At 39.9% G+C, this 72,089-nt stretch overlaps 3 protein-coding genes across 4 annotated transcripts; 1 reads left to right on the forward strand and 2 right to left on the reverse strand.

Annotated features, from left to right (window-relative positions):
• Nucleotides 1–438: 438 nt before the first annotated feature.
• On the reverse strand, nt 439–11,106 carry LOC139311452 (granzyme A-like). Its single transcript, XM_070935886.1, has 5 exons — nt 11,046–11,106; nt 6,396–6,534; nt 4,903–5,038; nt 2,715–2,987; nt 439–594 (listed from the first exon to the last, which is right to left on the reverse strand). The coding sequence occupies exons 1-5, from the start codon at nt 11,104–11,106 to the stop codon at nt 439–441; spliced, it is 765 nt and encodes a 254-aa protein (XP_070791987.1).
• Nucleotides 11,107–23,485: 12,379 nt separating this feature from the next.
• On the reverse strand, nt 23,486–30,502 carry LOC139311453 (granzyme A-like). Its single transcript, XM_070935887.1, has 5 exons — nt 30,442–30,502; nt 28,615–28,753; nt 27,089–27,224; nt 25,279–25,551; nt 23,486–23,641 (listed from the first exon to the last, which is right to left on the reverse strand). The coding sequence occupies exons 1-5, from the start codon at nt 30,500–30,502 to the stop codon at nt 23,486–23,488; spliced, it is 765 nt and encodes a 254-aa protein (XP_070791988.1).
• A 13,533-nt stretch (nt 30,503–44,035) lies between these two features.
• ESM1 (endothelial cell specific molecule 1) lies at nt 44,036–52,006 on the forward strand. 2 transcript variants are annotated; one of them, XM_070935888.1, is made up of 3 exons: nt 44,036–44,336; nt 49,936–50,091; nt 51,906–52,006. In XM_070935888.1, the coding sequence occupies exons 1-3, from the start codon at nt 44,036–44,038 to the stop codon at nt 52,004–52,006; spliced, it is 558 nt and encodes a 185-aa protein (XP_070791989.1). The 2 variants fall into 2 exon arrangements, with proteins under 2 accessions (XP_070791989.1, XP_070791990.1); XM_070935889.1 differs by lacking the exon at nt 49,936–50,091.
• Nucleotides 52,007–72,089: the final 20,083 nt, after the last annotated feature.

The raw sequence follows: 72,089 nt of genomic DNA on the forward strand, positions 1-72,089 counted from the left end.
GACTCTTCTTGTGAAATATTTCTGGACACGTTCAATTATATTAATGTCCGATATGCAGTGTGGGTTCCAGACAGATGAGCTGTATTCAAGAATTGGTCTAGCAATAATAATTTTAATAATAATTAAATTATAAATTATAAATTTATAATTTATAAAATTAAATTATAAATTATAAAATTATTAATTTAAATTATTAATTTAAATTAAATTAATAATTAAATAATAATGATTTCTAGAAACTTGTGCTTAGCTTTTATAAAGAAAAAGAAAACTTGGTTACAAAATTTCATTTAGCTGTCAGGCTCAATGTTTTTGTGTTAGCTGAGTATGGTGTTACTAGTCAAATGCATCTGGAGGGAAAAGGCTGGAAAAGATTGTCTTAAAGAAATCATAATGAATGAATATAATAAAAAAGAATGTCAACATCAAACGATAATTCTATAAATTGCCTTGTATAACAGTCTGTATCCAATGAGAATATCTATCTGTCAGAAGGGTGTAGACACCAGGATACTCAGGCTTTCCACATTCTATACCAGTGGAAACGATGCCTCTTTGTTCCCCATTGCATATCAAAGGACCACCAGAATCACCCTGCGCAAGGGAGAAAAAGGGGTGGGTCGTGAGAAGAGAAATTTTGCATTATTTGCAGTAGTTGTATTTAATTTGTTTCCTGATTGCTTATTTGTACCGTATGACTGTCATTAAGTGTTGTACCTTGTGATTCTTGATGAACTTATCTTTTCTTTTATGTACATTGAGAGCATATGCACCAAGACAAATTCATTGTGTGTCCAATCACACTTGGCCAATAAAAATTGACTATTGAATATTATTTATTTATTCATTAAATCTCTATGCTGCCCATCTGACTGATACAGTGACTCTGTATGCAGAGTCACTGTAACATCACAGAAAGAATGTACCTTGGTGATATCCACACTTCCAACATTTGGGGCTTACATTTGGATAGATTTTTGCTAATCTCGCAGGTGCTAGGTGCCATCTGTATAACATTTTATATTGGTTTTCTTTATATGTTGCCGCTTTTGTTGGTTTGTAATTTCTATTCCAGATCGTTTCCCATTTATCCAAATTTATATTATGTCTAATATTATATATAACATAATGTATTCTTCCAGTTTTGGCTGGTTGGCAGGGAGCCCTGCAAGTGCCCCATTTCTCAGTAGGCTCCCCTCACTCTGGTATACATTGACCCTCCCCCAAGGCCAGAAGTGGAGAAATATGCCCATCCTGGTTACAGAATCAACCTTCTGCCCTGAAGCATGTAAAAAAGTGGCAGGAGTTTGGCTTCGATATTGACTTCACCCTGTGCAGCCCCCCCACCCCCGACTGAGTACCTCTCTGTCTCTGTTCTCTCTATCTCTCTCAGTCAAACCTATCTTGCAGAGTTAATGGAATGGGAAAAGACGGGAAGAGAACATCCTTGATGGAAATCTACAGAATAGACAAATAAACCTAAATCTAAAATGGTACTGTTTAGAAAATAGCTTTATTTCTGACTGTACATATATACTTATACAGATTAACATAGTTGGAAGGGACCTTGTAGGTCTAGTCTAACCCCCCGCCCAAGCAGGAGACCCTACACCATTTCTGACAAAATGGCAGTCCAATCTCTTCCTGAAAACCTCCAATGATGAAGCTCCCACAACTTCCGAAGGCAAGCTGTTCCATTGCTTGATTGTTCTCACTGTCAGAAAATTTGTCTTTATTTCTAGCTTGAATCTCTCCTTGATCAGTTTCCATCCATTATTCCTTGTCTGGCCTTTGGGTGCCTTGGAAAATGGCTTGACCCCTTCCTCTCTGTGGCAGCCCCTCAAATATTGGGACAGTGCTATCATGTCTCCCCTGGTCCTTTTCTTCACTAGACTAGCCATGTCCAGTTCCTGTAACTGTTTTTCATATGTTTTAATCTCCAGTTCCCTAATCATCCTGGTTGCTCTTCTCTGCACTTTTTTTAGAGTCTCAAAATCTTTCTTATAGTGTGATGACCAAAACTGGATGCAGTATTCTAGGTGTGGTCTTTCTAAGGCTTTATAGAGTGGTATTAGTACCTCACATGATCTTGATTGTATCCCTTTGTTAATGCAATTTAGGATTGCTTTGGCTTTTTTGGCTGCCGCTGCACACTGCTGGCTCATATTTAACTGGTTGTCCACTAAGACTCCAAGATCCCTCTCACAGTTATTGCTATTAAGGCTGGTTTCACCCAGTTTATATGTGTACTTTTGGTTTTTCTTGCCTAACTGTAAGACTTTACTTTTCTCTACATTGAATTTCATTTTGTTAGATAGGGCCCAGTGTTCAAGTCTGTCAAGATCCATCTGTGGATGGCAAGTATGGCAAGAAAGTTTGTAAAATGAGGTAAAATTCACTTAACAACTGTGTTACTTGGCAACAGAAATTTTGCCCTCGGGGTCATAAGTTGAGGACTGCCCGTACTTGTTTTTAAAGATTCATCACATACCATAATGCTACTGGTCTGGAAGGAGAAATAATTCCAGAAGGTTTTTTGCAATTGACTTTATGATGGGAAGATTTTACTAATTTTACAGTTGTTATAGTGTAGGACTTTGATTTCTTTGAACACTAGAAGCATGCAAGTATGATTATTCATTCTTTCAAATTCTGCTTTCGGTATACTATTTTTAAATTTCAAACATTCAGAGCAGGTAGATAGATATACTTACAGAACATGAATCCTTGTCTCCTCTCTTGTCACCAGCACAGACCATATTGTTTGTCACTAGGAGCTGGGAATTATAGTGCTTTTGATCATTGCAGGTGCTTCTTGCAATGACAGTGACATTAACTTCACGGAGGACATCTGATGGTATTTTATTTTTATTATCAGTAGCCCCCCAACCAGCTACCAGACACTGTGTTCCTGCCTTGAGGTCATGATACATCTGAGGAAACTTGACGATGGCGACATTCTTGTTAAGTTTTGCTTCTTTATTAAGCTTAAATGAGACAAGAGGGAAGGCAAAAAAAAATTTAATCCTTACATTAACAGTCAATATGGTGTGTAAGGCATCATATGTTAGACTTGCACCTTGGAGAGTCACCCTATCTCAGTCTGACTTATATTACAATATAATTGTGCAGACCAGGGGTGAAATCCAGCAGGTTCTAACAGGTTCTGGAGAACCGGTAGCGGAAATTTTGAGCAGTTCAGAGAACCAGCAAATACCACCTCTAGCTGGCCCCAGAGTGGGGTAGGAATGGAGATTTTGCAATATCCTTCCCCTACCACGCCCACCAAGCCACACCCACAGAACCGGTAGGGAAAAATTTTGAATTTCACCCCTGGTGCAGATGCAATGGGTCTGAGAAGCACCATTTATACCATCTGAGCCCCTTTCAATAAAAACAAACTATAATAGGAATAGTAACAATGTTAATACTTTGAACTTCTTCCATATGGGAAATTTTACACCTGCTGATCATTTATATAGAAATAATAATTCCTCCCTCCTGCTCCCCATCTCTAAAATGAAAGGGAAAAGAATGTTTCCAACACATAAATGTGAGAATATTCTTTATTCCACTGATGCCATCATCCATGGTGGTTCCCATGCCAATCAAATGGGCCTCAACTGTCAGTCTCTCTTATGGGCTGCTTGCCAATCCTTTGAAGTAGGCCAGATAAACAACATGAGTAAATAACTGTTTCTTTTTCTCCCCCTCCCTTCTCAAGGCCAGAGCTAAATCCCTTGTACACTGCTTTCTGCAAGGTGATGTATAGTTGTGTAAGAGCTGCCTCCATCCATTCCCTAGGAAAGGAAAACCCTTGGCTCCATAGATTCAGAGAAAAGAGATAAGAACCTGTAGTACAGTGGACTAAGCACTGTTATTAACATCTGCTGCTTGCAATTACTGCAAGTTCAAATCTCACCAGGCTCAAGGTTGACTCAGCCTTCCATCCTTTCAAAGGTAGGTGAAATGAGGACCCAGATTGTGGGGGCAATAAACTGACTTTGTATAAATATACAATAGTATGAAGGCTATTGCTTAACGCATTGTAAGCCGCCCTGAGTCTCCGGAGAAGGGCGGCATATAAATTAAAGCAAAAAAAAAAAAAAAAAAGGAATGCAACAAGTTTCAGACAAGATGTGAGGCAAAAGGGCATGAAGCAGCAAATTAAAACAAACTGTAGAGCCCAACCCACTTGTAGCTAGGCAAGTCTGGCTGCTGCATGCCAAAGCTGGAAGAAATGAGAAGTGACCTTGGAGAGATAAGCAAAGGCCAGAGGTAGTTGCAAAGCTGTAATGAAAAATTCCTCACTGACCCCACCTCCATGGCAGCTAGTAGCAGGCTAGCTGACTTTCGCCCCCCCCTCCAATAACAGCGGCTTTAGCCATTCATATAAAATCTATACAATTAAAACAAACCACACATCTCAACAATGATCTCAACAGTCTCAACAATCTCAAATCCAGGTAGTCCTCAATTTACAACCATTTGTTTAGCTGGTGTTTGAGATTATGATGACACTCAAAAAAAATGACTTATGACCAGTTCTCACACATATAACCATTGAAGGATCCCTGTGATCACATTATCAAAATTTGGGTCCTTGGCAAATGGCATGGATTTATGATGGTTACGGCAGCCTAAGGTCATGTGATTGTCATTTGCAGCTTTCCTAGATGGCTTCTAAGAAGCAGAGTCGGGGGCTGCTGGTGGAAAGCTGGATTTGAATGTTTCACTTAACACCTGCAAAAAGTCACTTAACAAACATTGCAAAAAAAAGGTCATAAAATCACATAAAATGTGATTGTAAGTTAAGGACTCCCTGTACCCATAAAGAAAAGGAGAAACCATTCTTGCTGTCCTTCATGTGTATATTATTTATGTACATCCTTTAGAATATACCTGAAGAAGCATAATGTCATTCTCCTTTGTGGCTCTATCATAGCACGGGTGACGATGGGTCTTATTAACTTTGAAAACTTGTTTTGTTGTGTCTTTTTCTGAATGAATTCCAAGAATAACTTTAGTGTATTTTGTTCTAAAAAGCAAAGAGGATAAAATAAGAATTGAGTAAAGTTCATTTCTAGCAAGTATAATACGTTATAATCTCAGCTGAAGGATATTAAGTTTTATCATTTGGCAGTTCAATCTTCTGTGTTTCTTCAGAAATAAATTCGACTGTATTTAACATTGTTTATATCCTGGCACGTAAATTTAAAATTTGGAGACAGCAGGCTTTACTTCAATTTTCATTGGAGTATTATTTCAACAATGAAAGTAAGTATATATTTTGATAGAAGATGCAAAATACTTTCAATGGCCTATTTCTGGCTACGTTCAAAAATAAATTACAATACATGAACATTCACACCCATATATGGATATTCTGGAAATCAAAGGGAGGTCAAATTACATGCAATTTTCACAAGGACAAGAACACCAATAATGTGCAGGGAGGCCTATGCTATGTCATGCTTTGCTCGCCATGGAAAAGAAACATTTGGAAGAGGGCTTTTGAGAGAACAAAAAAATTCTCTAATATCACCTATGAAAGTTGATTCCAATTTCTGGCTCATAAGTAGGCCAGCACAGTCTTGTCTGCTATTTTGCCAAATTTTTTTTGGTTTATCCCAATTTCTGGCCCTTCATCTGGCTAGAGCCCGACCATCTAAACTAGATTATTTTGGGGTGGGGGGGGTGGGGTCAGAATTATTCCTATTGGTTTTCATAATCATGGAATTAGAAAGAAGTATGAGAAATCAATATTGCATATGGTAACTGTGTATGCAGATGGTTGGGAAAGTAATGAAATATCTGCGATGGAAGATTGGATTATAACATTAACTGAACTTGCAAAAATAGCAAAGTCTTTCCAGTCTGAATACAGGGGAGGGGGTGGGGGAGAGAAAAAATAATAATTTTTGAAAAACTGTAAACCTTATATAGAGAAAAAAGAAGAAAAGATTAAATTGATGATTTCTTCATTTGGGAATTCAAAAAGGTCAAAGAGAATGGTGAAACTAATAAAGTGATAATTACTTGATAGAAAGAATGTGTATTTTCTTCTCTTTTAATTCCTTTTTTGTTTTCCCCCCCTTTTCCTATTTTCAATCTTTTTTGTACATATTTACTGTATCAAAAAATTGTAGTAACACACATACAAACACACACAGGCACATACACATACACACAAACATAGATTGGATTTCTTTGCTTTGTTGTTATCCCTAAAATTTATGCCAAGAAGCTGGGATAGTGAACAATTTAAATGAAAGATGATACCCAGCTGACAATTTTACTTGGGTTGAAACTTTAGGATTTGCTCATCCCTAAAGAGCAGGGTGATGTTATGCTTGAAAATATATATATAAACCTAGCAAATCTTTCAAACTTACATGTGGCAATGAGCAGCTGTTAATACCCAGTTTGGTTTGATCAGGCTCCCCCCACAAAGTTTTGAGCCTTTGATCTTGGCCATAAAAGGTCTTGAATGTGGAACTGATTCATTTCCTCCAATGATTTGGGCACAGTGATCTAAATAGAATGAAGAAGCCAAGCTAATCACGAGTCACAAAATACAACTTTAAGTTGATCCATTAGCTAAAGAGGAAAAAGAAGCCAACACAACATGCGAATGTTTCATCATGCAAAGTGCTCCACAGTTTGTTATAGTGGGGTATTACCAACCAATCAAAGCAATCTTGCTTTTTTTGCACTTATTAACACATTTCACACCTTTAGATTGTAGCACTTCCAGTTTTGGCATGCTTATTTTGGACTTTTAGGGATTACATTTGGAGGACATCAGATTGGAGAAGTATAGTTATATACCTTGAAGCATATACAAATGTGGACATTGCTGGGTCCTTCTATTGTGCTTGCTAATAGCTGAATTTAATGGTTACTTTTCAGTGTAAAAAGTGTATTTTTTAATGACATGCTGTATACTGAATATCTCAATTGTGATATGTGACTGCAAGAGCATTACTCCACAAAGTTACAGGATTGCCTTACAGTCCTATTCTAAAAAGCTAAATGTTCTGCATGCTTTCTACACAATATTGAGCAAGCCTGATTCTCCTAAAATTAAGTACCAAACAATTTTAAATTAAACTTTAAATTAAATGTAATAAACTAAGTTTATGTTTAAATCAAATGTCTTTATTGATGGATACAATGCAGAATTATCTAATAATTGCTTTATTAATTTTATGCTATTGGTATATTGAAAGAAATAGAACAGAGAGAAGAATGAAAGAGTAAGGAACACAGAAAAGATAGAATAGAATAACAGATTTGGAAGGGACCTTGGACATCTTCTAGTCTAACCCCCTGCTTAGGTGGGAAACCCTTCACCACTTCACACAAATGGTTATCCAACATCTTCTTAAAAACCTCCAGTGTTGGAGCATTCATGACTTCTGCAGGCAAGTTGTTCCACTGATTAATTGTTCTCACTGTCAGGAAATTTCTCCTTAGTTCTAAGTTGCTTCTCTCCTTGATTATTTATTTATTTTATTTTTTATTTATATTTAAATTTATATACCGCCCTTCTCCTGAAGGACTCAGGGTGGTGAACAGCCAAAGATAAAAAACATAAAAATACAAAATTTAAAAGCAATTTAAAATATATTAAACAATTTGGCCCAACAATTTAAATACCCCATTTAAAATTAAAATTAAAATTAAAATTAAAATTAGACAATTAGAAAAGTTAGGCCAGCCTGGCTTGTTGAAATAAAAAAGTCTTGAGGGCCCGACGGAAAGTATGTAGATCCGGAATTGTCCATATCTCCGGGGGGAGCTCGTTCCAGAGGGCAGGTGCTCCCACAGAGAAAGCTCTCCCCCTGGGGGCTGCCAGTCAACATTGTTTGACTGACGGCACCCTGAGGAGCCCCTCTCTATGGGAGCGTACTGGCCGGTGGGAAGTTCTCAATGGCAGAAGGCAGTCTCATAGATATCCAGGTCCTAAGCCATGGAGCGCTCTAAAGGTGGTAACCAACACCTTGAATCGCACCCGGAGGACCACCGGAAGCCAGTGCAGCTCGCGCAGGAGAGGTGTTACATGGGAGCGCCATGACGCTCCCATAATCACCCATGCGGCTGCATTCTGGACCAGTTGGAGCCTCCGGGTGCTCTTTAAGGGGAGCCCCATGTAGAGAGCATTACAGTAGTCCAGGCAGGAAGTGACGAGGGCATGAGTGACTGTGCGCAAGGAGTCCTGATCCAGAAAGGGATGCAACTGGCGTATCAGGCGAACCTGATAGAAAGCTCCCCTGGCCACAGCCGTCACATGTTCTTCTAAGGACAGCTGTGTGTTCAGGAGGACACCCAAGTTGTGAGCCCTCTCCGCGGGGGCCAATGACTCACCCCCAATAGTCAGAGATGGCACCAACTGACTATATCGGGACACTGGGAACCACAGCCACTCAGTCTTGGATGGGTTGAGCTTGAGCCTGTTTCTCCCTATCCAGATCCGCATGGCCTCCAGACACCGGGACATCACGTCAAGGGCATCATTGGGGTGGTCCGGGGTGGAGATGTACAGCTGAGTGTCATCAGCGTACTGATGGAACTTCACCCCGAAACCATGGATGATCTCACCCAGCGGCTTCACATAAATGTTGAACAGAAGGGGTGAGAGGACTGACCCCTGGGGCACCCTGCATACAAGGGTCGACCTCTGGCCCCCCGTCAACACAAACTGCGACCGGTCAGAGAGGAAGGAGGAGAACCACCGTAGCACAGTGCCCCCCACCCCTAACCCCTCCAACTGGCGCAGCATGATACCATGGTCGATGGTATCAAAAGCTGCTGAGAGGTCTAATAGGACCAGGACAGAGGAACAACCCCTGTCCCAAGCCCTCCAGAGATCATCAACCAATGCGACCAATGCCATTTCTGTGCTGTACCTAGGTCTGAAGCCCGACTGGAATGGATCAAGATAAATCACTTCATCCAGGTACTGGGGGAACTGTCGCACCACCACACTCTCAACAACCTTCACCACAAAGCGGAGGTTGGAGACTGGACAATAATTTGCTAAAACAGCTGGGTCCAGGGAGGGCTTCTTGAGGAGGGGCCTCAGAATCGCCTCTTTCAAGGTGGCGGGAAAGCAACCCTCTCTCAAAGAAGCGTTCATAATCCTCTGGAGCCAGCCTCGTGTAACCTCCCGGGAAGCCAGCACCAGCCAGGAGGGACACGGGTCCAATAAACATGTGGCCGCGCTGAGTCTACCCAGAATCCTGTCCACGTCGGTGGTCACCGGGTCAAACTCCTCCCAGATAACACTCTCAAGACCTGCCTCCATCACCCCACCTGCATCTATCCAGTCAGAGTCCAAGCCTTCCCGAATCTGAGCGATTTTGTCATGCAGATACTGCACAAAATCCTCAGCCCTGCCCTCCAAGGGGTCCTCCCGATTAGTTTCCAGTGACTGCTTCTTGTCCTACGCTCAGGTGTTTTGGAGAATAGCTTGACTCCCTCTTCTTTGTGGCAGCCCCTGAGATATCGGAACACTGCTATCATGTCTCCCCTAGTTCTTCTTTTCATTAAACTGGACATACCCAGTTCCTGCAACCGTAGAGTAAAATAAAAATAAAAAAACAACAACAAAAATTCTCCCTGTTTTTCTCTCTCTCTCTCTCTGTCTCTCTCTCCCCCCACCTTCATCCAGGCCTTTGCTGAGGAACATTGACACTTCTTCCTTTTTCCTGTTCTCATCTGGGTTTGTATTCTCTGCCAACACTTTCCCAATAACCAATTCAGTAGCCACATCTCCAATTAGTCAACAGAACTGTCAGGACAGCTCTGCTGCAGAGACCCAAAGGGAAAAAGCAACACAAAGGGAGTGAGCTTATTCATTACTGATAAGGGCTATTCACATTGCCCTTATACTTAGAAACGATGGGTTTCTGATGCAATAATATAATTCCTAATTAAATACTGCAATTTGTATGCAAGAATAAACCCGGCATTTTACTCAAGTTGTCCTTTCCTGAGACAATTCTAAATTCTGGCATTATATGGGTTAGGTGTGATATGGTCAAAGGCAAAAATCTCAATGGTCTGTTACAACAACAGTGTATTGATGTTAACCACACCTGCCACTTAATGTGTGATTCTCAGACTGTGAGGTTGCATGAACAGGAGAAAATTTGTCAGATTTGGACTTCAGACCTCTGTAGATATGTATGTGTGTGTATCCTGAATCTTACAATAGCTGCTTTTTTTCATTACTCATGGCTTTTTCTAGTATCTGTAATAAAACTACCCCCTTAACAACTATAGCTTTGACTATCTCCTGTGGGCCTCCTACTCTCAGTATCAGTTCAGCCTGAAGGAGACCTGAGCTATTTTCTCTTCATCACTGTCCAAATTCAAAAAGAAAGTCATACATTTGAAACAAACTGCGTAGTTTATCTGCTTACCCTTTCATTGATTGTTCTGAAGTGACATTATCAGAAATGAAAAGAAATGAAATGAAATGAAAAGAAAAAAAAGAAAGGACCTTGGAGTACTCATATCTAATGATCTAGGTGCCAAAGCCCACTGTAACAACATCGCCAAAAAGTCCTTAAGAGTTGTAAAGTTAATCTTGCGTAGCTTCTTTTCTGGTAATATCACACTACTAACCAGAGCGTAGCTCATAAAATTATCTGCTACAATGTCCTATCGGTCAATGACTACTTCAGCTTCAACCACAACAATACACGAGCACACAATAGATACAAACTTAAAGTGAACTGCTCCAAACTCAATTGCAGAAAATATGACTTCAGTAACAGAGTTGTTAATGCCTGGAATTCAGTACCTGACACTGTGGTTTCTTCCCCAAACTCCCAAAACTTTAACCTTAGACTGTCTACTGTTGACTGGACCCCATTCCTAAGAGGTCTGTAAGGGGCGTGCATAAGAGCACCATGCCTACCATCCCTGTCCTTATGTTTCTTCTATTTGTATCTATTTTATGTATTCAATTCATGCTTATACTGATATATATTATCTAATACGTTCTTGACTAACTAGTATAATTTAGCACTTACCTCTGGGAATGCCGAGGAGAAAAATCACAACAGTAAACCACAAGCCCATTAGAAGAACCATCTTTGCTATTTCGCGTTTCTCCACAACAAAGTACAGAATGTATATATAGTGAAGATGGTAAGGAAGTGGTTGTTGGTTTCATCCTATAAAAGGTGTTCCTTTACACATTGTGAAACTGGAACATTACTAAGACCTTCAAAGTTATTGACTTTGAATGAAACTGCAGTGGGTATAAAGAGGAAATTGCACCTTTAAGTCAAGAAAGAGCCAACAACTATTTCAGTGGTTTCCTCCTAGAATTGAGTTGAATGCTTATCTAGTCATGCTTAAGACCACTATGAGCTTAGAGCCTAGTTAAAATTTGCTAAGGACTATAAAATTCATATGCCAACTGTTAAGTTGGGTGAATGAGGATGCAGCAAGCCAGAGTAGTTAGTGACAACAGCTCTTTATTATATGGTGAGACTCCAGCGACTGACCCAGGGAGCCAGCTCCCTTTATATACCTTGCAGCTGTGGTGGTCAGCCAATCAGCTGATGGTCAGTTAATTCGAACTTCCCGCCAAACAAACCTATTTACATAACACTCCTCCCCTCCCAGAAGTCACTTGGGGTGTTATTTACATACAAAGTCTCTCAGGTGACTAGGGCCTGTTCGAGTCCTAGTTGACCTGCGCAGTTCAGTCGGAGGGGCGGCGTCGAGCAGGTCGGAGGGACTTTCTGTTTCTCCCTGCTCCGCCAATGAGGCCTTCGGGACCTCCTCGTGGGCGGCGACTTCTCCGGCTGTTTGGACTACCTCGATGGGGCGGAGCTGGATACCAGAATCCTCAGCTAAGTCCTCCACTCCACTCGGGCTTGTAGTTTATGTAGTTGTGGTCAGAGATGGGGTCGTCTAATTTGTCGTCGGTGTCTGTGGTGATTCATTTTCTTAATTGGTCAATATGTCTGCGCCAAACTCTCCCGTCCCCCATGTCTACCCTGTATGATTTGGGCCCCGTGATTTCTGTGATTGTCCTGGCCTCCCAGAGCGGGCCCTGTCCATAGTTCCTAGCGTGTACCGGTGTTCCTATGGTGAACTCTCTAAGCTTCCTCTCCCCCCCTTGAAGACCTCTGGGGAGTAATTGGGGTTGAGCCTATCTAGTATTCCTCAGAGTTTCCGCCCCATTAATAGTTCTGCCGGACTTCGGCCTATGGCTGTACAGGGTGTGGAGTGCTGAGCTATTAGAAACTTGTCTATCCTTTCCTGCCAGTCTCCGGGACTTAAATGTGAAAGGGCCTCCTTTGCTGACCTCACAAATCTCTCAGCCTGCCCGTTACTAGCCGGATGAAACGGGGCCGAAAGGACATGTCTGATCCCAAGTCCCGCTAAGTAACCCTTAAACTGTGTTGCGGTGAATTGTGGCCTGTTATCTGACACTAGGATGTCCGGTAACCCATGGGTGGCGAATAACTGTCTTAGTTCCCTGATGGTTGCGTCGGTGGTAGTGGCCTTCATTAGCTTGATCTCCAACCATTTGGAGAATGCGTCTACTACGACCATAAAGGTCTGTCCATGAAATGGGCCTGCAAAGTCAATGTGTATCCTGGACCAGGGTCCCTGGGGCTTTTCCCACTCCCTCACGGGTGCTGTTGGTGGATCTGATCTGGACTCTTGGCAGGGTTGGCATCTCCCCACCCACTCGGTAATGTCTGTATCCATGCTGGGCCACCAGACGTAGCTCCTGGCTAGCCCCTTCATTCTTACAATCCCAGGGTGCCCCTCATGCAACAATGTTAAGACTTTTTCCCGTAAACGTAAAGGAATAACAACCCGATCGCCCCATAGCAAACAACCCCCTTGCATTGTCAATTCATCCCGTTTTCCCGCGAACGGTTTAAATTCCCCGCTCCCAATCTTTTCCGGCCACCCCCTCATGACCCAACTTGCGACTGTCCGGATCACGTGGTCTTTGGTTGAGGCTCTTGCAACCTTGGCTGATGTTATGGGCCCAGAGTCCAAGACGTCTATCAGCAAGATGGGGATGCCGGGTGTGGGGTCTTCTAGGCTGTCGGGTAGTGGGCATCGGCTGAGTGCGTCTGCGTTGTCCATGTCCGCCCCTGGTCGATGTACCAGGCGATAGGAGTACGCTGCGAGGAAGATGGCCCAGCGTGTCATCCTGGGCGATAGTGCTGCCGGTGTTGGTCGATCTCCCGCGAGGAGACCCAGGAGCAGTCGATGGTCAGTGATTAGTTCAAAATCCCTCCCGAACAAGTACTCGTAGAATTTCTTTACTCCCAAAATGGCGGCGAGGGCCTCCTTGTCGAGCTGGCTATAATTTTGCTCGGCGCTTGATAGAGTTCGGGAGTAGTATGCGATGGGTGCTTCTAGGCCATTTGGGAGTCTATGGCTCAGGACGGCTCCCACCCCGAACGGGGACGCGTCACATGCTAGAACAAGGGGAAGCGTTGCGTTGTACTGTATTAGAAAGCTTTCAGCTGATAACAGTTTTTTAACACCGGTGAATGCCCTGTCTTCCGCCTTCCCACATTTCCAAATGGCTTTCTTGGTTAACAGTCTATGTAGGGGTTCTGCCACTGTTGCCTTGTCTTTTAGGAAAATGGCGTAAAAGTTTAATAGTCCCAGGAAGGCCTGTAATTCTGCCTTGTCTTTGGGGGTGGGTGCTTCTCTGATTGCCCTGATCTTGCTCTCTGTTGGGTGTATGCCGGTGCCATCTACCCTGTATCCTAGGAATTCGACTGAGGGGACTGCAATCATGCATTTATTTCGTTTCACTCTGAGTCCTGCGTCCCTGAATTTCCTTAGGACTTCCCTCAGCCTTTCTCTTAGTTGTTGCTCATTGTCGGCGGTAATGAGCACGTCATCAAAATAGGGCACCACCCCGGGGATTCCCTGTAGTAGCCGCTCCATGGTACTTTGGAAAAGTCCGGGGGCTACGCTTACTCCAAATTGCAAGCAGGTGCACTTGAAGGCCCCTCTGTGGGTTACGATAGTCTGTGCCTCTACGGTAGCGCCATCTACCAGCAGCTGCTGGTATGCCTGCGCAAGATCGAGTTTTGCGAAGATCTTGCCAGGGCCCAGGGAATGCAACAAATGGTGGACGATGGGCACTGGATAGGCACTCTGCTGCAGGGCCTTATTAATTGTGCATTTATAATCAGCGCATATGCGCACCGATCCGTCCGGCTTTACCGGTGTCACAATTGGGGTCTCCCATTTGGTGTGGTTGACTGGAACGAGCACCCCTTGTTTGATTAATTTGTCCAGTTCAATGTCAATTTTGGGCTTCAGGGCGAACGGTACCCGCCTAGGCTTTAAACGGATGGGTGCAATATTGGGGTTGAGATTAAATGAAATTGGGGTCCCCACATACTTGCCAAGCCTTTCGTTGAACACGTCCTGGAACTCTTGCATCAGGTCCTCCTTCAGGGTGCTTCGAACGTTCCTTACTCCGGTGAACCCCATGCCTAGGGCTCTAAACCAGTCCATGCCCAGGAGGCTTGGGAGGTTGTCGCTGACGATGGTGAGGGGCAGTTTCTCGGTAAACTCCCCGTACTGTACTTGGAACTCGCCTCTTCCTTCGACGGGTATGCGGTTCCCCTGGTAGTCCTTCAATCTGCGTTGCTGTGGCTGGAGCTGTCGCTTGCGTGCGCTGGGGATGACTTTCTTTAGGTTCTCCCAAGACATGATGGATATCGGCGATCCCGTGTCGATCTCCATCTGGCACTCCTGTCCCTCGATCTCGACCGTGGTGTAGGTCTTTTCTCCGGGCGAGGTGCAGGTCTGTGTGATGCGTATGGTGTAGGCCCCAGCGTCTTCAAATTTCGTGCCCTTCCGGTTTCCGCCATCTCTGTTGGGCCTTCGGTGTGGCGCCGGCTCGGATTGGAAGGGTTGGCCACGTGGTTTGTAGCTCTGGTGTGTCTTGGATCTGCAGACCCGAGCGATGTGGCCCCTCTTCTCACAGGAAGGGCAAACGGTGTCCCTGAACTTACAGTTTTGTCGTGAGTGGGACCCTCCGCAGCTGGCGCATCCGTCTCTGGGCTCCCTGCAGGCTGTGTGGGACTGCTCGGTGCGGTAGACCTCTTCTTCAGACTCCCCCTCGCTCGCGGTGCTTACGGCCTCTCGGTGCACCGGCACCGTCTTCTGCATTGTTCTGGTTAGGTGGGAGCTCTTTAGTTTCTCTGCAGCCTTTACTGACAATTCTTGCGCCCTGGCCTCGTCTAGCGCGATGTGTAGGGTCAGGTTTGACCTCGCAAGCAGTCTTCTCTGGAGCCGGCTATCTCTCACTCCGCAAATTAGTTGCTCTAGGAGCATTTCATCCAGGTCTTGGTACTCACAATGGGTTGTGGCCTTACGCAGGGCAGCGACATACTCGCTGATCGATTCGCCCTCCTGCTGGAGCCGTTGCCAGAAATCGTAGCGCTGGACGTACTTTGATGGCGTTGGTGCATAGTGGTCTTTCAGCAGGGTCTGTAGCGTTGACCAGGAAATGTTGTGGACCGAATTCGGTTCCGACAATGCTTCGGCTGTGTCGAAAACCCTTGGCCCGCAGTGACTCAGGAACAGGGCTTTCTTCCGAACGTCCGGTAGCCCTTACATGTCGTTTGCCACCATGAAGCACTCGAACCGAGACATGTAGGATCCCCACTTCTCTTCCTTGGGGTCGAAAGGCGCTGGCGGGGTGTAGGCAGACATCGTTTCGGGATTCTCCTGTGCTCCGCTCGCTCGCCTGGCTGGATTCGGATGCGGTCTCCGGTCCCCTTCTCCGAACGTGGCTTCAGCTCTTTTTGAGTGTGGCTTCAGCTCTCCTCTGCTTCTGGCCTCAAAATCCCACCTTCGTCGCCAATGTTAAGTTGGGTGAATGAGGATGCAGCAAGCCAGAGTAGTTAGTGACAACAGCTCTTTATTATATGGTGAGACTCCAGCGACTGACCCAGGGAGCCAGCTCCCTTTATATACCTTGCAGCTGTGGTGGTCAGCCAATCAGCTGATGGTCAGTTAATTCGAACTTCCCGCCAAACAAACCTATTTACATAACACCAGCATAGTAAATTGTTATAAATCACCAATGAAGAAATTATCTCAGAGCAACACCAAGTTAACTCCACATATTTTTCTGCCCACTAGAGGGCTCACAAACACATAAATATCTTGTATATTCAATCATATTGCTGGGTTACATTGTTCATTTATCCCTTTCTAGTTAGAAGGGACATTTTACCATCTTTCCAATAAACTGGGTTTCCAAAGAGTTCTTATATTATCAGATTACACAAGTTATATTCTATCCAGGTTTACCTGCCTTATTGCCACCATGTTGCAGAAGATACCATAAAGGTACTTTTTTTGGAAAGAAGGTCGCAGTTTACCTAATAGTCATTTCTGAAAAAAATGTCCTTGTGCTGAAGACTAAACTTTTGCCTTGTAAGTGTACAAATATAGGGCATTCTGGTGATGTAATGGTGGGTAGGTGGGGAAGACCTGGGAGATCAAGCCAAGAGACTGCCGAGAGAATGGTCAGATAAGAGTCATACAAGCTCACAGCTACATGATAGGCAGAGCAAGAGATTCAGAAGAGACCCTCCCTAGTTTCTTGGGCTGGAAAGGAGATGGGGGAGAATTGAACTTTCAGACTTGCTGTGAAGTTTCCGAAAGATGCCCCTTCCTCCCTCCTGCTCATGGCAACTTGAAAACTTTGCAAGTTGATACTTGCATGATTCTGTCAATGTAGCCTTATAAAATCTGACCATCTGTCAGCTGAGAACACTTGCAGTCCACTTATTTAGGATCTAGCCCCTCACTACATGGACCAAAAAAGTTTACCCTTCCTCCTCATCCTATTTGTGACTGGAGTGTAAGTGGTCAGGGTTCCGAAGGATGCCCTAATTAAATCATGAGCCTTGAGCCAAGCTTCAAAAGAAATCCAGTTATTTATTAGGAGCTCCATGTCAGCACGTACCCAAATGAAGCCAACTCTGACCCCACGCGATTTACGCTCCATTTATTTTTATTTTTATTTGTATTTCGTCAAGCATGTGTTTTATGACAGATACAAGTGTAAACATAATTATAAATACATGAAATGGATACGAATAAAAGGAAACATTAGGACAGGAACGGTAGGGATGCTGGTGTGTTTAGTTTAGTTTAGTTTAGTTTTATTTGATTTGTATACCGCCCTTCTCCCGAAGGACTCAGGGCGGTGAACAGCCAACAATAAAATACGTACATACAAAATTTAAAAGCAGGAATAAAATCGAATTAAATAGTTTGGCCCAGACAGATTAAAACCCCAATCAATTTAAAACAGATTAAAAATATTAAAATATTAAAATTATTTTAAAAAAATAAGCTTAAGCATGCCCCTTAAAGACCTCTTAGGAATGGGGTGAGGTCTACAGTAGACAGTCTAAGGTTAAAGTTTCGGGGGTTTGGGGAAGTGACCACAGAGCCAGGTACTGAATTCCAGGCATTGACCACTCTGTTGCTGAAGTCATATTTTCTGCAATCGAGTTTGGAGCGGTTCACTTTAAGTTTGTATCTATTGTGTGCTCCATGTATTGTTGTGGTTGAAGTTGAAGTAGTCATTGACAGGTAGGACATTGTAGCAGATAATTTTATGAGCTACGCTTAGGTCATACTGAAGGCGGCGTAGTTCTAAATTTTCTAAGTTCAGAATTTCAAGTCTGGTGGCGTAAGTTATTTTGTTGCGAGCAGAGGAGTGGAGGACTCTTCTTGTGAAATATCTCTGGATTGTTAGATTGTATTAATGTCCGATATGCAGTGCGGGCAGTGGTGGGATTCAATTTTTTTAACAACCGGTTCTGTGGGCGTGGCTTAGTTGGGGGTGTGGCTTGGTGATCATGTGACTGGGTGGGTGTGGCTAGCTGGTCATGTGACTGGGTGGGCGTGGCTATGTGCATAGGGATTACTCAGAGGGCTGAAAAAAGTGATTTATGACTGGTCCTCGCACTTTTGACTGGTCCTCGCACTTATGACGATCCTCACATTTATGCCCGTTGCGGCATTCTTAACCACCATGTCAGTCATTTCACCACTACTTCTCTTTACCACGGTGACAAGATAAGGCACAAAACGTAAAATGTGAGGACAGTCGTAAGTTCAAGGACTGATCAAAAGTGCGAGGACCGGTCAAAAATAACTTTTTCAGCCCTCTGAGTAGTCCATATGCACATAGGGACTACTCAGAGGGCTGAAAAAAGTGATTTCTGACCAGTCCTCGCACTTTTGACCGGTCATCATTTATGCCATCATTTATCTTCTAGTCCAGAGGTCTTCAAACTTGGCAACTTTAAGCCTGGCAGACTTCAACTCCCAGAATTCCCCAGCCAGCTATGCTGGCTAGAGAATTCTGGGAGTTGAAATCCACAAGTCTTAAAGCTGCCAAGTTTGAAGACCTTTGAGCTAGGGCTTTGGGGCCAGCCTTTTGGGGAGGGGGTCCCATTCGGAGAGACCCCCTGCCTCTCAGGAAGCATCAGGCCCAGGCAGAGAAAGTTACCAAGGTTGGAGAACTCTGGACTGGAAGACTTCCAAAGGTCCCTTCCAATTCTGTAATTCACTCTATGTACACACATGTACACACACACACACACCCCTCTTCTAAAACTATACATATTCAACCTCACTTACTACATTTGGAAAAACACACCCAGAGTCCACTTTCTGCCACCCATTTAACTATAACTTCTGTACATTAGAACATTACACACGCCTTCAGATTTACTTCCCTAGCCTGCACGTGACTGTTAGAGCCAGGAGAGATCATGGATTGAGTAAAATGTGGTGAAACTTACTTAACAACGCTCTTGCTTAGCAACCAAAATTTTGGGCTCAATTCTGGTCATAAATCAAGGACTATCTCTGCCTTTCTCTGCATGGCAGCCTTGTCCTAGTAAACTCCTTCTCCTTTCTGACAATTTTCCTCTCTGTTAGAGGCACCAAAATAATCCAGTAAAGTTTCCTGCTGGAGCAGGGGGTTAGACTAGATGACCTCTAAGATCCCTTCCAGCCCTAGATTGCTGTCCTGTTTCAAAGTGTCTTCTGAAGCCACATCTAGTGCCAGGGTTTGTGGTCCTTCCTTCCTCTTCTTTCTCTCTCTCTCCCCCCTTCTTTCCTCTTTCTTTCTCTTTCTTCTTTCTTTCTCTCTTTCTCTCCCACCCTTCCTCTTTCTTTGTCTTTTTTTCTTTCTCTCTCTCTTTTCTCTCTTTTCTCTCTCTCTCTCTCTTTCTTTCTTTTTCTTTCTCTTTCTTTCTTTTTCTCTTTCTCTTTGTCTCTCTCCTTTCTTTCTTTCTTTCTTTCTTTCTTTCTTTCTTTCTTTCTTTCTTTCTTTCTCTCTTCCTTTGTCTCTTTTTCTACTTCTCTCTCTCTCTCTCCCTCCCTCTCTCCCCTTCCTCCTGAAATGCCAGCAAAACCCACCACTTTGCTCCTAAAGTGGTCTAGGGCAGGGTTCACCAACCTTGGCAACTTTTAGTCTTGTGGACTTCAACTCCCAGAGTTCCTCAGCCAGCCTTTAACGTGTCCCGCTTCCCTCCCAAAGCCCTCGAGGTGGCTGCAGGAGGGGGGGAAAGAAAAGAAAAGGCTTTGAAGGGGTGTGTGTGTTTGGCAATGCGATCCTGCCACCTCTGCCTCTTCCTTCTCTCTGCCTCCAACAGAAGTCGGAGGGGAAAAGGCAGTTGCTTTGCTGAGCGCTTCTCCGTGTTTCCAGTGAGGGCGACTGACTTGGGATGAAATGCGGAGAAACGCTCCCTTTTCCTCTCCGACTTCTGTTGGCAGAGAGAAGAGAGGCAGAGGTGGAGGCAGCAGCAGAAGGCAAGGGGCTGATCGCAGCCGGCGTGATTACCCAGCGGTCTCCCTTCACGTGGCTCACTTCAGTGCCCCAAACACACACACATACCTTCGAAGTCAAGGTCTTTTTGTAGAGTAGCAGTATTGTCAGTGGTGTTGAATAGTTTTATATCACCAGCAAAGAGAACACAGATGCTTATAATATGATTGCAAAGGTCATTTATATAAAGTATAAAGAGCGTGGGTCCTAAAACGCTGCCTTGGGGGACACCACACAGGTGCAGGGTTAGATAAGGCGTTCCCTATTTTGACTACTTGTTACTTGTTACTTGTTTGATAGGAGCGCAGCTATCCACTTATGCAGGAATCCAGAAATGCCATAAGATTTTAGTTTTAGAAGTAGCTTGTCGTGTACCACTAAATCGAAGGCTTTACAGAAGTCTATATACAGTGCATCTATTGATTTATCCTGGTCGAGGTTTGAAGTCCATATGTTTTTGCAGTGTAATAGTTGCAGATTGCAGGACAATTTTTTTCTAAAGCCAAATTGCTTGTTAGAGAGTAGGTTATTAGTCTCTAAGAAGAGGGTAATGGATTGGTTTATGATTGATTCCATGACTTTGCAGGTGACACAACATAATGAGATTGGTCTGTAATTATCAACTAGGTTGGGATCACCCTTTTTGAAGATAGGGATGACCGTGGCTAGTGACCATAAGTTAGGTAAGGAGCTGGTTCTGAAAGATATTTCATAGATTATGCTAAGTGGTTCTGCTATGGTGAAGTTGAGAGCTTCTTTAGGAAGTAGGCACATAATCCATCAGGGCCAATCAATAGAGATAGTTTTAGGTTGCATAGTGCCTTTTCAATGGCATCTTCTGTGAAACCCACGTGTAGTAGATCATTGTGAGTAGTTGTGGTATGATTGGGAAATGAGGGGAATGAGCCATGGCTGTTTACAAAGACTGAACCAAAGAATGTGTTGGCCTTAACGGTTTCATCATTACAGTCCTTCCCGTTTGGTCCTTTTAGTGGTGGGATGGATCTTTTATTGGTGGCCTTTACAAAATTGTAGAAGGCTCGGTGGATTTAGTGCATATTAGGTTTTCCTCTTGTTTGCTGTAACAACTGATGCATTCTGCCTTTATCTGTCGGCATAAGGTTTTGTAGCAACTTTTGAAGTTAGCTACGTAGCCAGTTTTGTTTTTGTGCCAAAGAGGGTTTTTTTCTGGTGTGAAGCTTCCTTATTGTTGTATTTAAAATTTATAAACTTTATTAAAACATAAATAAAACACATATAAAAACATTTACACAACATACAACATAAAAATAGAGTATTCTTTTAAAGCATTGTTTCATAATGGTTCTTCAACTAATACAGTTATAGTTTATTCCCCTTATTCTTAGCCTAGTAATTTATTCTTTTTCCTTCCCGCCCCTCTTTCCGCCCCCCCCCCCTTAGAATTCCCCTTAGCAATCTATATATTTGGATTATACCATTTTTTGGATTTCCATATTCATATTTATATGCCCATAAGAGATTATTTATATACATATTTACATCTTTGTTCTATCTTTCTTGTATCTACGTTTCTTTAGTAGTAGTATTATGCCAATGATTGAAGCTTCCTTATTGTTATGGGTAATTTATTTTTCCTGGTTTGGGGGGTTATTAGTGGTATGTATAGTTTGATGATTCTTTTGACTTTTTGCAAAAAATGTTATAATGGTCATGTGATAGTCTCTTACTGTGGTAATGTTGGTCGGACCTGTACATGTGATACTTTCTTACTGTGGTAATGGAGTCTGGTAGTGATGAATTCAGCCATGTCTCATCCAGACCCTGCTTCCCCCCTCATCATCATGACCCTGTTTCCTCTCTCCCCCTAGAATGTGTCATCAATCACATTCGCCAACAGAGCAATTTTGCGGGTGGTAGAGATCACTCCCCTTGGGCTACTGTGGGTAACCCTGGGAGACAGCCTTGAGAGAGATAAATCTGGATTGTACTTCTGTTTATGGCTGCCGCGCTGCTTCGTCAGTTTCCCATCCCCCTTGCCTATGGCAACTTGAGAGCAGGCCAGGGATGCTTTGTGAGTTGACACAAGTCCCATTAAGTTTATTGTAAGCATTTGGCTTTCTCTGTATAAATCATGGAGCAAGTGTATACAGCTCTTTGTTCCAATTCCTTCCCAAATCCTTAACAAAAGTCAAGATCGCTCCTTGATTCCTTTCTTCCGAGCAGTGCATGAAAAAAATTGAACTTGTTGGCTTGGTGTCCTCTCACTTCCTCCACAATATGTTTATCATACAACATGTCATGCCTTACAGATAAACTACTCTTGTAGTCAATCCCCTGTCTCATATCGTCTCAGACAAATGGTTGTCCAACCTTTGTTTGAAAACATGGAGTGATGAAGATTTCTAACTGCAGGAGACCAGTGGTTCCAATGCATTCAAGTACTCTCACATCGCCACTCATAAAAGTGGTGTACAGATCCATAAGAAGTCTCAAATGATAAGGACATAAAGTGTGCATTTTGGGAATTTTGCAATTCCAAAGGACCTCCAATTATAAGAGATGTCCAATTATGTTATGCCACCCCATAGAAGGGCATTTAGAAGCCATTCCCAGCACAGAAATTCATTCTTCCAAATACAGAAAAAATCTCAAGTTTGCCACAAGAAAACACTGGATACATAGCACAGATGAACAACAACAACAAAAGAACCAACAACAAAATGGTTTTCAAGAAGGGTTTATTTTCCTCTGCTTTCTGGAAATAAACTACCATTTTATTTGTGATAAACACAGTAATAACTTTATCTAGCAGAGTAAGTGCGCACACATAGAGAGAAAAATAAAGATAAATAATTTATAGAAACTTGTGCTTAGCTTTTATAAAGCTTTTATACACTTTGTTACAAAATTGCATTTAAATAGGAAACCTACCATATTTTTCGGAGTATAAGACACACCTACCTTTTTGGGTGAGGAATACAAGAAAAAGAAATCTGCCTCTGCCTCCCAGCAATTTTGCCTCACTGCAGCAAACAGCCTGCTTTACTTTCATTTTCAGCATAGCTTGATTAGCACAAGGGAAAAAAAATTGCTCCCAGCAATTACCTCCTTGCAGCAAGCAGCAGAGGTCTGTACAGCAATAGGCTATGGCAATCACTGTAGCCTGAAACAGGTGAGAGTCGGGAGGCTGATCCAAGGGACAATCAACTTGTGCTAATTAGGCTGTGCTGAAGCTGAAATGGGCTGTTTCTTCTTGCTGCTTGCTACAAGGAGGAAACTGCTGGGAGGCAGAGGCCAAAGGGTGGGGGCCAGTGGGTGGGCAGAGCTACCTTCGGTGTATAAGATGCACCTAAATTTTCACCCCCTTTTAGGGGGGAAAAAGTGTGTCTTATACTCCGAAAAATATGGTAAATACACAAACTGATCAGTTACCCTCCAGATGAATTCATCTGAAGTTGTTGTTACTTTTAGCTGGCAGGCTCAATGTTTTTGTGTTAGCTGAGTATGGTGTTACTAGTCAAATGCATCTGGAGGGAAAAGGCTGGAAAAGAATGTCTTAAATGAATCATAATGAATGAATATAATAAAAAAGAATGTCAACATCAAACGATAATTCTATAAATTGCCTTGTATAACACTCTTTATCCAAAGAGAATATTTATCTGTCAGAAGGGTGTAGACACCAGGATACTGAGGCTTTCCACATCCTTGACCAAAGGAAACGATGCCTCTTTGTTTCCCATTGCACATCAAAGGACCACCAGAATCACCCTGCGCAAGGGAGAAAAAGGGGTGGGTGGGGAGAAGAGAAATTTTGCATTATTTGCAGTTGTTGTATTTGATTTATTCATTCATTAAATCTCTATGCTGCCCATCTGACTGATACAGCGACTCTGTATGCTTTTCTCCACCACCACCCCAATACCTTGGAAGGAGAAGTGGAGAGGAGAGGAGAGGAGATAGGTGCATGTGTTTCTGTGTGCATGTATCTGTGTGTGTTTGTGTTTTAGCTCACTCCCATCACTGCCAGAAATAACGTTTCTTGATGAGGAAATGACCAAATACTTTTAGCTGCATAAAGATACACTCTATTCTACAAGTGTGAATTCTGAAAAGATGGAGAATGTAGCCACATTTAGGCAGACAAGATGCCAGCTACACTTCAGACTAGTGTTCTGAAAAAGTCACATTCTATTGTGCCCCCTCCCCCCAAGTGCTCCATCGATAAGTACAGGTAGTCCTTGACTTACAGCAGTTCATTTAGTAACCATTCAAAGTTGCAAAGTTCACTTAACAACTGTTTACAGATTAACAGAGTTGGAAGGGACCTTGTAGGTCACCCCCCGCCCAAGCAGGAGACCCTACACCATTTCTGACAAATGGCAGTCCCATCTCTTCTTGAAAGCCTCCAGTGACGAAGCTCCCACAACTTCCGAAGGCAAACTGTTCCATTGGTTGATTGTTCTCACTGTCAGGAAATGTCTCCTTATTTCTAGGTTGAATCTCTCCTTGATCGGTTTCCATCCATTATTCCTTGTCTGGCCTTCGGGTGCCTTGGAAAATAGCTTGACCCCTTCCTCTCTCTGGCACCTCCTCAAATATTTGAACACTGCTATCATGTCTCCCCTGGTGCTTCTCTTCTCTAGACTAGCCATGCCCAGTTCATGTAACCGTTCTTCATATGTTTTAGTCTCCAGTTCCCTAATCATCCTGGTTGCTCTTCTCTTCACTTTTTTTAGAGTCTCAACATTTTTTTTTATAATGTGGTGACCATTATAAAAAAGATGTTGAGACTCTAGAAAGAGTGCAGAGAAGAGCAACAAAGATGATTAGGGGACTGGAGGCTAAAACATATGAAGAACAGTTGCAGGAACTGGGTATGTCTAGTTTGATGAAGAGAAGGACTAGGCGAGACATGATAGAGCGTTCCAATATCTCAGGGGTTGCCACAAAGAAGAAGGAGTCAAACTATTCTTCAAAGCACCTGAGGGTAGAACAAGAAGCAAAGGGTGGAAACTAAGCAAGGAGAGAAGCAACTTAGAACAAAGGAGAAATTTCCTGACCATCAGAACAATTAATAAGTGGAACAACTTGCCTGCAGAAGTTGTGAATGCTCCAACACTGGAAATTTTTAAGAAGATGTTGGATAACCATTTGTCTGAACTGATGTAGGGTTTCCTGCCTGGGAAGGGGGTTGGACTAGAAGACCTCCAAGGTCCCTTCCAACTCTGTTATTCTATTCTATTCTATTCTATTCTATTCTATTCTATTCTATTCTATTCTATTCTATTCTATTCTATTCTATTCTATTCTATTCTATTCTATTCTCATTCTTTCAAATTCTGCTTTCAGTATACTATTTTTGAGTTTCAAGCATTCAGAGCAGGTAGATAGATAGATATACTTACAGTACATGAATCCTTGCCTCCTTTCTTGTCACCAGCACAGACCATATTCACTGTCACTAGAGGCCTGGAATTATAGTGCTTTTGATCATTGCAGGTGCTTCTTGCAATGACAGTGACATTAACTTCACGGAGGACATCTGATGCTTTTTCACTTCCACTCTTAGTAATCCCCCAACCAGCTACCAGACACTGTGTTCCTGCCTTGAGGTCATCATACAGCCGAGGAAACTTAATGATAGCGACATTCTTGTTAAGTTTTGCTCGTTTATTAAGCTTAAATGAAACAAGAGGGAAGGCAAAAAAGATTAATCCTTACATTAACAGTCAATATGGTGTATAAGGCATCATATGTTAGACTTGCACCTTGGAGAGTCACCCTATCTCAGTCTGACTTATATTACAATATTGTGCAGACCAGGGGTGAAATCCAGCAGGTTCTAACAGGTTCTGGAGAACCGGTAGCGGAAATTTTGAGTTTGGAGAACCGGCAAATACCACCTCTAGCTGGCCCCAGAGTGGGGTAGGAATGGAGATTTTGTAATATCCTTCCCTTACCACACCCACCAAGCCATACCCACAGAACCGATAGGGAAAAAGTTTGAATTTCACCCCTGGTGCAGGCGCAATGGGTCTGAGAAGCAACATACATACCATCTTACCCCTTTACAATAAAAACAAACTATAATAGAAATAATAACAACATTAATACTTAGAACTTCTTCAGTATTATACTTGCTGATCCTTTATATAGAAATAATAATTCCTCCCTCCTACTCTCCATCTCTGAAATGAAAGGGAAAAGAATGTTTCCAACACATAAGTGTGAGAATATTCTTTATTCCACTGATGCCATCATCCGTGGTGGTCCCTATGCCAATCAAATGGGCCTCAACTGTCAGGCTCTCTTATGGGCTGCTTGCCAGCCCTTTGAGGTAGGCCAGATCAACAACATGAGTAAATAACTGTTTCTTTTTCTCCCCTCCTTTCTCAAGGCCAGAGCTAAATCCCTTGTACACTGCTTTCTGCAAGGTGATGTATAGCTGTGTCAGGGCTGCCTCCGTCCATTCCCTAGGAAAGGAAAACCCTTGGCTCCATAGATTCAGAGAAAAGGTACTTTTACTAGGAGAGGACTGAATGCAACAAGTCTTAGGCAAGATCTGAGGCAAAAGTGCGCCAAGCAGCAAATTGAAACAAACTGTAAGCCCAATCGCCTTGTAGCTGCTGGCTGCTGCATACCAAAACTAGAAGAAATGACCTTGGAGAGATAAGCAAAGGCCAGAGGTAGTTGCAAAGCTGTAATGAAAAATTCTCCACTGACCCCACCCCCATGGCAACTACCAGCAGGCTAGCTGACTTTCGACCCCATAACAGTGGCTTTAGTCATGCATATAAAATCTATACAATTAAAATAAACCACACATCTCAACAATGATCTCAACAGTCTTAACAATCTCAAATCCAGGTAGCCCTCAATTTACAACCATTTGTTTAGCTGGTGTTTGAGGTTATGATGGCACTCAAAAAAGTGACTTATGATCGGTTCTCCCAAGCAGAGTCGGAGGGTGCTGGTGGAAAGCTGGATTTGAATGTTTCACTTAACAGCTGCAAAAAGTCACTTAACAAAGATTGCAAAAAAAAAAGGTCATAAAATTCAACATGATTTATTTAACAACCACCTCGCTTATCAATGGAGATTCCAGTCCCAAATGTGATTGTAAGTTAAGGACTCCCTGTACCCATAAAGAAAAGGAGAAACCATTCTTGCTGTCCTTCATGTGTATATTATTTATGTACATCCTTTAGAATATACCTGAAGAAGCATAATGTCATTCTCCTTTGTGGCTCTATCATAGCACGGGTGAGGTATGGGCTTCTTAACTTTGAAAACTTGTTTTGTTGTGTCTTTTTCTGAATGAATTCCAAGAATAACTTCAGCGTTTTTTGTTCTAAAAAGGATAGAGGATAAAACAAGAATTGAGTAAAGTTCTTTTCTAGCAAGTATAATACGTTATAATCTCAGCTGAAGGATATTAAGTTTTATCATTTGGCAGTTCAATCTTCTGTGTTTCTTCAGAAATAAATTTGGCTGTATTTAACATTATTTATATCCTGGCATGCAAATTTAAAATTTGGAGAGGGCAGGCTTTACTTCAATTTTCATTGGAGTATTATTTCAACAGTGAAAGTAAGTATATATTTTGATAGAAGATGCAAAATACTTTCAATGGCCTATTTCTGGCTACGTTCAAAAATAAATTACAATACATGAACATTCACACCTATATATGGATATTTTGGAAATCAAAGGGAGGTGAAATTACATGCAATTTTCACAAGGACAAGAACACCAATAATGTGCAGGGAGGTGTGTGCTATTAATGTCATGCTTTGCTCTCCATGGAAAAGAAACATTTGGAAGAGGGCTTTTGAGAGAACAGAAAAATTCTCTAATATCATCTATGAAAATTGATTCCAATTTCTGACTCATAAGTAGGCCAGCACAATCTTGTCTCCTATTTTACCACATTTTTTGGTTTATCCCAGTTTGTCCCTACTGTGGCTTCTGGCCCTTCATCTGGCTAGAGCCCGGCCATCTAAACTAGATTGTTTTTGGGGTGTGTGGTCAGAATTATTCCTATTGGGTTTTATGATCATGGAATTAGAAAACTAGTATGAGAAATCAATATTGCATATGGTAACTGTGCATGCAGAAGGTTGGGAAAGTAATGAAATATTTGCGATGGAAGATTGGATTATAACATTAACTGAACTTGGAAAAATAACTAAGACTTTCCAGTCTGGATACCGGGGCGGGGGGAGGGGGAAAGAAAAATAATTTCTTTTAAAAAGCTGGAAACCTTACATAGAGAAGAAAGAAGAAAAGATTAAATTGATGATGTATTTATTTGGGAATTAAAAAAGGTCAAAAAGAATGGTGAAACTAATAAAGTGATAATTACTTTATAGAAAGAATGTGTATTTTCTTCTCTTTTAATTCCTTTTCTGTTTTCCCCCCTTTTCCTATTTTCAATCTTTTTTTGTACATATTTATTGCATTGAAAAATTCTAGAAACATACACACAGGCACATACACATACACACAAACATAGATTGGATTTCTTTGCTTTGTTGTCATTCCTAGAATTTATGCCAAGAAGCTGGGATAGTGAACAATTTACCTGAAAGATAATACCCAGCTGACAATTTTACTTGGGTTGAAACTTTAGGTTTGCTCATCCCTAAAGAGCAGGGTGATGTTATGCTTGAAATAATAAATAAATAAAACAAGATATTTAAAAGAAATAAATAAAAACCTAGCAAAACTTCCAAACTTACGTGTTGCAGTGAGCTGCTGTTAATACCCAGTTTCGTTTGATCAGGCTCCCCCCACAAAGCATTGAGCCTTTGATCTTGGCCATAAAAGGTCTTGAATGTGGAACTGATTCTTTTCCTCCAATGATCTGGACACAGTGATCTAAACAGAATGAAGAAGCCAAGCTAATCACGAGTCACAAAATACAACTTTAAGTTAATCCATTAGCTAAAGAGGAAAAGGAAGCCAACACAACATGCAAATATTTCATCATACAAAGTGCTCCACAGTTTGTGTTATGGTGGGGTATTACCAACCTATGAAATCAATCTTGCTTTTTTTGCACTTATTAACACATTTCACACCTTTAGATTGTAGCACTTCCAGTTTTGTCATGCTTATCTTGGACTTTTAGGGATTACATCTGGAGGACACCAGATTGGAGAAGTACAGTTACATACCTTGAAGCATATACAAATGTGGACATTGCTTTGTGCTTGTGCTTGGTAATAGCTAAATTTAATGATTACTTTTCAGACTTCTGTAAAAAGTATATTTTTTGTATGACATGCTGTATACTGAATATCTCAATGAATTGTGATATGTGACTGCAAGAGCATTACTCCACAAAGTTACAGGATAGCCTTACAGTCCTATTCTAAAAAGCTAAATGTTCTGCATGTTTTCTACACAATATTGAGCAAGCCTGATTCTCCTAAAATTAAGTACCAAATAATTTTAAATTAAACTTTAAATTAAATGTAATAAACTAAGTTTATGTTTAAATCAAATGTCTTTATTGATGGATACAATGCAGAATTATCTAATAATTGTTTTATTTATTTTATGCTACCAGTATATTGAAAGAAATAGAACAGAGAGAAGAATGAAAGAGTAAGGAACACAGAGAAGATAAGAAAACAACAACAACAAAAATTCTCCCTGTTTCTCTCTGTCTCTCTTTTCCCTTCATCCAGGCCTTTGCTGACGGAGATTGACACTTCTTCCTTTTTCTTGTTCTCATCTGGATTTGTATTCTCTGCCAACACTTTCCCAATAACCAATTCAGTAGCCACATCTCCAATTAGTCAACAGAACTGTCAGGACAGCTCTGCTGCAGAGACCCAAAGGGAAAAAGCAACACAAAAGGAGTGAACTTATTCCTTACTGATAAGGGCTATTTACATTGCCCTTATACTTAGAAACGATGGGTTTTTGATGCAATAATATAAATCCTTCCTAATTAAATACTGCAATTTGTATGCAAGAATAAACCCGGCATTTTACTCAAGTTGTCCTTTCCTGAGACAATTCTAAACTCTGGCATTATATGGGTTAGGTATGATATGGTCAAAGGCAAAAATCTCATTGGTCTGTTACAACAACAGTATATTGATGTTAACCACACCTGCGACTTAATGTGTGATTCTCAGCCTGTGAGGTTGCATGAACAGGAGAAAAGATGTCAGATTTGGACTTTGGACCTTTTCTGTGTGTAGATATGTATGTGTGTGTTTGTGCATGTATATAAAACTATATGCAGTACATTTATCCTGAATTATACGATAGTTGCTTTTTCTCATTATTCATGGCTTTTCTAGTATTTGTAATAAAACTACCCTCTTAGCTTTGACTATCTCCTGCTGGCCTCCTACTGTCAGTATCAGTTCAGCCTGAAGGAGACTTGAGCTATTTTCTCTTCATCACTGTCCAAATTAAAGGAGAAAGCCATACATTTGGAACAAACTGTGTAGTTTATCTGCTTACCCTTTCATTGATTGTTCTGAAGTGACATTATCAGAAATGAAAAGAAACGAACAACAAAAAAAGTAGTATAATTTAGCACTTACCTCTGGGAATGCCGAGGAGAAAAATCACAACAGTGAACCACAAGCCCATTAGAAGGACCATCTTTGCTTTTTTGTGTTTCTCCACATCAAAGTACAGAATGTATATATACTGAGGATGGTAAGGAAGTGGTTGCTTGTTTCATCCTATAAAGGGTGTTCTTTTACACATTGTGAAACTGGAACATTACTAAGACGTTCAAAGTTGTTTTCTTTTTCATTTCTAGTATGAAGACTTTGTCATACTTAACTAACATGGTTATTGAGGTGGAAAACAAAAGATATGAGAGAATACTTGTTATGTTTTCATGTTTGCATTTAACTGTGTGTGTGAGAGAGATGTGGTTTTGGTTGCTGAGTAAAAATTGTAGGACGAGGCTATTGAACCAAGTAAGACATCATATTTAGGTCTTTATTCCGAGAAAAAGTTGCATTAATAAAAGAAATATGAGTTTCCTAAAATGTCCTGCCTACATACATGAAGATAAAATGTTTGATGTGTGGCTGCTCCTTCAGCTCCATTTTGAGAATATCATCATATACAATGAAGAGATTCTCTAGACAACTCTTATTAATTGGGCGAGTGATGATTCTGCACGGACAATTTTGATGAAACAAAAGTCATTCTAAATGTAACTTGATTTATGTGTCTTCCACTCCCATCATTTCCATTAACAAAGACAACTCCAGTTTTGCCTTTGAAATGCTTATGTTTTCAAAGTTATAGTCCGTTTGTTATATGGTGACTACACTAAGCTCTATATTATTTCTGCCATCCATGGAGTTTGTCTGTTTTTGGAAGGATTTTTCAGTACTCCTCTGCCTCCTGGCACCTTTGCTCATCTTAAGCATTTCATATCCTTGAGAAAACCAGACATTAAAGCATCTTTATTCAGTCTCCTCTCTATCTGCTCGTAGAAAAAGTTAATGTCTTTTGTCATATTCATGAAACTGCCACGCTGTCTACATGTTATTTACCGTAGCTCAGAAGGACTTCAGTAAAGCAAGCAGTGCTATACTGCCAAGTCTGTTATCAATTTGGAGCATATACGTATGAATGCTTGCAACCATTCAGAAAATTTAATGCTGGTCATTTGAAGACCAGATTAACCATTATGGCCATCGTGGATCATGCTGCTGCATCTATTTATCTGGCTAACTTAGGGTTGTTGGGTTTTTTTTTTCTTTTCAAAAAGGCTCCTGTAAAATGCCTTCCCATGCAATTAGTGTCTCCATTAGCAGAGAAGGCATCATGCCAGTTTCATTGGGTGGGCAGCTGAGTGAAAATGGGCAAATTTGTTTCAGAGAGGATGGCATCTTCCTTCTCTACCTTAGGAATACAACATGGCAAGCTCCTTCTAGGCTACCTATTCCATTGGCTTCATGTTCAATAAAATGGGATGGAGAGGCCTTAGCTATTTAGTTAATTTGGTTACCCATGGGTCCAGGGGCATCTGCAGAGGGAGTTAAAAAAGGCAAGATGGCGACTGTGAGTGCACAGTTGAAGCTCCACACGTTTTTACATGTGTCGTGCTACAAGGGACATAAAAAGGAGAAAGGGGCTTGAGCATTGAGACATAATCACCATCTTGATTTCCTTGAAGTCCTCTTCCTATGTGGATCCCCCAGTGGCTATAGCCATTTCTCTTTCCATATTACCAGTTGAAATAGCATCTTAATCTGCTGTCCATATGATAGCTAAAAGACGAGAACCGGTTTCTTGTGGCAGAATGTTGGAACAAAGATGTCAGCCAATAAAAAGATCAAGACGTAAAGAGCAATGTGTTAAACCACCAGAGGGATGAAAGCAGCAGCAGAATGAAACTGTGGTGGGTATAAAGAGGAAATTGCACCTTTAAGTCAAGAAAGACCCACCAACTATTTCAGTGGCTTCTTCCTAAAATTGAGTCATGCTTAAGACCAATACGAGTTTGGAGACTAGTTAAAATTTGCTAATGACTAGAGAATTTTTATACCAGCATAGTAAATTGTTATAAATCACCACTGAAGAAATTATCTCAGAGCAACACCGAGTTAACTCCACATATTTTTCTGCCCACTAGAGGGCTCACAAACACATATATATCTTGTATATTCAGTCATATTGCTGGATTATATTTTTCATTTATCTCTTTCTAGTTAGATGGGACATTTTACCATCTTTCCAATAAACTGGGTTTCCAAAGAGTTCTTATATTATCAGATTACACAAGTTATATTCTATCCAAGTTTACCTGCTTTATTGCCACCATGTTGCAGAAGATACCATAAAAGTACTTTTTAAAGAAAGAAGGTTGCAGTCTACTTAATAGTCATTTCTGAAAAAAAGTATCATTGTGCTGAAGGCTAAACATTTGCCTTGTAAGTGTATAAATATAGGGCATTCTGGTGACCTAGGAAAGACCTGGGAAAGACCTGGGAGACCAAGCAAAAAGACTGCGGAGAGAGTGGTCAGATAATAGTCATACAAGCTCACAGCTACATGATAGGCAGAGCAAGAGACTCAGAAGAGACCCTCCCTAGTTTCTTGGGCTGGAAAGGAGATGGGGGAGAATTGAACTTTCAGACTTGCATGATTCTGTCAATGTAGCCTTATAAAAAAGTGGAATTAGTTTATCTGGTTGTGATACCTATTTGGTTTCCTTGGTGAGATGACAGATAATGTAATAAAACTGAATGGAAGGAATGCTGAGCATTTGCAAACCTCCTCTCCTCCTCCTCCTTCTCTTCCTCCTCCTCTTCCTCCTCCTCCTCCTCCCCCTTCCTTCCTTCCTTCCTTCCTTCCTTCCTTCCTTCCTTCCTTCCTTCCTTCCTTTTTCTTTCTTTTCCAGTTCAAAGCTACTCTTAAACCCAAATTCTTAATTCACCTTCTATGTAGTCTTCTATGTAGTTCCAAAATAAGCCGGGATCTAACCGTATAGATTCTTCTGTACATGGTGCTGTTCAAAATGGCCGACCATCACAGAGCTCTAGGTATTGTAATCTTGATAAATCTGGAGACATTATGTTGAACAATGCTGGTACAAATTATCAAAATATTATTTTAACTTCTTAAATTTTATTTTTATTAGGTTATCATAGCTGGGCTCCAAAAATCCAAAAGACTTTAGAAAATGGTCTTCTTTTGTTGCCATCTAGTTGTTGTCTAGATTGTTCTGCACCAAATTTGGCAGCCTTATTTATAGATTATTTCTTATGAACACTTTTATTTTTGCATTCTATTGGTTAGTTTCCATAATGGTATAGCATATTAGTGAAGTCTACTTGTTACCTTTTGAGGGCATTCATAAAAAAGGCTCGTCATGACTAAATAAACTGACCTATTTAATCTCCTTTTTTGCTTTGGCTAAAATCCTACATAAGGCTAAATAAATGCCATTAATTCCAGTGAGATTTTAAGTGGCCTAATTATAGTTAGAATTGCTGTCCTTTAAAATAATCTAATGAGGAATTTGAGAATCAGGACCCAGAAACTATGATATTAAAAATGCTTATATTATAATGGCATGTTCCCACAATGTCTTTGAGGTTATATGGGGCTCTCCATATTCAATGCAAGTTTCATCCTCCCTTCTTTTTGTTATTACAATAATTTTTTGCTATCGGTGAACAATGCTGAGATGAATACAAAAAGGAGGATTTTTTGGGAAAAGGAATGTTTTGAGAATGGATCCCTGTTCTCTGTGGCTAAAATAAATCTTTGGTTTATCTTCCAAATAGGTTCATTTATTCACATGGATGTACTATCAAAGAAAACTTCATTTTGGTAATGTGATCTGAGAGTAAGGAAAAAAATGTTTACAGAGCTGGGATTCCCAGTTTCCCAGTTTGCAACAATACCTCCAATGTACAAATTACCTTTGCTATTCAAGGAGTGACATTTCTTCTTGTTTTGGTCCTTCTGTGATTGGCATTCAGTTATACCTGTGTCCAAGAAAGTTCTACAGAACACTTTTGGATTCTGTGCTGCTATAAATAATAAAGCAACTCTGTTTTTGCTTCCTTTTGCCTTCCTGTTGCCTTTACCCACAGCTCCATTTCTACTGCTTTAGTTCATTTTTTTCTTTAAAAAGAATAATCTTCAAAACTATATTTTATGATGGAGGGATCAAAACGTAGATTGGTATGGAATGAAGGAGAATGGAAATAAATGCAAGATGGTACAACAGAAAAGTTATTTAACTATATGCAATCAGGTAAATATAGAAGAAGCAGGTTAAATGCATCATAAGCACAAACATTTATTTGCCCCAAACAAAACAAAACCCCCAAATTAAAATGACATTCTTTCTAGTTTGTACATACGGTATAAGATTTATTTCTTACTGATCAGCTTTCTAGGCCACCCATTTCCAAATGACTATGGGCAGCTTGACTTATGCAAGGTTTATAAAATCAACAATAAAAACCCTAACCTAAATAACGTTATCTGGGGAACAGAAATCAACAACCAGATGAAAAGAAGTGTAGTATTGAACTTCTACTTAAACAGAGTTTCAGTAGACCTTTCTAGAACAATGCCCAGTGATTGATTGAAACAGTGGTGAAATTCAATTTTTTTTTACTACCGGTTCTGTGGGTGTGGTGTGGCTTGGTGGAAGTGGCTTGGTAGGAGTGGCAGGGGAAGGATATTGCAAAATCTCCATTCCCACCCCACTCTGGGGCCAGCCAGAGGTGGCCTTTGCCGATTCTCCGAGCTACTTAAAATTTCCGCTACTGGTTCTCCAGAACCTCTCAAAACCTGCTGGATTTCACCCCTGGATTGGAGGTGAGGTGAGGCAAGGCTTGCTTGCCTCTTGCACCCATAACTGACTGATAGAAGTTAAGCATATTCCCAATCCCTGACTTGAATCAGCAACTGCATGATCAGGGAAACATGCCAGATAACTTCCATGCAAAAATTGGTTTGGGAGAAGAGGGAAAACCCTGACCTCTACAGTAAGATTGGCTTTAAATTGCTCAAGTATGAACTTGGGAAGAGATGAAGGGAAAGTTATAAGGACATAGGAGGAGAAATGGTTAGTGAGGTCTGTTCATTTTGGGACTGGGGCAAATGAGCAAGAGTGGAACTCTTCTCCAATTGTAGGGAATCCAATGTATTATGAGCAATCTTCTGTTTCTCTCTTCAGCAGCTGCCTATCCTCAAAATACACCCTGGATGTTCAGGGTACCTCTGTATTCAAAATATTTTCAGAGATTTGGGAAGAAAGAGGAATGTTTATACCTGATTCATTCACATCTGTCTCTCAATGGAATTACACCAGAGTAATTCTGAGACTTGGCAGTGTATCTGACTGTCTGTTGTAGCTTCAAAGCCACTTGAAATCCCAAAATTCCTTTTTTTTTTTTTGCTTTCCAAAGTTTCTGCGATATTTAGAGATGCAGCCTTGGGCCATTTTAATCCTTAGACTAGTGTAACAAGTTTTTAAAATTGCTCTCTAAACAGCAACCAAAAAGCAGGGGAAAAAGTAGAAATCTCCAGCTTTGTTCCGTAGCATAACATTGTCCGCTCCAGAGGCCTTTCTTGTCTTATAATGTAGCCCCAGACACAGAGAAGGTTTAAAGTCTAACTTTACACAAATCTGCCTTGCAGTAACTCCACTCAGCACAGTGGGACCTCCAATAAATATGCCCAGAGCAGAACTTTTTAAAGACATGTGGCTTAATTATTATTTTTATTACAGTAGAGGCCTTGCCCGCAAATTGCCACATTTCAAGGGAACATTGAAGATTCTTAGAAAAGTTTCTCTTCTTTGTCTTCCAAATGTCTCTTCATAAGCTAAAGAGGTCAAGAAAACAAGCTAGGCTTTGTATTAGAAAGTAGAGTATGGGTGATGTTAAGCAACTCTTCAGAGCTTAACCAGATCACCTCTGAACTTGAATAAGAAGGAATTTCCTGACAGTGAGAACAATTAATCAATGCAACAGCTTGCCTCCCGGAGTTGTGGTGCTTCATTGCTGGAAGTTTTCAGGAAATGAAATGGTATAAAACAGTGATGGCTAACCTTTTTGCCGTTGTGTGCCAAAAGCGGGGGGAGGGCGGGGGGATCATGTGCGAGTGTGCCCATACCCATAATTCAAAGTGCCCCCCCATGCTCCCCCCACTTTTGGCACGCGATGGCACGGTAGGCCCAGTAGGCCCGTTTTTCACCCTCCCCAGGCTCCAGAGACTTTCTTGGAGCCTGGGGAGAGTGAAAACAGCCTTCCCCATGCCCCTCGGAGGCCCTCCAGAGGTCAGAAACAGCCCGTTTGCTGACTTCCGGTGGGACCCGAAGCCCTGGGTTTTGCCCTCCCCGGGCTCCAGTGGCTTTCTAGGAGCCTGAGGAGGTCAAAAACGGGCCTTCCCCACCCCCACAGAGGCTGGAAATGGCCCATTTGCCTACTTCCAGTGGGCCCGGAAGGCACGAAAATCAGATGCACACGTCGGAGCTGAGCTAGGGCAATGCTCGCGTGCCCACCTATATGGCTTCGTGTGCCACTGGTGGCACGCGTGCCATAGGTTCGCCATCACAGGTATAAGGTATCCTTCCTTGGGTAGGAGGTTGGACTAGAAGATCTCTAAGGTCCCTTCCAGCCCTATCATTTTATAATGTCTTCCCATTGGCCTCTGCAACCTTTTATACAAAGACTTGGAGATTTCTTAATTAACTCAAAGTAAGTAGCAATTTGGTACCTGGCTCTTAAAGTAAAAATAGACAATAAACCCGTGATTGCGAACCTATGGCATGCATGCCAGAGGTGGCACAAAGCCTCCCTCCGGCCAGCTGGTCTTTGGGTCTCTGCTGTGCATGCTTGGGGTGTGGGGCACATGCGGTGGGGTGCGTGCGGGCCCCCTGTCTATGCATGTGCAGGGGGCACAGGTGTGGGGTGTGGGTGGGTGGGGCGCATGCATGGGTGCCACACATGCATTGCATTTTGGGGGTTCGAGCACGCACACATGCATTCGCACGCAAGTGTGCTTTGGCCACTCAGTCTGGAAAACGTTAGCCATCACTGCAATAAACCATTTAACATAGTGCAGAGGACATTGAATCAATTGAGAAAGTGTTGGGAAAGCACACCTACTTTACTTCATTTCCCTCACCCCTATTTTCAGTGCATGTTTACTTACTTTCTTGCAATCTTATATCAAACAGCATTTTTAACATTTTTGCTTTATTTACTTAAAGTAGAATAAAATCAATCCTTCACATTTCTCTTGGGGGAAAAATAATGCCTCCTTGCCACCAGCACCCATTGCAAAATTACACCTTCAGGAAACAGGTATAAAATTGCACAGATCACTGCTGATGAACAGACCGTCTCAGCCATATATTGGAGCGCTGAAGTGTTTCTCAACTTTGGCAACTTTAAGACCTGTGGACTTCAAGTTCCAGAATTCCCCAGACAGCCATGCTGACTGTTTCCAAAGTTGAAAAATACTGCATTAAGCCTATTAAAAATCTCAGGCCTATCTTATTTTTGCAATCCCAGGCAGACAAGATATTTACAGAGCTTGATGATGTTCTGCAAGTTATTTAAGCTTGTTTCCAAAAAAAGGCCCTGTAACATCCCATCTTTAAAGATTCTTCGACATCCTTGTTCAAAACAATCCAGAACATTTTTGCATGCTGAAATGGAGCATTCCATTAAAAGCATCAGATTTTCTTAAGAAATTAGCATTTTCTGACAGAGATTACAAATCCCATTATACCTCCTTACAAAAGATTGGAAGGCCAAGTGTTGATTCACTTACTGCATTTGCACCCCCATCTAAGCAATTTTTGCTCTCTGCTTCCATTTTAATGTTGAGTTTTCCAAAGATACTCTCAAACATTCACTTGTTGAGATTATTGTTCTCCTCCACTTTAAGATCTCTTTCTTTTATTCAAACTTGGAAACAACACCGTGATCTTTAACCTCTAATATCTATAGAGGAAATAAACTTCTTTCGGCTTCTCTTTCATCTATTTTTATCATCTATTTTAATTAAATTGTTACATTTTTTAAAAAAACCTGTTAATAACTTATTGAAAAGACATACAAAGAGATATCATGCAAAAGGGTAAGGAATGTTGTTGGAATTTCCTTTTTTTAATGGTCTCCCCCCCCCCTTAGTATTCTATTTCTGGTATCATATTTTGGAATTCATAGCTTGGCTTCCTATTGTAGCACTCCCACAGAGTTCTGTTTTTAAGAGTACTATGCTTACAGCTTTGTGTAAAGGAAACCACAGGAAAAGTTGGTTAGTTATGCAATGTAAGGAATGAATCTTTCGGTCATTTATATAAACATATACCATATAAACATTATGGTGTGTGTGTGTATTTATATTATAAAAAATAATTATTTCTTTAATAATATGATATATGTAATAAAAATAACCTGTTCAATGAGAGGAAAATGGCTGAAACCTTAAGTATATTTCCTTGATGTATTGGATTCTATAGATATTATTTTTGAATAATGTTCTTAAGGGGCAATCTTACATTCTGCATTGACCAAGTCAGGGGTGGGTTCTACTTACCTTTACTACTGGTTCGCAATGGGATTGCACGCATACACTTGCTTCGCTTGCGTGCACGCCTTGCTTCTGCGCATGCGCAGATCACCAATGACGACATCCGGGACTGTGAGCGGGGCCTCCCACTGGTTTTACTACCGGTTCTTGCGAACCGGTCTGAACCAGGGGCAACCCACCACTGGACCAAGTTAAGTTTACATGCAAGATGTTATCCAAACCTTACTTTGAACATATTTGGGAATCTACTTATCACACAAATGTAAAAGAAGGTAGTACAGTATCTCATTGTCAGTTTTTACCTTGGATTCCTCTCAGATACAGCTCTTCCTGAGCAAAGATTACTTTTATTCCCTAAATTTCAGAAGGAATTTGAAGACTGTGTGCTTTCATCTTTATTCTTTATGCCTTCTCTGTGGGAGCCCCTGCCCTTTGGAATGAACTGCCCCCAGAAATTCGTAAAATCTCTGATCTCCGTGTATTTCACTGTGCCCTCAAAACCTTGTTGTTCCGCCAGGCTGGGCTATCAATGTAAAGATTTTAATTGGTTTTAAATGGGATTTTAAATTTGGGGTTTTATAAATTGGGCCTATCATTTAATAATTTTAATAATTTTAAAATTTTGTCTGTCTTTGTGTTTTTAATTAGGCTGTACACCGCCCTGAGTCCTTCAGGAGAAGGGCGGTATAGAAATAAAATAAATAAATAAATAAATAAATAAAATTCTTGCCAATTTAGAAATATTGAGAATGAGGAGGGAAATTCCCTTTCCCCATGAAGGTCAGCATCAGAAAACGTGGCCCTCTCATTCCATAACAAAGGGAAAGAAAAATAAACTAACTTCCACACCTCTCCTCATCCACCTCTTCACATAGATATTTGGAGGTATGATCTCAGGGGATTGCCGGGGGCATACAGTCATGAGCTTCAGGCCTTCACTGCAGTAAGGCAAGTTTGAACAGCTGGGTCACAACCCTAAACCTCATTTATATCTTATTATTGAGCATTGGTGTCTAGAAGTGTTTTCTATTGTCTGTTGGAGTGGGGTGAAGGATAAAAAAATCAAAGAGGTAGCCATGACTATACAATTGAAGCAGGGGTGAAATGTAAAATTTGTTACTACCGGTTCTGTGGGCGTGGCTTCGTGGTGGTGCGGTAATGTGACTGGGTGGGCGTGGCCAACTTTTTTTTTAACTTTTCAAAGCATTTTTTCTAATGCTTTGAAAAGCCTCTGCCGATCAGGCAACTCAGCTGGGATCGTCAGAGAGGCTGTTTAAAAAATACCTCTCTGCCGATCAGGCAACTCAGCTGGGATCGTCAGAAACTTTTCAAAGCACTTTTTTTACCACCTCTTCGGCCAAGAGGTTGCAGAAAAAAATGCTTTGAAAAGCTTCTGACGATCCCAGCTGAGCCGCATGATCATCAGAGGCTTTTTTTTTAACTTTTAAAAGCATTTTTTCATCGGAAGAGGTTGTAGAAAAAATGCTTTTAAAAATAATTAAAAAAAAGCCTCTGATGATTGGGCGGCTCAGCTGGGCATGGTGGGGGGGGGGGATGCAGGGATTTTTGTTACCAGTTCTCCGAACCACCCGCTGCCATCGCCAACCGAACTGGGAGCATTTCACCCCTGAATTGAAGCCCTGCATGAACTGTGATTCATGTAAAATGGAATAGGGCTTTGATTGCCTGGTTGCAGAAATTCTGGCTCATTTATGGTCATAAATTGAGAACTACCTATATTCCATCTAGCTTTATAAACCATACATTATTTAGTCATGTTGTTCTTTGACCTAACTTGTGACTAACTGGTTCGTGCTGTTTTGCCTTCTATTTTCAATAGTATCGGACAGCTCTGGAGGCATTTGCTACAAAATGTTTTCTTTTCAAGAAGCTCTCACAATCTTATTTGTGTTAACACTTCTGTTTTTATTACTTTGTTGGATTATTTTGTTCCTCTGGGAAATTCAAAAATGCCAGAGATCTCTTTCATCCCATCTGATATTGTTTAGAGATTTGCCTAGTAAGTACTTCCTAAATATATTTACAGACAAAGCCTGAGTAATCTGATTACACTTCACAGAAACACATTTACCTATGTATATATACATATGTTTAAATGAAAGTTGAAGTTCTTTTCCAGATTAATTCATTTTGGAATAAGGTATGACTTTTGTCCTTGCCTAAAAAGATTTAAATATCTGAAGCCTGATCACAATTATTCATAAATACTCTGAAATGCTGGTATCAAACGTTCCTCATTTTTTAAAAAACAATTTTCATCATTTTGGTGGAAATTTCAAAGAAGCTGAGCTATCAATATACCAGGAACTCTTAATTCTTTCTGTAAATCCTTGAACCCTGTGAAAAATGTAAATATCAAGGATTTTTAGTGTTGAAGTTTTTCTTGATAAAAGTCATTTCCTCAAAATCTCATTAGTTTATGGGCTAAATTGGCCAACATGTTAAATTATTAACATGTTGGCCATGTGTATGTATAACTCTTAAGACTGATAACTTTTAAAATGTATTTGATTTAAAAATTTATATCTGCCTATTTTCATTTTCGGTCTCAAGGATGGTTAAAATGTAGTATTGTAAAACAACACTATTCAACCATCTAATCATTTAATCCACCGAACACCTAATTTGAAAACTATAAATAACCTGAATAAAAAGAAATGTTTTATGAAAAAAAAATGCCTCATGATTAAAGTTGTTTTTCAATGTGGAACAGGAGGTGATGGAATGTCCTTCATTGAAGGAGTTTACATAGAAGATGGAAGGCCATCTGGTAGAGTTAGATTCCAAGATTCCTTCCAAACTATAGATTCTATTAATCTGAAGTCTCTCCTAAAAATAATTTAGAGAGGACCAGCTTCATTTCCACTGTCTAGATCTTAAATAGCCTAAACCACTCACAGAAAAGCAGAATTAGTTCTTGATGATAAGTATGTCTACATTATGCTCCACAAGGTATCCAGTCAAAGGTGGTACTTAATGGAAAATGGAGGTCCTCTAAAGTAATTGCTTTGATGTGGATATATTGATGTGGATATTGGTAAGGTAAACCCTTCACATGCAAATAAGGGGTTCATCAATCAGGGAATGCTTATGTATGCATAATACTATTATCTACCTGACTGGCTCTTATACAGGCATAAAAGATTCTATCAAAGCAAATATTGTCATAAAATCAAGTCTACAACCCTAAATTTAATGAGTCAGATGGGATTTTTTTCCCGGGTGCTTACTCTACAAGTTGCCCTTGGTTAAAATCTAGCCTGGGAAGTGTGCCATCCTGTTAATCTTAGCTGGCAATTTTGAACACGAGAAGAGCAATAGATGAAATTGTGGTTATGGCAAGGAGGATTTCTAGCAGGCCACTTTGGCAGATGAGCGGGAATGGTGGTTTTGTGTTACAAAGTTGACTATTTGCAAAAAACACTTATGGATTCAGTTAGACTACAAATAGTGAACAGGGACAAGTTTATCTAAGATTTACCTGTGCTAATTTATATATCCATGAGGTAAATATGATCATGGTTATCTTAAATAGAAATTTACCTTTCAGTCTAATAATGAGGATATTGACTTTGCCTGCTGATTACTGATACATAATATTTAGGCCCCTGTTATCCCTAAATGAACTTTGGAGTTGGCAGCCCTTCAAATAGAAGAGGCCTTCATCTGACAGATTCTTTTCTGAAAATAGGATACTTGCTGGGGTGTCCATGACATGGGCAAGGGGTCAAATAATGTTCAATGTTATGATTTTAATTACATCACATAATTCATATTGTTTCTGCTATGCTGTTAGGATACATGTGGTCTTATTGTGATTTGCTTTAGATTCCTCTAGATACATCACCACATTCCTTCATCTGCATCTCCTGCTTTGTCCATATCATGATTACGCTCAAAACTCCTTGAAATACCTTGCAGATTAACAACTAGAAAATATGTAAACTGCTGGTTGGAAATCACTGAGGACTTACTGCTTGAGCAATTTCTTTTTGAGAGTTGCATGCATTTTATTGAGTCCTTTCTTGAACTGGCTTTGACAGCGTGAATGGAATCTTAGGTACCTCCTCCCATGAAAATCTGTTGGAAGGCAGGAAATTTATTGAAGGAAGGTTCATTTAGATTTCTTCCAGCCTAATCAAAATAAATATCCATGGATTGTATGAAAAGTGCTAATCATCTAAAAGATGCTAAAATGATAACTATCTGAGGTATGGAAAGATGAAACCACAGGTCCCTGACATCTCTCCTCTCTTTGTTGTCTTTGGCATTGGTCTTTGAATGCAATCTACCTATCTAAATATTGACAGGGTCATTCTTTTTTGTTTCAAGGAATACTTTTCTCTGGCTTTTGAAGTAGTGTTGCCAGACTTTAAAGCAGTTTTCTCTATCCTGCTGCTCTTGTTAGCTGGTTTAGGGATTATGGGATTTCAACACATCTGGAGGCACCAGGTTGAGGTAGGACTACTTTAAAGTAACTATCTATTGTCTACTGCTGCAATTGAGAAAAAGGATAGAGACAGAAGCTACACAGTAAGATATATGATCTCTCTTCCTGACGCTTGGTGTTCCTTTCGTGCAAAATGTTTGTAAAGATTTGCAGAGATACAGAGCCAATGTGAGAACAACACTTGTCCTGAGAGAAGGTATGTAACCTACTCGCTCTTTCCCCACCCCCTTTTACTCCTGTGCACTTTTCTGGCAGACATCCTTGAGCACTTGAGACGGATGTGAGAGAATTTCAGTCCTCACTGGAAAACAAGCCAACTAAACATAACAGATTACATCAGCTCAGGCTTTTCAATTCCTGGATGGTAGCAGCGTGCTAATCCAAACTTCATCCTGGATTTCGCAAAGTAAAACAAGGGAGGCTGGCAAGAGGACAGATTGAGGAAACTGACGACGGCAGGCCTTGTGGGCAAGAGGCTGTATAAAGCTCCAAAATTTGTAAGCTGATCTTCAGAACTTCCACATTGGGTTCTTCACTCCTGCATCCCTGAACAGAAGACATCTGACTGAACTTTTGCAACCTGTCATTGCGGACAGTGGAATTGGGCTTTCATCACACCAGGAGCCATGACCGGTTTTCTGGTGCTCACTCTACTTCTGGTACCCATGAATGTCAGAGCTACCTGGAGCGCCAAGTATGCAGTAGATTGTCCGGAGTCCTGCGACAGCAGTGAATGTAAAAATCCGCAGCATTGTAAGCGGACTGTATTGGATGACTGTGGCTGTTGTAGGGTGTGTGCTGCAGCTCTGGGAGAAACTTGCTACCGGACAGTTGCAGGAATGGATGGTGTTAAATGTGGGCCCGGACTGAAGTGCCAATTTTTTTCTGAAGAAGATGATTTTGGAGATGAGTTTGGTATCTGCAAAGGTAAAGAATGGTCATTGGATAACATTATTGATCATGACAATTAATGGTCAATGTATAGCTGTTGAAAATTATTCCAATATATATCTATTGCTCCAATATATATATATAAACATATATATATGTTTTTCTTTTAGCCAGGTTTTTCTTGGTTACCAAGAAAAATCTTGGTTATGTAGGAAAAACCTGGCTAAAAGAAAAACACGCATAAAACCTACGAAAAAGTAAGAATATATGTATGTATGTATGTATGTATGTATGTATGTATGTATGTATATATATATATATATATATATATATATATATATATATATATATATATATGTATATATAATATTTTGAAGTAGGATAATTAACCCGTAATTGAAAAAGATAGTTATTGATGCTATTCATATACCTAGCAAAGGTATCTTCATTTTACCAGAGGCTGTAAAATGGTTCAGAGTTTCTCTTCTTATCAGACTGGAAAAGAATTGCCTAAAGTACCCAAGAAGTTGAGCATTTAATCTTAATTCTATTGGCACTCTATTATCTGTAGGGAAACAATATGCAAATATTATCTGAGAGATTTATAAAAGTATTTCAAAAGTGCTTAGGTCAATATTCTTTCCCAGAGATATATAATGTATATTTTATATGTGCTGCAATCAAGAGAATAACACCTGCATTTAATAACATGGATATAAGCTTTAGAAGGAAAGCATAGATATGGTGATATACTCTGGTTTCTCTTCAGATCGTCTAAATCAGGGGTCTTCAATGTTGGCAACTTTAAGCCTGGGGGACTTCAACTTCCAGAATTCCCCAGCCAGCTTTGCCAAGGTTGCTAAGTTGCCAAGGTTGGAAACCCCTGGTCTAAATCTTTCACCTATATATTATGTAAAAAGCAGAAGTAGAATTCTAGAGTGGACTACTTTAGGCTGCAGAAGGAGGATTCCATTTTTAAAAATGCTGCCCATGTTAAAAAAAAAGGCCTGCTGCACATTGTATACAAGTATGCTATATAGACAACTCTGTACTTTCTTCTTTCTACTGAAGTAATTTTGTATGCAGTCCTTTTCTTCTTTCTTTCTTTCTTTCTTTCTTTCTTTCTTTCTTTCTTTCTTTCTTTCTTTCTTTCTTTCTTTCTTTCTTTCTTTCTTTCTTTTCCAAGTTAAAATAGACCAGCAATCTAAGGGGTTTTTTTGGTGACGTACCACAAATGCTTTGAACACTTTAAAAGAAAAGTGTAGGTCCAGATATATGGGACTTTAGCTGATTAAGAAGTTTCTGCTGAGTTTCAGTGAGATTGAAATGGTCCAGTTAATTTGGAGCAAGGCTAACAAACTGGCAAAAAATGCCTGTACAGAAGTCAGAAGGAATCTGGTCATTTTTTTTTTTGTTAGTATAAATTAAAGTGTCTATACAGCTATAGGAATCTGTTAGACTGGTAAATACGTGCAAATAAATAAATAAATAAATAAATAAAGTGAATATAGCCTCTTTTGGATTAGCTGAGGCTATAATCTTGCAAACATTTGTTGGAGAATATCTTCTAGGTGACTGTGTTCAATTTTCTTTCAAATTTGCAATTATTACTTCTTAAGTAAACTTCTTGGTCGTTTTATAGAAAACACTTTTTTTGCAAACAGGCTTCTTGAGTGAATATATTACATATTTAGATGTTGGAGTGGTGTACTGTGAGTGAAGTGATTTTTGTGGTTTTTAAGAAAGGAGAAGATAAGCTAAATATTCTGACAAAATAAATAGTTTCAAATTATTCCAGATATAACTTCAGTAACATCATTTATTTACAAATAGCAATACAACTTACTTTTTCTGATGTTCATTTGGAGTGTGTCCTACTGCATTCAATGCAGTTTACTCCCAGGTAAGTATCTGCCGACTTTTAACATTAATGTCCAAACACAATTATTGGAGAATTATTTTCTTCAGTAATTAGTTTGATTATCAATCTATTTTGAGAACTTTGAGAACTTTTTAAAAAAAGTGTTCAAAGCATTTGTGGTATGTCACCCAAGAAACATCTTAGATTGCTGGTCTATTTTAACTTGGGAAAGAAAGAAAAAAGGAAGGAAAGAAGGAAGAAAGAAAGAAAAAAGAAAGAAAGAAAGAAAGAAAGAAAGAAAGAAAGAAAGAAAGAAAGAAAGAAAGAAAGAAAGACAAACATGCAGAGAGAAGGGGTATCCCCTTCTTACAAAAGCAAACTAAATAAAGATAGAGCATGGCGGGTGCCCAGTGGATACAGAATTCGAAATAAAAACTGGAAAAGCACATGGATAAAATAAATCTCAGGGGCTTCTAACTCTGAACAGCAATCTCTGAACCCACATTTTGTTGTTCAATAAGTAAACAAGGCTACCAAGAAAATTTTAAACTCCCACTAGGGGATTAATAATGTTGATAAATTCCCCTTCTCTTTTAAAATACTCTGAGAGATAATAAGGATCCTTCAGTTGCCAGGTTCTGAAGTCTTCCAAAATATACTGTAGTCATTTGAATGCCTTTACAGATATTTTCTTGACAGTTAAGAACAATTTATGTAACTATCAGATCAGTGCCAATAGGAAATAAGAGAATGAGATGCTTCTCTTATCCAAAATAAACATTCTGAACATTCTTTCTCTCTCCCCTTTCCTCTGACAGAATATAATTTTCTATCTACTGTCTAAATTGATAAATCCAGTTCGGTCTTAACTAAATAATTTATTTACATAACCTGTAAATAGGTTATTAACTCTTGCAAAATGGGGCTTTCTCCATATATCCTTCTTCTATTAGTAACAAAGGGGAAAAAAAAGATTTCTGTTATTCAAATAATCATTTTTGGTTATATAAGATGTAAGCTTGCATTGTAAACAGATACACATATAAACCTGCTTTAAAGTATAACATGTTTTGTATATTTTTTTTACAAGTTTCCAACTTCAAAATACCAACGTTGACGATGATAGTATATCTTGCTTTCCTGCTTATATTAGTACCTAAAAGTTGGTTAATATGTTATGTACTGCTGTGTACTAAAGCAATTAACACTTTCCTACAACTATATTGAATTGTTTAGTTTAAATAATTTGCATGTTGGAAAAGGCCCATACATGTTGCAGCCATTAAACTTTTGATCCATCTAGATTCAAATGTCAATTTTAGATGTTGATTCAAATCTCAATGCAAGAAGAATGCTTTTGAGAGCCAGCCTAAATCTCTCACAAGGCTGTTAAAAGTAGTTAGAATATTAGAATAACATAGAACTGAAAGGGACTTTGGAGGTCCAGCCCTTTGCTCAAGCAGGATAACTTATACTATTTTAGATAAATGGCTGTCTAGTTTTTTCTTAAAAACTTCCAGTGATGGAGCACCCATGATTTCTGAAGGATAATAATAATTAATGATGATGATGATGATGATGATGATGATGATGATGATGATGATGTACTTGGTTGATACCTAGGACGCTGGCAGCAACCCGTATCAACCATTAGCACCAGTCAATGGTATTTGTGACATATTTTTAAATGATCAGTTGACTGAGTTTCATGTTTAATGAATAAAAGAGATAAAATCAAATAACTGTTTTTACAAGATCCGGTATTGAGCAAAGTCTCAATTAAGGATAACTTAATTTTACTAGAACAAAATCAACAAAACCATGGCTAGTAGTAACAATAGGATTGTCAGGTTTGAGCTGCAAAAAGCCACATGACCACTAGATGGGAGCAAAGAGACACAGAAAATAAATCAATTGCTATCGACCAGTGGCTGTCTTTATTTCTGCATTCAAGATAACCATTGTAGGTAAGAAGGAAAGGCCATGGTTAATCATTGCTTTTTAGGCATGCTCTCTAGCCTTGAGGAGGAAAAAAAACCCCTCACACTCCTACAATAAGGATAATCTGTTAGAAGAAAAGGTGAAGTTCCAGAAGGCCATATCGAACTTCTAGAATCAACTAAATGGGGATGACAGACATTTTTGTAATACATACGTTTTGGATCCTGAGGTGGAGCAAAAAGTTCTGTCTTTCTTACATTCCAAAGTCGAAATGCAGCATAGTCAAATGTAGCTAAATTAGTTCGTCAAGGACCATAATAATACATTAGATAAATAATAATTTATCAAGACTTTCCGAACTCCCTCAGTCTGAATCATATTTACATTCAGCTGATTTTTTTTATTAAAAAATTGCTCTCGTAAATATTGCAATACTTTTTCCTTTAAATATTTAAATGAATAGCATAGGCGTCCATTGGACCTGTGTGGGAGAGGAGAGAATGTTAAGATGGCAACCATGAACCTCTTTTCCTTTTTAATGTGTGTCATGACACAGATGTCCCTTTGTCATTGCCCCTTATTTTTGTGTTAGCTAAACATTATGGAAACTACCTTGGTGTATCAACAGTTTAAACCCATGAAAAAAGCTGTCTTTTTCCCCCCTCAAAGGTGACAGATATACTTCCTTGTAGGGGTTTTAAGCAAGTGGCTGCTTAGAGATGAGGAAAGATTGCTATAGCCACAGATTTTGGCATCATGGAAAAATTGGATTAAATGACACCCAACCCCTTCCAGCTCATTGTAGGAAAGGATGTATCTTTTTTGAAGATGATATGCATTTGCACATGAACATGTCATATGAAAACAAGGAATATGTTTATTGTCTCAAGCTTCATTTATTTTTCCCTGCTATTTCAATATTAATACAGTCTCAGGTCGAGTGGGATTGTTCTACCATCACTCTGTGCAAACAAACCTTCAAATGAAAAGAAAATATAGACAAATATTGTGGGTAATAGCACTAGTCTTTGTACTGATTGATGTGAGCAATTTTTATACCTAGCCAACTTTATCCACTCCTCCCAAATTTGTATTTTAAAAGGCTGAAATCTGGGATTAACCACTTGGATGTGAAAAAAATATATACAGTTGAACAGAATATATTCATAGAATTTTTCAAGGAACAAAGATAATTTATTTGCAATCTTGGAAATGTAGGAAGATAAATATATGAGTACTGCTATAATGAATTTTCATGTTATTATATGATGAAAACCTTAGACAAGCCTTCCTCATTTGGCATTCTCCACTTGTGTTGGAACACAACTCTCATAATTCCTAGGAAAATTGGTCCCTAGGAGTTCCAGGAATTGCAATCCTGTATTTCTGACAAAAAACTCTTTTGAGGGAAAGAGATCTTAAATGAAGAGGTGACATTTTATACTATCCAAGAATGAACACTGTTGAATCTAGTGAGGTTTACTAAATAAACTGAAAATAAAAATAATTGTGAAATAATGGATTACTTTGTAAAAATTGTGTATGTTTGGAATTGTGAATCTTCTGTATATTTCTTAAAGGAAATGCCATACTCTCTGTGATTTAATTCCATGGTATACATGCCTATTCAGTAAAGAGAGCAGAGGCAACTATATTTAGAGTTGCACTCATAACATTCTACTTAATTGTTTAATTATCAAATTTGCATGCTGCTGAATCTTTTAGACTCATAGTGACTTGCAAAATGCTGACATAGAACAGAACCTTCTGCAATATAGCGAAAGTTTAAAGCATAGTAATGTGTCTATTGTTTTCTAATATTTTATCTTGCAGAGTGTCCTTATGGTACTTATGGGTTGGATTGTTTAAGAACCTGCAGCTGTCCATCTGGCATATGTGACAGAGTAACTGGGAAGTGTGTAAAGTTTTCTTTTTTCCAATTGGCTGCATCAAAACCTCCCCACCAACGGAAATTACTGCCACCTGCAGGTAAACCTAATTGCATATATTTCTTAAGGGTATAAAGCAGGGGTGTTAAACTCAAGGCCCATGGGCCGGATATGGCCCACGATGTGGTCAGATCCGGTGTGCGGGACCCTCCTGGTTTTCCCAATACAAAGAGGAAAGATCAGGCCAACGTAGCTATGGCCCAGTCTACCCAATGCAAAGAGGAAACATCCCAGTTGGCTATACCCACCCCCACCCAGTTGGCCATACCCACCCAGTTGCCCCACCACCCCACCGAGGTCAACCACAGCCCTGATGCGGCCCTCAATGAAATTGAGTTTGACACCCCTGGTATAAAGCATTTGAAGATTTGTTCATGCCAAGGGTATTCTCATTTGCAAATTGTATTGAATTAATTGAGTTGTGTATCACAGTCGTATTATACATACCCCATTGTTATCCTGGTAGATGACAATCCCCTGATGCTTTGTTTCAAGAAACATTTGACCCCGATAATTATTTATTGGCTCAGAATTCAATAAATGCACACAGAGAAGACTGTTGAAACTAAATAGGCATGAGGCATAGTGCTTTAGTAATACTGTTGTTGTAATCAAAGAATGATTACTACTTCCCTGATTATTCCCCTGACCTCCCAACTCCTGCTGTGCTGCCCCATTATGGCAGCAGCATATTCCTAGGAGGATGAGCGAAGAATGCTGGACCATATGCCAAAAGTATATATTCCCAGCAGGGTCACCCAAGATGTTAAGGCTCTCACATTTGCCCTGCTAAATCTAAATTGGCAGCAGTGATTTAGGAAGATGATGGAGGCAAATGATCATGGAAGATGATGGAGGCAGTGATTTAGGAAGATGATGGAGGCAAATGGTCAGTTTACTGACACTGGCAAAGGCATCAATTCATACTCTGTGGGAGGAGGAGGCATAAGTAAACCAGATCTATATTTTCACCAAGATAACCATATCGATACAAACACTTAAAAGTCAACAATGACTTGATGGCACATAATCAATTAAAAATGTTTGATTATCTTAATTACTGTACTTTTCGGAGTATAAGACGCACTCCCCCCCTAAAAGTGGGTGAAAATTGCGGTGTGTCTTATACACCGAATGTTGCCAGCAATCAGGCCACACAAATAAGTGAAGCCTCATTCGCGGGATGCAGGCAATATGCAAAGCCATGCCCCTTCCAGTCCGCAGAAAACCCTTTCCCCATGAAACCAGTCCCTAGCGCCCAAAAGGTTGGGGGCCACTGGTTTAAAAGTTTCTCTCTCCAGTTGAGACCATTCAGGGGGATGGTGCTCATCTCTGATTCTCAGCCGAGGGCTGTGATGGTGAACCTATGGCACGCGTGCCCAAAGTGGCATGCGGAGCCATGTTGCCTGGCACGTGCGGCGTCACCCATTCCTCTTCCTGGTTTCTGGCGCACATGCACATTCAACGATCATCTGGCCTTTGTGCATGTGGCAGTGCCATAAACTGGAAGTACCTTATTCGGTGTGTGCATGTCTCCTGGGCAGCTCTTCTTCCTGGTTGCAGCCCTGATGAGTGCGCTCGTGTGTGTGCTCCCTTTTTGGCACTTGGTGCCGCATGTGTGCGCATGCACTCCTTTTTCGGCACTCGGTGCCAAAAAGGTTCACCATCACTGGCCTAGGGAGTCGGTATTGTCCGAGAGACACTCATCATGTGGCCAGCATGAAAGAACATCATAATGTGTTGCGGATGGACATAATATTTAAAGTTCTTGATTCAGACAAAAAGTTAGTTAAAAATTCGCATTTTGATTTAAAAAAAAAACTAATTCCCCTTTTTTCTCATTTAAACTTTCAGAGAATGACATGGGATCTGGCGATGGTAATTCCGTAGAAGAGGATTTTGTGAAGGAAAAAGACATTCACTCTCCAATCATGAAATGGCTAAATCCTCGCTGATATTAGCCTATGTGGGTTAGATTTCTAACCCATGCTTTCTTCTAATAGTGAATGTTCCACAAACCACTTTAAAACAGTAGATCTCTTGCAGAGGAAATGGTAATTTTTTTAAAAAAAGATCCGGTTTGTGCATCTTTGGGAAAAGATTGAATTTCAGTAAGAAACTGTGTACAGTGTACATGATTTTTAGAATATCTTCTGAATACTAAATGTATCATGAATCCTTGAATGTAAAATATAGTTGGAACTTGCATATTGCTGGAGCTTACGTATATATATTGAAAAACATATATATCTTATTTTTTAACATTCTCAATTCTATATGTCCTGCACAAAATATTTATTCATCAATGAACTGAAAATGTATGGGGGATAAAAATTAGTATATGTATTGTCTAGACTGAAATCCTAATTCCAGCAATAGAGTAACAATAATACAGGCAATAGCTGTTGAATATGGCACCAGCCTTAATTCTGAATCCTATATATATTTGCCAGCAGGTCCAATGAATACAGTAGGATTTCCTTTTCTATTAAGCATTCAGAGATTTTAATTTATGGCCACAATCTTATTCAGAGCTAAAACATAGACTAAACAACCTTTTTACTGTTACCAATTAGCTTTACCCACATTCAGTTCTTCTGACTCAGATATAGATAGGTCTCCCCTTCATCTCTGGGTTACTAATTTAGCATTGCAAGCAGTGGTGGGATTCCAAATCTTTTCCTACCAGTTCTGTGAGAGCGTGCTTTGCTTAACGCGTGCTTTGCACGCATGTGCAGCACTCAAAGACTGCCCTCGGTGTCAGAGCTGTTGTTTAGCTCAGCTGAGGCGTGACAATCCGCTCTGCTATGCGAATCAGCTGAGCTAAAAAACAAGGGAATATTGGACAGGGAACAGCAGGGGATGGAGGGCAGGGCCAGCCAGAGGTGGTATTTGCTGGTTCTCTGAACTACTCAAAATTCTGCTACTGATTCACCTGAACCGGTCTGAACTGGCTGAATACCAACTCTGATTGCAAGCTTCAAAGATTAGTTTTTTTCTGTTGAAATCAAGAAGATGGTAAAAGCTTTATGGAAGACTGGTCTTAACAATTACTTTCCTTATGGGTAACATATTTGTGAAAATTAAATTGTGAAAGCTCTGTGTCTCATAATGTGTTTATTGGGATTAAATTCATTATTCCCTTTTGTGGTCAATCAAAACTTAGTCTGGCTTGAATTGTGCTGGCTTGAAACGTAAAGCTGAACTGTGTATCTGAAGATTGCAGCTCACAATATGAGTGCCAATACAATCAACATTACAGACGTGCAAACACTTGCTCTCTATGTTAATGGATCATTTGAAGGCAAATAAGATTTGAGGCTCCTTCAGGAATTCTGAGTTGCATAAAAAGGAGAAAGTTGCTTATGTAGTTTGGTGGGCAGGATGAAAGAGTTTATTTAAATAGTGTTGTGAATATTTACATGAGTATAACTCTTTCGTTGTTTGCTTTGCCAAATACGATGAATCCTTCAAAGCTGTGTAACTAACTAACTGTTATTACAATATAAGATTGTATTTCTATACTTGTTACTGTTAATGTAATTAATCCCTAATAAAATGGATAAAGCCTATTGCTTTCACAGTCTGAGTTCTGTCCAGGTTTAGTTTAATTCATTTAAATTAATTTAATTCAACATACATACAGTTTAATCTTAGGTATGCAAATGCGCTCCTTCATTCCGATATTTTTGCACCAAAGGCAAATATAGAGTTCAGGTGGGGCTATCTGGCATCCAGCCAAAGGAGGACATATTCTCCTTTTTGTCCTCATATCCTCTGTCCAGCAGGCAAAGCCTTAAAGTCAAATACTGGCTGGCTTTTGGAGTGTCTTCTGTATAGTGTGGGATGAGCTTGGACCATTTTCACAACAGCAGTCATTCATACTTTCATGTATTGTGATCTTGCTGCTTCTTTTTTTTCTTTTCTCATTCCACAGACTTGAAAGCTTAGATTTACATAATTTATTTCTTGATTCCAGCAGTTAGTTTTAATCCAGCCCCTTCAAATTTATGAACAGTGTAGTCTCTAGACTTGTATGTTTCTTGGGTCAACTTTGAAAAGCACACTGTTGTCAATTCTATATCATTGCTAGCACATGTCCTTGACAATAGATATTTGTTGGAAAAATATTGCAATTGAAAAATCAGTCTTTCTGAAGCCGGAGAAAGCACTTTCATATACTGTACATGTGGGCCTAATTCCCCTTTTTTTTGTTTTGTATTTTTCGTCCTTCTCTCATTTGAGCTCCTTTTCAATCTCACATCACAGGCAATTTCATTATTTTGAAAGGATTTAACCAAACAGGATGAAAATTGTCCCAAATTGCCATCCTGTTTGGGTGGTAGATTGGGAAAGGCTGAGGCAAATTGTTATATCTACTCAACAATTTTAGAAGCTTTGTTTATGGCATATTTAAATTTCTGAAAACTCTCTTGAATTGAGTACAGGTCAAAACATACACACTAAAATAAACTTCTAAGTATAGTTACCGGTTCTATGAAGTTATTTTCCACTTTACACTAGGAATGTTACTAAGGGAGGGAGGGAGAGAGAGAAAGAGACAAAGAGACAAAGAGAGAACATGGCTAGATTCATCCATTTGGCATAACATGAGGTATGAATTCAGTCACTGTGTTTTGTAATCATGACCTATGGCTTAATATGATATAGAAGTCCAGCTAATTATGATTAACCAAAACAATCTTTGTTAATCAAACCATAGCACAGTCTGTTCTTTGAACTCAGCCCATGTCTGATATGAAACTGAAAGGTGCGAATTAACAATTGGATTGTGGAAGCATCTGCATCAGTGATGGGTAGCCCCCGGTTTGGACTGGTTCTATAGAACCGGTAGTAAAACTGGCGGGAGGCTCCGCCCACTGTCCCTGCTGTCATCAGAAGTGATCTGCACATGCGCAGAAGCAAGGCACGTGCTCAAGTGAAGCAAATGTGCACGCGCAATCCCGTTGTGAACCGGTAGTAAAGGTAAGTAGAACCCACCCCTGATCAGCATGTTAATTAATCATGTCAAAAATTCCTTGGAAGATCCACTCACATTGAGGTTGCAATAACAAGTAAAACTTAGCCTTTCATTGGAACAGATGTCTTATATTACAATCACTCAACCATTTGAGATATGCTTATACATAAATCTGTGGAAATAGAAAGTCCTTCTATGTTAATGAAGCATCACATATAGTACTTGATCACACTTTTCAAAAATGTTCTCTACATCTAACTCTATCAGATTTGGAGGTTTATACTATTCACTTCGTTGTAACTTGAAACATTGAACATGGTAACCAGAATTTTATGTCAGACAAGAAGACATAAAAACAGAGTATTTAAAAAAAAAAAAAAAAAAAAACCTGAAAATGTTAAAAGTTGAAGACTAATGCTTATAGCATTAGTCTTATAGCTATTAGACTTATAGCTATTTTAGTGTATGTGAGTGTAATTTAATTTATATCACATGAACACTTTGACTTTAAAAAAAAATCCACAAAATTGAATGACTAAGCCTAGAGAATAAAAAGTACTGGTAATCCTTAGATAACCCATGCTTTATGAACATACATGTTCTCCATTTTCATTTTTTCCCTCGGGGTTAGAAATCACCTATTTAGTGCCAATAATTATACTTTTTTGCTCACCAAAGAATGGCTTAATTCTAATACTCTTCCAATATACAAGAAAAACAATAAGCAAAATTCAGCTATGTGTTGCCCAATTATTTTAGTGTCAGTAATTAGCAAACTCTATGCCTGGTTTTTATACTGCAAACATTTAGATTGGATGTACTGAGGGAAAATCTTGACTCCTGTGCAAGTGGGTTTTAGATCAGGATATTCTACAATGGATTAATATGTAATTTCCTTGATTTATAACCATTTGTTTAATGACTAAAGTTACAACAGTGCTGAAAAAGTGACTTATGATCAGTCCTTGCAGTATAAATGCTGCAGTGTCCCTGCAGACATGTGATCAAAATTTGGGTGCTTGGCAACCAGCATGCATTTACAATGATTGCAGCATCCTGGATTCATGTGAATGCCACTTATGACCTTCTCATGGGGCGTCCAACAACCACAGCAAAAAAGGTTGTAAAGTTGGGCACAACTCACTTAATGACCACATTGCTTAGCAACAGATGTTTCAGTCCCAATTGTGGTCATAAGTTGAGGACTAGCTGAAAAATACTCTATCCTTATTCATGGCACCCGTTATGCTGCTTATATTGACTTAAGGGCAGCTTTTGACTCTATTCCTCTATTTCTCATGAGAGACTAGGGAGGAAACTAGCATCCATTGATTGTCACTTTCTCAAGCTGATAATTTTGTTATATCAAAACAGAATGCAAATTATAGGCAACTTTAATAGTGATTTAACCTCTCCTGTTTCTATCTGTGACTCTTTTTTTCAACTTCTATACCTGTGATGGCAAACCTATGGCACGCATGCCACAGGTGGCACGCGTAGCCATATCAGTGGGCACGCAAGATCAGCTCTGGCGCGCATGTGTGCGCCGGCCAGCTGATTTTCAGGCCTTCTGGGCCCACCAGAAGTTGGCAAATGGGCCGTTTCTGGCCTCCAGAGGGTCTCCGGGGCGGGGAGGCCATTTTCACCCTCCCCAGATTCCTAGAGAGGCTCTGGAATCAGGTGAGAGAGAAAAACAGGCCTATTGGGCCATCGCGTGCCAGGAGCATGGGAAGGGGGGGTCACGCGTGCATGCGTGGGGACGGGTACATAAAATTATGGGTGTGGGCACATGCGTGCACGACTCACCTGCACCCCCTCTCCTGGCATGCGATGGCAAAAAAGTTAGCCATCACTGTTTTATATAAATGACATGATTGTGACCCTTTCTAAATCAGAATTTCACCCTCTCTTGCCCACTGTCCTATTTCAATTCTCTTGAATGCAAAAGACCTGGCCATTTTACCTGTATCCCAGGTGCGCTTTTACAGACGCTTAGCTGATTTAGTGTCCTATTGTTCTAAGCAATTTATTGAAGTCAATTTCACAAAAGCCAAGGCTCCTCCAATTTTCTTTGGAAACTGTTTTAAGTCTGCTATTAAATGGGAAGATAACAAAAGACCAAATGAGGAAGTTAAAGATTTCAAGTGCCTAGACATCTACTTCAATTCTTCATCCTGTGGAATAATCAACTTTGTGAGCTTTCTACAGGTAGTCTTCAACTTACAACTTTTCTCTTAGTGACCATTCATAGTTATGATGGACTCCCCAAAAGGTACCTACAATCCAGTTCTGAAGTTCCATGTTCTAAGCTTATGTCCTCATTTCACTAGAATTTGTTTGCATTTCTCTTGGAGCCCACATGAAACTGAGCTAACTTGAATTTTCGTTGAAACAAATTTTGGGGAGGAAATATCTGGTTCATCTCACCCTACTGGATAGATTTAAAGAGGCAAATTCTGATTCCGATCTGGTCTCTCATCCCTTATAGCATCATCACTCAGCCAAGATAAAGCCTTAAAGGAATGGTCAAACAATTGGCAACTCCAAATCTTAACCAACAAATGCTCTGTTTTACACATTGGCAAAAAAAAAAAAATCAGAACACAAAATACAACCTGGGCGGATATGACCTAACAGACGACCCTCACTCTGTCAAGGACCTTGGAGTACTCATATCAAATGATCTAAGTGCCAAAGCCCATTGTAACAACATTGCCAAAAAGGCATTAAGGGTTGTAAACCTAATCTTGCGTAGCTTCTTCTCCGGTAATATTACACTACTAACCAGAGCATACAAAACATTTGCTAGACCAATTCTCAAATACAGCTCATCTGTCTGGAACCTGCACTGCATATTGGACATTAATACAATTGAACGTGTCCAGAAATATTTCACAAGAAGAGTCCTCCACTCCTCCGCTCGCAACAAAATACCTTATGCCACCAGACTTAGAAAATTTAGAACTACACCGCCTTCGGTATGACCTAAGCATAGCTCATAAAATCATCTGCTACAATGTCCTACCTGTCAATGAATACTTCAGCTTCAACCACAACAATACACGAGCACACAATAGATACAAACTCATGGTAAACCGATCCAAACTAGACTGCAGAAAATACGACTTCAGTAACAGAGTTGTCAACGCCTGGAATGCACTACCTGACTCTGTGGTTTCTTCCCCAAACCCCCACAATTTTAACCTGAGACTGGCTACTGTTGACCTCACCCCATTCCTAAAAGGTCTGTAAGGGGCGTGCATAAGAGCATCAGTGTGCTTACCATCCCTGTCCTAACGTTCCCTTTAATTGTATTCATTTTATGTATTCAATTCGTGCTTATACTTATATATATTATCTAGTATGTACTTGACAAATAAATAAAAAATAAATAAATAAAAATAAATGAACTAAAACAAAGTATTTGGGATTAAGATCTATAAAATGATAGGGTCAAAATCATCCAGCCCTCTAATGGCACAATTGAAAGTTCTCCATGGCATGGATGACTCCTAGTTATCTCCACACTGTAACATCCTGGCTTAGATTGGTGCACTATCTATTACCAAGACCTTAGGCAGATTTAACAGTCTTCCATACCAAAAGAAATATATGTTTGCCCATTACAGAGACTGGGTCAGTGATACATGTATTGTTATACTGTCCATTGTAGCACCCATGTTGTCTGGTACTCATAATCATTGGATTATCAGAAATTTTAGTTTTTCTCTGATCAAGAAATTACAATCTTCCTTTTGCAAGACCTAACTTGGACAGCCACTATAAAGGTTGCCTGATTTCTAGATATAACTACAATTTACAGAAGCTGGGTGATATCCTCTTCTCATTAATGGTTTCACATTTGCTTTTCCCCTGTATTTTAAATTTTGTACTTTCCTGTATTTTATTAGTCTGGGATCATAAATAAATAACTTAATATATAACCTTTTTTGTGGTTACTCTGTGTGTTAGGATGTGAAGAATGTTGCTTATACCCAGAAGGTCTTGACAAGAGAAAAGGATAAATGAGAAATGTATGAAATTTTAGTTTTATAAAACCTTAGTGTTCATGAATGTTAATGAGGAAAACAGCTTTCATGCTATCTTTCAAAGGTCAGTCTCCACATCCCTTTTACAGGGTGCTAAAGAACAGAGATTAATCTATCCCACGGGTACCAAAGCATATATTTTGAAAGTTAGGTATCATAATTAACACCTGTCTAGAGCACCGTATCTCTTTAAATAGCTGTTTTGATCACTGCAAAGTTTTGAAAGTATTTCCTGACACCTGGAAATTTGGTAAATATTTCCTGTTTTTATTGTGTCTGGAGAAGACAGAAATTTCCCAAGTTGAATCTGACTCCTTGACAGACACTTGGATGACCTACAAATGGGTATTTGTTTTTTTCCTTATTGGATATCAATATGAACTCATTTTATTTTGGAAAAGACAAAATTGACTGTTGGGGTTCAAAACTAGTTAAATGCTGACTGTGATATTATTTTTTGTGATAACATTGTACAAGTGGTGAGTATAACATTAGTTTTAACATGCAATTCATAATAGTTATTAGCCATCCTTGCTATTTTTTAATCATTCTTGGTGGTTGCAATCTAAACACAATTACAAAAGAGTAAGCCTATGGAACAAACTAGAAGAGATAGTAGTGTAATCCTCCCATCCATCCACCCAGCAAATGCAGAAAATATGTATAGGAACACTCTCTAACTCTCATAAACTGATGACAGATAGCAGATAACCTCTGACAAATTTCATTCCTCAAAAACAAATCCTTGATATATTATATTCACAGTTTCGTATTTCAGTTCTATGCCCATCCATCCTTTAGTTCACCTTGGTGCTCAAAACCAAGGGCAGCAAAATGTCTTTGGATAGCTTTGTCCATTTTAAAGAAAGCATTTGTTCAATTCTTTATTCCAAAATATTTAGGCCACTCTTTTAGTATTCCAATTCTCCCAAGTTGGCTTACAAAATACCGGCAACAACTACCGGTATCAGGAGGCTAAAGATAACAAGAGATCAGTTTGGTGTAGTGATTAAGGCATCCAACTAGAAAATGGGAGACGGTGAGTTATAGTACTGCTTTAGTCACAAAGCCAGCAGGGGACCTTGGGCCCAGTCACTCTCCTCCCTAGGAAGGAAGTAATGATAAACCATTTCTGACAAACCTTGACAAGAATACTGCAGGGCAGTGGTGAAATTCCAATTTTTTTTTACTACCGGTTCTGTGGGCGTGGCTTGGTGGGCATGGTGTGGTTTGGTGGGCGTGGCTGGGGAAGGATACTGCAAGATCTCCATTCCCACCCCACTTTAGGGAAAGGATACTGCAAAATCTCCATTCCCACTCCACTCTGGGGCCAGCCAGAGGTGGTGTTTGCCGGTTCTCCGAACTACTCAAAATTTCTACTACCGGTTCTCCAGAACCTGTCAGAACCTGCTGGATTTCATCCCTGCAGCAGGGATATGTTCAGGCTATTTCTGAGAATTGGACACACTTGATTGAATGAAGAAAAAAAGGGACAGAACAATACCAATACTACTTTAATATTCAAATTCTCAAAAACCTTTGAACAAAAGCACTTCGGCTTCACAGCAGTCTCAACTTAATGGCTTCTATACCAGAGTTAAATGAACTTAGCTTTCCGATGCCATTGATAACCATGGAAAGATAAAGATCAACCACCATAAACTTTTCAGGGACTAGAGCATGATATGGTTTCTATGCATAAATCCATGTATAAATCCATCTTGTTCTTAACCAAGGGCATCAAAATGTCTTTAGATAGCTTTGTCCATTTTCACTTCTTATTTATATATCATTCACTTGCCTATTACAGAACAATCTCATATTAAATTACCCACATTGGCACATTACTCTTTATTTCCCTCTTCCTGACTCCAGTTAGAGAATATGTACTCTGATATTTTTATGGCATTCTTATTTATTATTACAGTCAGGTCAAGATGGTGAACGTTCGTCCAATCACAATCATCAGATGTCAAACCTGACTTGATGGCACCTAGTTAACAATTATTATCTAAGAAGATTGGGTGGAGGTTTTTAGCCAAATGTTGGTAACAATTGTGGATATTTTTATTTGAATAGTTGCACAGAGTATGTTGGATTTGCTGGCCTAAATTACCCATTTCCTTTAATTATTCTGTGATCCTATTTATTTGTCACTGGTTTTATTCATACTGCTCTAATGTTGTAAATCACTCTGCAGATTCTGAGAAAAAGTAGAGTATTCTTAAACAAATAATCAGAACAAAAGCAACAGAATAATTCTAAAAATCTTTGTGTCAACCACAAATTGATAGCAAAATATTAGGAAAATAATATTGGTTGTCTTTTTAATTTTAAAATGTACTACTTGGAGAATTCTGTGCTTGTCAACATGATGAGAAATGGATTTTCAAAGTGCAGAAATGAAGATCAAAGCATTCCTTCTCTTCCTAGGTCTATTTTTGAAGAACAAGGCCAAAACACAAAACTGAAAAGCTATTGAAATCCAAAAACAATATTAGCAAGACCTGAAGAATGGAATACAATGGAAGAGGAGAATGCAAGAGAGTCCTTGCAGCTGTGACACATTTTCCTACTTGCTATTTTTAGCATGCTATTCCTGATTTTTATTTTGGATTTGTTTGGCCTCCTATAATACTTCCCTAACTCTTTTATAGCTCTTCCTTATAGAATGCATTTCAAACATTCTTTTCTTTCCTTCAAAGGAAACCTAAGCACTCCTAGCCAGCTTTAGAGATATGTGTTTATCTTGGCAAAGTTAGCTTTCTTGGTCAGTACCATTTAAGAAAACTGTTCTCTTGGGGTTTTTTTTTTCTTTTGCTTCTTACTATTTATGATTTTCTAGATCTCCTTTGAATGAAGTTATGTAGATTTATTTTATTTATATATCAAACTCTTCATCTCCGTTATATTAGATTATTAGATTATTGACAGTTCAGGTCTAACATTATATGCAGATTCAGCCAGTGGTGAAATCCAATTTTTTTACTACTGGTTCTGTGGGCGTGGCTTGGTGGGCATGGTGTGGCTTAATGGGCGTGGCTTGGTGGACGTGGCAGGGGAAGGATACTGCAAAATCTCCATTCCCACCCCACTCCAGGGGAAGATACTGCTAAATCCCCAATCCTTCCCCTGGGGGAAGGATATTGCAAAATCTCCATTCCCACCCCACTCTGGGGCCAGTCAGAGGTGGTATTTGTCGGTTCTCTGAACTACTCAAACTTTCCATTACCAGTTCGCTGAACTGCTCAAACTTTCCGCTACCGGTTTTCCAGAACCTGTCAGAACCTGCTGGATTTCAACCCTGGATCCAGCCCTATTTCATTAGCAGAATAATTTGGAAGTGAAATTTAGAATTAATAGAACATTTGGATTTTCCAAATGGAAATAGAGATTTAGAAAAAGATCACTGAAATGCTGCCCAAGAGAGATTTTGCATGACCATATATCCTAGTGCAGTGAGGACATCCCTTTATATAGAGGCTTTTTACCTGTGTTTGAAACTCTCCTTTATTGGAAGGTTTGCTAGTCTATTTTACAGAGTTTGGTCCTAGGTTGTTTCATAGCTTTTGGGACTACAGCACTAATATAGGACTTAATGTATCACTTCATTGTCCCATTGTCCCATACTGGTTCTTTTCTTATTCTTTTGTTTACTATTTTAATCAACTAAAGCAGTGTTTCTCAACTTTACCAAATTTAAGATCCCTAGCTAGCCCAGAATTTTGGGAGTTGAAGTCCACCCATTTTAAACTTGCCAAGTTTAAGAAACATTGAATTAAAACAACCAACATTCTGATCTGGGGCCTTTACTGTCCCAATATCTTGAATTAGACCATGCAAATGTTATCAGTTTAAACTCAAATCATCTTACTGTTTCAATTGCTATGCTTTTTATAACATTTTTGCCTGACGCAGAGATTAGGAGATTTGGAAGCATACTTTTTTTTTTCTGAGTTGACTTTTATTTCCCTAAAGGGGAATATTCGAACCTGAAAGTAATTGTTAGCTCATTTTGTTGGGGTCAGCCTAATCCTTCATTCCAGCTCCATTAAACTATTAACCGAGATAATGCTGTTTTAGTGCCCTTTAGGCATTAAAATTTATTTGTACTTTGTAGAATGTGCAACAAAAAAAATGAACGTTCTTGTGAATCATGGATGAGAAGCAAAATATCTTCAAGGAAAAAAACAGGAAAGTCCAGTTGTCTCCTGAAAAAGTGCCTTTGGGACAACTATGACCTGGATGACTGGGAATCTCTACAGACATTTAGCTATGCAATTTGGGATGAACACCCTTTGAATGTGGGAGTAGGAATGGATTTCCAGAGAAAAATTGCAGACTACAGGAACCAGATGCACTACTCAGGTGACCCTGAGGACACAGATAAACGTCCAAGTGCTTCAATAACCTTCTAAAAGGATGCAAATGACCAGCTGTCTGCAAGGAGTATAAATCCTTCCATTCCCCACTATCCCGTCAGAGCTGAAGAAGCTTCTTGGATGAGAAGCGAAACATCTTCAAAGAAAAAACAAGAAAGTGCAGGAGGCAGTTGCCTCCTGAAAAAGCACCTTTGAGACAACCAGGACCTGGATGACTGAGAATCTCTACAGACTGCCAATTATTTGTAAAATATATGGAAAGAATTACTTATTATTTTTATATTACCATTTTCAGTGATAAGCATTACTTCTCTTCATAAGAAGAGAGAGAGAAAGAGAGGGAGAAGGAGAGGGACAGGGACAGAGAAAAATTAAGAGAGACTTTAACAGTGTTTTTCAATCCTTATGAAGCTATGGATTTTGTTGTGTCATTTCATATTATTTGCAATTTTTTAAGAGCATGGTGAGTGAAGTCTTTTCTGTTAATCTTTTTGGATTAATAGAGGGCTGGGTGAAACCTTTTCTATATAAAAAAAGGAAACTGCTCTTTTCAGGAAAATTGCAACTTATCCTCAGTTGATGGAAACAATGCAACTTTCAGACAGAATGGTGCCAAAGGACCAGTGAATAACTTTCCCAGTGAAGGAGATAAGCAATGTAACAGCTGATAGACGTGAACATTGTGACCTAAGGCTGTAACCCTGATAAAGAATTTTCAAGTATTATGGCCACCGCCTTATTCATTCCCTAATCCATTACAATGAATAAGATGCTGGGGGTCATGAAAGATCAGTCATGCTCAAAGAGCTTATTGGGATAGAGGTCAAAAGCTCCATCTAGCACAAGGGTGTCCAACCTTGGCAACTTTAAGACTTAATAAAGAAAAATTTTCTGACCGTGAGAACATGGAACAGAAGTTGCCTTTGGAAGTTGTGGAAACTTCATCACTGAAAGCTTCCAAGAAGAGACTCGTATCAGCATTCCAGAAAAAAACCCAACCTGACAACTCGACTGCCATCTGTCAGAAATGGTGTCTCCTGCTTGGGTAGGGGGTTGGACTAGATGACCTACAAGCAGTGGTGGGATTCAAGTAATTTAAGAACCGGTTCTCTGCCCTAATGATTTCTTCCAACAACCAGTTTGCCAAACTGCTCAGAAAGTTAACAACCGGTTCTCCCGAAGTGGTGCGAACTGGCTGAATCCCACCAATGCCTACAAGGTCCCTTCCAACTCCTAATCTAATCTAATCTAATCTAATCTAATCTAATCTAATCTAATCTAATCTAGACTTCAACGCCCAGAATTCCCCAGCCAGCCATGCAACAACCATTTCTGGGAGTTAAAGTCTGCAAGTCTTAAAGCTGCCAAGTTTGGACATTCCTGATCCAGCAAAATAAGGGTGAGTCTGCAAATGAACACATCCAAAGATATCATTTTAAAGTAATGGGGCAGTGTCCCTCCAGCTGAGGGGGAAGAATGAAAGAATGTGTATGTAAGGAACCAAAGCAGTATGAATATAGCATGTACACATATGTTCCATGTGTAGATAATAGATATCAGTGAACTGATTTCTTTTTTACCATGGTTTGTGTTTGAGAGCCCAGACTGCCTAATCTTTGTTCCTTAAATTATTTTACAGAAAAACATCTCAGAGAACATGTGATCCTGTCCGCAAAGCAGAGGTAATTAACTTTAAACAAGTTTGAAGGTAGAAAAATGTCAAAACCAACCCAGCTTTTATCATTCTCGCCAGTCTGAAGAGCAGTTGCTGTTACCAATTGTCTGAAAGTACAGTAAATCTGACTGACCTATTTAGATTGAACAGGCAGATAGAGAGGATTGCACAGTATCAATATGTTTCTGCTCTTGGAATACACACTCAGGGGGTGAGAAAGGATTGTCATTAATAAACTCCTTATGATGATAAATACAATACCTTCCTACTGGGGAGGACAATGCACCCCCACATTAGTGTTCCCTATTGTTCCTTCTCCAGTACAGTAGTGGCCAAAATTGAGGCTTGATGGCTAATAACACCACTTTTTTTTTTTGGAGTTTCAAGATAATCATATTCTACTGCTGGAATGGCCTGGGAATAGCCCAGAGCTTAACCTAGGGTTGAAATCCAGCAGGTTCTGACAGATTCTGGAGAATCGGTAGCGGAAAGTTTGATCAGTTTGGAGAACCAGTAGTGGAAAGTTTGAGTAGTTCAGAGAACCGGCAAATACCACTTCTGGCTGGCCCCAGAGTGGGGAGGGAATGGAGATTTTGCAATATCCTTCCCCCAAGAGTGGGAAGGGAATGGGGATTTAGCAGTATCCTTCCTCTGCCACGCCCACCAAGCCACGCCCACAGAACCGGTAGTAAAAAAAAATTGGATTTCACCACTGTCTTAACCCAATTGAAAATCTATGGAGCCGACTAAAGAAACTTGTTAGTCAGAAGCGACCCAGCAATAAAACCCAGTTAATAGGAGCAATCATTCAATCTTGGTTTCACATTATAACAGCTGCAGAACTAAAAGACTTGGTTCACTCCATGGGAAGACATTGTAAGGCCATAATTTGTGCTAAAGATTACCTAACTAAGTATTAACTGATGTGATAATTTTTGTATATCTCATTTTTTCTATGGTGATAATTTTTGTATATCTCATTTTTTCTACATGTTTCACTTTTCTTCTTTATACTGTAACTGCTATTCTAATAGCAAATCCTTCATAAAAATTCTTGATTAAATTATCTTTCCATTGATATATAATTTTATGGTACTACTCCAAAAAAAAGTGGTGTTATTAGCTAGTTTTAGAAAATACACTTTTCCCAAAAGGTTTCCACAATTTTGGACACTACTGCACAATTCACTGTTTATAACAGGTCTGGGCTTTATCTTTCTCTGATAATCATGGTATAATTAAGGTAGGACATCAGGAATTGACATGGTTCAGGGCAGCAAGAGACTGTATTTCAGACTATAATGCCTCATCAATTTCTCTTTTAAACTCATTAACAAAATAGATGAATATGCAGAGTACTCAGCATTAGTTCAATCTGTTCCAAAAAGGCCTGCTTTGTTAAACATGTTTTCTAAGTGAAGATATTCTTTTCCTAGCTAGAATCAAGCTTTTATGTAGAAATCCCCTGTATTTGTGCAAAGACCTGCAGTGTCTTTTTAGGATGTGCATTCCTCGCAGCTGATATGTGTGCAGAGGTTTGGTATGGTCACAAGTATTTCAGACATCCTAATGCACTGATTGGTGTCTTCCCTTAATGGCCAGTGTGGTGGCCATCTCAATGAGTAACGTTTGCTTGGCTGGCAAGAGCAGTTTTAGAGTCACACGAAGGAATTTATTTGTACAGCCATTGCTCCGCTGTTGATTCGGATTTTGGTTGACCAAAATATTCAGCTGGCTGTGCCACGTACTTCCAAAGAACATAGTTTTAAGTTGTTGTTTACAACCAAAGTACTCCCAGGGGCTTTACTGCAGCTACTCCAAGCAATATAATTTGAACTAATAATATTCTTTTTTTTTTTTAAAAAAAAAGCTAGTTTATTTTTAAACCTTGACATAATATAGCATGGAATCCATTGCCCAGAATTTAAAGTATTTTGTTAGACACCCAACTATGGTCTCCAGTGTTATGGAATGTGCTGTTTTATTTTTCCCTTGAGAATCTGAAAGGCTAAAAGTAAGATCACAACTAAACAAAGGCATATCAATAACAGGAAGCTGTTGGTGAGAAATACCCTGATCTTCCTGTAAATTCACGTCACCGCACTCCTCAGGGACAAAGGTGCACGAACAGCCCAGTAAATAATTATGATTTAATATGGGCCTTGCAATGCTGTTTACCGTACAACAACAAAAAAGAATTGTTTCTCAGGGTGCAAAAAAAGCAAATAACAGAAACCCGTATCAATCTAATCAGGAAACACTGATGTTATGTCTGGGTCAGCTGCTGAAAACAGGTTGTAACCCATCAGTGTATTGACTAGATAGCAGGACATGCACCCGAAGAGAAAGATCGGTCGTACAAAGCCCAAGTCTTTGGAAGAGAATAAACTGGAAAATAAAAACCAATCAACTTCTTGTATGCATTTTCCCCCTCTTGCAGAAAGCACAAACAGTTCAGAATGAGATTGCAACATTCCTCTCAAGATGTTTACGGTCTTTGTATGGAATTTACACACATTTAAAAAAAAGAAGCATCTTGTACTTTTTCTTTGCTTGTGTTTTTGTGCGTTGCAGTGTGGGAATCTTGTGGCTTGGCTGCCAGAGAAAATGCTATAGGAAGAGCAAATGCTTATAATGGCCTCTAGAGAAGAACTTGGGATAAGTAACTCTCAAGTCGGTCTCCAAGTATTTCCTAACAGGAGAGCTCCTTTTGGGAGGTTCTGGACAACCACTCTTCCAGCAAAGCATTCCGTTCTGCCCCCATGCCATATTCTCCTTTCCTTTCCCGACTGTGACTTTATCTGGGGTTACCGAGTGATGCCATTACTTGCTGGTTTTCTGGTTTTCCCCTTAGTAATTTTGGGACTCCTGCAAATCTTGTGGTTCTATTCAATTGGTGGATGCCTCCCTCTGGTATGCAGATGGTGCCATTTTGTCTGCAATCAGACTGGCATTTACTATATGTTCATTGTTAGGAATGAGGCTTTGATTGGCAAATTTTGAACTTGGAACCCTGTTAGCTTATCTCTATTTGACCTCAGGAGTAGGTTCATTGGAAGATTTCAAAACTGACAATGGCAGATGTGTTTGTTCAACTACACTTGATTACACCCATTCGTTTAGTGACCATTTCAAGTCACAGCAGCACTGAAAAAGTGACTTACCATTATTTTATTTTATTTATTTATTGGTTCGATTTATATGCCGCCCTTCTCCGGAGACTCAGGGCGGCTTACAATGCGTTAAGCAATAGCCTTCATACTTTTATATATACCTGCTTAGTAGGGCTTTCACCCTCCCCCCCCCAAACTGTGTTCTTTTTATACAAAGTCAGCTTATTGCCCCCACAATCCGGGTCCTCATTTTACCTACCTCGAAAAGATGGAAGGCTGAGTCAACCTTGAGCCTGGTAGGATTTGAACTTGCAGTAATTGCAGGCAGCTGGTGCTACTTAACAGCACTTTCGTCTGCTGCGCCACCAAGGCTCTTATGAAGTCCTTGTACTTAGACCATCACAGCGTCCCCAGGGTCACATGATCAAAATTTAGGCAACTAGCATGTATTTATGATGGTTGCAGTGTCCCGGGGTCCTGTGAGTGCTATTTGTGACTTTTCCAGACAGCTTCGGACAAGCAAAGTCAATGGGAGAATTGGATTCACTTAATGGCCATATGATTCACTTAACAACTATAGTAATTCATTTAACAATCATGGCAAAAAAGGTCATAAAATCTGCCATGCTTAGCAATGGAAATTCTGATCCCAATGTTAGCGATATGCTGAAAACTTCCTGTAGCAGATGAGGGTTTCAGCAAGTTCTGACCAGTTCTGGAGAACCGGTAGTGGAAATTTTGAGTAGTTCGGAGAACTGATAGTAAAAATTCTGACTAGCCTATTCTCTGCCTACCAAGTCCCAGCTGATTGGGAGGAAATGGGGATTTTGCAGTATCCTTCCCCTGGAGTGGGGTGGGAATGGAGATTTTACAGTATCCTTCCCCTGCCATGCCCACCAAGCCATGCCCATCAAGCCATTCCCACAGAACCGGTAGTAAAATTTTTTGAAACCCACCACAATATATCATACTGTGTATTTTTCAGCTGAAAAGCCTCCATGGCTGAGGATGCTAAACATTTCCCATTTTTAATGGATTGTCTATCAATATCACTTTTCAGCTCAATGGCAAAAGTATTAGTAGAACTCTAGTGACGTTTATTTAATAAGCTGATATCTCTATAGTTCTCTATCTCATCTGCATGACCCTGGGAAGTTACTAGTTTTCTTCAAACAGCAAGTAGGAGTAGAGTTGGAGCCAAGGTTTTTTTTAAAAAATAATACAACTGGGCCTACTATTTCACACCACTAAAGTTTTTAAGTTTGTGCTTTGGGTGTGAGATACGGCCATCCACTCTTGGCTGACCTTGAAAGTTAGACATAATCATGCCTGATTGGCATTTGGATAGATTTATTTATTTTATTTATTGAATTTATATTGCCACCTATTCACCCATGGCAACTCAAGGCAGCTTACAGAATATAAAACCACATTTAAAACCATAAAAACTAACAAAAAGAATCAAATAAATTAATATATAGTACAATATAACAAAATCACCCCCCCCACCTCCCACCCCAGTGACAACACCTCACGCGAGCCATTTAATGGGCTCTATCCCGCTCTGGGTTCCCCAGGTCCGCTGACAGAACCAGGTCTTCAGTGCCTTCCGGAAGAGTATTAAAGTGGGGGCCATTCTAATCTCTGGGGAAATGATGCTCCAGAGAGAGGGAGCCACCACGGAGAAGGCCCTTCTTCTGGGTCCCACCAGGTGAATCTCCCTCCGGGACGGGACCCACAACATTCCCTGTCTCCCTGCTCTGATGGGTCAGTTAGATGTGACTGGCAAGAGATGGTCCCTCAGATAACCTGGTCCCAAGCCATAATATTTAATATCTAATATTCCTGGGACTATTACAGCTTAATTAAAATGAGAAAATAAAAAAACATCATGGAGATAGAGTTAAATCCCTTTTGCATTTTGTCAAGGAAGTGACATAATCATGTCACCAGGAGTTAAGTTCAACTTGAAGGAGACTTTATCTCTTTTCACCTTCACAAATAGCCCTCCATGGTCCCTTCTCTGCCAGACATGTTAGATTTCAGCTTCCATAATTGTGAAGAAACATCATCATGGTCTGGACATTATGGGATTCAAGTTCAACATATTGAATCTGGATCACACTAAGGCTGGGAAACCCTAGATCCGTGGTGGCGAACCTATGGCACGCGTGCCACAGGTGGCACACGGAGCCATATCAGTGGGCACGCGAGCCATATCAGTGGGACTTCCTGAAGTTGGCAAATGGGCTGTTTTTGGCCTCCGGAGGGCCTCCAGGGGTTGGGGAAGGCCATCTTTGCCCTCCCCAGGCTCCTAGAGATGCTCTGGAGCCTGGGGACAGCAAAAAATGGGCCTACCAGGCCCACCGTGCCATCATGTGCCAAAAATGGGGGGAGAACGGGGGGGGATCACACGCACATGCATGGGGGCGGGACAAATAGAATTATGGGTATGGGCACGCGCATGCATGACCCCCCTGCGCTCTGCCCGTTTTTGGCACGTGATGGCAAAAAGGTTAGCCATCACTGCCCTAGATAAAACGATGGAGCTCTTCCACAATGAACATGGAAAACATGTTTTAATCAATGTACTAATTAAAGACAAGTTCAAACATTTTTGCTGTTTTCTTTTGCTCACACAAAATCTGTATACCCAAAAAAAAAAAAAAGCTTTAAAATATCTGTGGGATCTTGCATCACCACTTTATCCAGCTTCTCTCCCAAAATATTTTGGAGGTAATCAGGCAAGCAGTTACATAAAAGCCATTTAGAACAATTCAGTCTTTGTAAAAGAAGTCTGGGAAAAACATAATTTGCAAAAGGGAAAAAAAAGGCATCCTCGTTTTGGCTTATTAGATTTTAAAGCTAAGTTCAAGCCAGGGCAGTGGTTTAATGCAAAAATTTTGTAAAAAACAAACAATAAATAATAAATAATTAAGGCACCCACAGTGGATTCTATCACCCAAGCTTCTAAATCTCTACCAATGCACTATTGAAAAGAATGCCAAAGGTCATTTTCTGAGAAATTTACAACAAAGAATCTCTAAAAAGAACTCAAAATATTTTTCAAATCATCTTTATATTTTTGTACCCATCTAAACTAATACTATGCTTCCAAAGAATCACTGTTTAAAATATTGCTGAGCGTCCCTTGAAATTTTCGTCATGCTTCCAGATGCCCTGTGAATATTGACTATGAATGAACATCTGGATTTGGTAGAACAAACACAGAAATGTTCACATTTCAGAGGAAACCTCAATGCGCTCTGTCAGAGGTGACAGGAAACTAAAAAAGCCCTCAGTATCTGCAATGTCTTCAAGAAACAGTTCTATAAAGTTGGACCTATATTTTGGCATCCGTGCTCTGCTCTCAGTCTTGGAGCTTGTTGACTCAAGAGGAGACTATAGGTTTTCTGTCGATTCCTTGGTTGTTTGCTTGAAGATGTTTGATGAACAACAATAATGCAGGTGTATTAGATTATTCTAGTGGTATTAGATTATTATTATTTCTGACTTGGATGGTTGTGGAATTTTCTGGCATTTGAATTCTAGACCAACACAGACCACTCTTGTTTGTCTGCAGTTGCCTCACTCCCCTTCCTTGGACCTGATATCTAACTCTGCTTCTTGCCCTTTACAGCTATGACTCTGGAATTTTATGTACTTCTGTCTTGGGATTCTTAAATTCCTAGCTTCAGCTCACATTGGAATTGCTGGCAGTGCACCCTTGCTACTAGGCAATATCTGATCTTTCCTGACCGTTTGAACTGCAGTCCCATCATTAAAACTAATGAAACTTGCTAGGGTGATTGCTGAGTCTGGAACATAACAGAAAAGG

Source organism: Pituophis catenifer, unplaced genomic scaffold (assembly GCF_029215685.1).
Source record: "Pituophis catenifer annectens isolate HBS135680 unplaced genomic scaffold, rPitCat1.0.hap2 SCAF_2, whole genome shotgun sequence".
In the NCBI taxonomy this organism is placed as follows: Eukaryota; Metazoa; Chordata; class Lepidosauria; order Squamata; family Colubridae; genus Pituophis; species Pituophis catenifer.

Excerpts from the sequence above, each read along its gene's own strand:
- LOC139311452 (XM_070935886.1), bottom strand. The coding sequence starts at position 11,106 with ATGGTTCTTCTAATGGGCTTGTGGTTTACTGTTGTGATTTTTCTCCTC. Across the intron at positions 6,535-11,045 it reads TCTCCTCGGCATTCCCAGAG|ATCACTGTGCCCAAATCATT; the intron begins GTAAGTGCTAAA and ends CATTCTATTTAG. Across the intron at positions 2,988-4,902 it reads ATGACATTATGCTTCTTCAG|CTTAATAAAGAAGCAAAACT; the intron begins GTATATTCTAAA and ends GTCTCATTTAAG.
- LOC139311453 (XM_070935887.1), bottom strand. The coding sequence starts at position 30,502 with ATGGTCCTTCTAATGGGCTTGTGGTTCACTGTTGTGATTTTTCTCCTC. Across the intron at positions 25,552-27,088 it reads ATGACATTATGCTTCTTCAG|CTTAATAAACGAGCAAAACT; the intron begins GTATATTCTAAA and ends GTTTCATTTAAG. Across the intron at positions 23,642-25,278 it reads GAGGCAAGGATTCATGTACT|GGTGATTCTGGTGGTCCTTT; the intron begins GTAAGTATATCT and ends TCCCTTGCGCAG.
- ESM1 (XM_070935888.1), top strand. The coding sequence starts at position 44,036 with ATGACCGGTTTTCTGGTGCTCACTCTACTTCTGGTACCCATGAATGTC. Across the intron at positions 44,337-49,935 it reads TGAGTTTGGTATCTGCAAAG|AGTGTCCTTATGGTACTTAT; the intron begins GTAAAGAATGGT and ends TTTATCTTGCAG. Across the intron at positions 50,092-51,905 it reads GAAATTACTGCCACCTGCAG|AGAATGACATGGGATCTGGC; the intron begins GTAAACCTAATT and ends TTAAACTTTCAG.